This window comes from Panthera tigris, chromosome B4 (assembly GCF_018350195.1).
Source record: "Panthera tigris isolate Pti1 chromosome B4, P.tigris_Pti1_mat1.1, whole genome shotgun sequence".
NCBI classification, from domain to species: domain Eukaryota; kingdom Metazoa; phylum Chordata; class Mammalia; order Carnivora; family Felidae; genus Panthera; species Panthera tigris.
In genome coordinates, this window is record NC_056666.1 from 33648674 (window position 1) to 33712635 (window position 63962).

A 63962-nucleotide genomic window follows, 5' to 3' on the forward strand; every position below is an offset into this window, starting at 1 on the left:
ACACCCCAATGTCTATAGCAGTACTTTCAACAATAGCCAAATTATGGAAAGAGCCTAAATGTCCATCAACTGATGAATGGATAAAGAAATTGTGGTTTATGTACACAATGGAATACTACGTGGCAATGAGAAAGAATGAAATATGACCTTTTGTAGCAACATGGATGGAACTGGAGAGTGTTATGCTAAGTGAAATAAGTCATACAGAGAAAGACAGATACCATATGTTTTCACTCTTATGTGGATCCTGAGAAACTTAACAGAAGACCATGGGGGAGTGGAAGGAAAAAAAAATTAGAAGAGGGAGGGAGCCAAACCATAAAAGACTCTTAAAAACTGAGAACATCTGAGGGTTGATGGGGGGTGAGATGGAGGAGTGAGTGGATGATGGGTACTGAGGAGGGCACCTGTTGGGATGAGCACTGGGTGTTGTACGGAAACCAATTTGACAATAAATTTCATATTTAAAAAATAATAATAATAAATAAAATTAAGTTAAAAAATAAATAAATTAATTAAAAGAAAACCAAAACAAGAAACATCACAATCCTGGACTTCAAGCTATACTACAGAGCTGTAATCATCAAGACAGTATGTGGTACTCGCACAAAACGGACACTCAGATCAATGGAACAGAATAGAGAACCCAGAAATGGACCCACAAACGTATGGCCAACTAATCTTTGACAAAGCAGGAAAGAATATCCAATGGAATACAGACAGTCTTTTCAGCAAGTGGTGTGGGAAAACTGAACAGCAACATGCAGAAGAATGAACCTGGACCACTTTCTTACACCCTATACAAAAATAAACTCAAAATGGATGAAAGACCTCAATGTAAGACAGGAAGTCATCAAAATCCTTGAGGAGAAAGCAGGCAAAAACCTCTTTGACCTTGGCTGCAGCAATTTCTTACTCAACACGTCTCCGGAGGCAAGGGAAACCCAAGCAAAAATGAATTATTGGGACCTCATCAAAATAAAAAGCTTCTGCACAGCAAAGGAAACAATCAGCAACACTAAAAGGCAGTTGACATAATGGGAGAAGATATTTGTAAACGACATATCAGATAAAGGGTTAGTATCCAAAATCTATAGAGAACTTATCAAACTCAACACCCAAAAAACAAATAATCCAGTGAAGAAATGGGCAAAAGACATAAATAGATACTTCACCAAAGAAGACATCCAGATGGCCCACGGACACATGAAAAAATGCTCAACATCACTCATTATCAGGGAAATAAAAATCAAAACCACAATGACATACCACCTCATACCTGTCAGAACGGCTAACATTAACAACTCAAGCAACAACAGATGTCGGCGAGGATGAGAGAAAGAGGATTTCTTTTGCATTACTGGTGGGAATGCAAGCTGGTGTAGCCACTCTGGAAAACAGTATGGAGGTTACTCAAAAAATTAAAAATAGAACCACCCTATGACCCAGCAATTGCACTACTAGGTATTTATCCAAGGGATACAGGTATGCTGTTTCGAAGGGGCACATGCACCCCCATGTTTATAGCAGCACTATCAACAATAGCCAAAGTATGGGAGGTGCCCAAATGTCCATTGATGGGTGAATGGATAAAGATGTGGTGTGTGTGTATACACACACACATATGCATACAATGGAGTACTACTCGGCAGTCAAAAAGAATGAAATCTTGCCATTTGCAGCTATGTGGTTGGAACTAGAGGGTATTATGCTAAGTGAAATTAGTCAGAGAAAGACAAATATCATATGACTTCACTCATTTGAGGACTTTAAGACACAGAACAGATGAACATAAGGGAAGGGAAGCAAAAATAATATAAAAACAGGAGGGGAAAAAACATAAGAGACTCTTAAATATGGAGAACAAACAGAGGGCTACTGGAGGCGTTGGGGGGGGTTAAGATAAATGGGTAATGGGCATTAAGGAATCTACTCCTGAAATCATTGTTGCACTATATGGTAACTAATTTGGATATAAATTTAAAATATAATAAAAATAAAATAAAATTAAAATAAAATAAAATAAAATAAAATAAAATAAAGTAAAGTAAAATAAAAAAGATGTGGTATACAGAGATACAGATAGGTAGAGACAGAGATATAGATTATGGATATAGATATATGTACATATACATATGCAATAGAATATTACTCAGCCATCAAAAAGAATGAAATCTTGCCATTTGCAATGAGGTGGATGGAGCTAGAGAGTGTTATGCTAAGCAAAATAAGTCAGAGAAAGACAAAATACCATATGATTTCACTCATATGTAGAATTTAAGAAACAAAACAGGGGCACCTGGGCGGCTGTCAGTTGAACATCTAACTTTGGCTACTGTGGTAATCTCATGGTTCATGAGTTCGAACCCCAGACAGGCTCACTGCTATCAGCACGTAGCCTTCTTAGGATCCTCTATACCCCTCCTCCCCCTTGTGCTCTCTCTCAAAAACAAAAAAGAAACATTAAAAAAAAGAAACATCTTTTAAAAAAAAAACCGATGAACATAGAGGAAAAAAAGAAAAAAGTGTGGCAAACCAGAAAACAGACTCTTAATGATAGAGAACAAACAGGGTTATTGGAAGGGAGATAAGAGACATGAGGATTGGGTTACATGTGTGCTGGGTATTAAGGAGGGCACTTGCGATGAGCACTGGGAGTTGTATATGAGTGATGAATCACTAAATTCTCTACTAGAAACTAATATTACAATGTATGTTAACTAACTGGAATTTAAATTTAAACTTGAGGGGGTGGGAGGGAGGGTATTGAGGAGGGTACCTGTTGGGATGAGAACTGGGTGTTGTATGGAAAACAATTTGACAATAAATTTCATATTAAAAAATAAAATTAAATAAGTAAATTAAAACTTGAAGCTAAAGAAGCCTAAAAACAAGTAATTGGTGTTAATTGGAGTCAATTTAGCAGTATCTACGACAATTTTTAGATACCCATCCCCTTGACTTAATAATTTCACTTCTCAGTACCTACAAAAATATTTATACATGCACAAAAATACATCTAAAGGTAGTCACTCCATGCATTTTTTAAATATTGAAGAAAAGGAAATGCCATAAATATTCACCATTATGGGGATCAAAAAAATATAGTGTATCTGTCTATGGAATTAAATGCAACAACTTTTCCAAGGAGATTTTCTAAGACATTGTTAAGTAAATAACTTATTGTGCTATTATGTAAAAATTATATATGTGATATTATGTAAAAATTATGTGATGTATATGAATGCAAAAGCATAAAAATGGCCTAGTGAGATACACACTTTTACTGCATTTAGTGTCCCACAAAAATTCATGTTTTCCTGGAACCCTAGAATGTGAACTTATTTAGAAATGGAGTCTTCACAGATATAATTAGCCAAGTAAAAATGACATCACAGTACATTAGCGTGGGCCCTAAATCCAATGACTGGTGTACCTAAACAAAAGCCATGTAAAGACATACAGGGAAGAAAGCCATGTGAAGATGGAGGACGAGACTGTGTGACATTAGCTACAGGTCAATGAACAATAAGGACTGCTGGTAACCACTAGAAACTAGAAGAGAATCATTGGAACAGATTCTCCTTCAGAGGCTCCAAAAGGAACCAACCTTGCCAATACCTTGACTTTGAACTTCTGGCCTCCTAAACTGTGAGAGAGAAAATTTTCTGTTATTTTAAGTCATCCATTTTGTGATAGTTTGTTATGGCAGTGCTAGGAAGCTAGTTATACACTTATTTAACAATGGCTAGCTACAAGGAAGGGACTCTATGTATTTCTATATTGTTTGAATATTTACAGTGAGAATTTATTACTGCATGGCTAATTTTTTGCCAAAAAAATAAAATAATAAAGAAATTATCCATATTTTATGCTGGAAGTTTTGGCTCTGCCACTTATCAAGTATGAAATCTTGAGCAAGTCATTAAACATATGAATGTCTCAATTGCTTCATCTGTAAAAATAGGGATAGTAACATCTACCCTGCTCACCTTGCAGGTTGGTATTAAAGTCTCCTTGGACCCTTTCTTTCACTGTCCATATCCATTCTTCCTCCAAAGTGGCTCTAGTGACTATGAATACCTTTCCTTTCATACTACCATCTCTGTCTCTAATTCATGTTGCCAGCCCCCAGGAGATTTATTGTATCAAAATGCCACTAAATGTTCCTTTCCTTTCTGAACCCCTTCAACAATTCCTCATTACCTGTTAAATTAGAGCCAGTAGTTCTTAGTAGTTCAAGACCTTCTACATTTTGAGCCCCACTGACCATCCATCCTTATCAATCATCGCTGCTTCCTTGGTAGAGGAAAACCAGGTTTGTGGTTTTGAACCTTGAGCTTCACCTTTTCCAGCCATGCCATTGTGTATATTTATCCCTGTAAATGGACTGTCCTCCATCCTAACCTCCTTTCCAGCCTTATGGCTTATCACATGGTCCTAAAATAGAAATATTGCACTTTACTTTGAACTCCTGTAGCACAATTTTAATTACCGCCCCCCCCCCCAATTAAACTGAAAACTCCTTTGGAGAAAAAGAACTTTATTCATTATGGTGTCTAGCACACTACCTTTCAGAGAGTAGGTGATCAATACATATTTGTCAAATAAATGAATAACAATTATAAAACACTTCACTTTTATTTTTTCAACATTTTTTTTTTATTTATTTTTTTTTATTTATTTTTGGGACAGAGAGAGACAGAGCATGAACGGGGGAGGGGCAGAGAGAGAGGGAGACACAGAATCGGAAACAGGCTCCAGGCTCCGAGCCATCAGCCCAGAGCCTGACGCGGGGCTCGAACTCACGGACCGCGAGATCGTGACCTGGCTGAAGTCGGACGCTTAACCGACTGCGCCACCCAGGCGCCCCAACACTTCACTTTTATTAAAGTAGTATGGGTTCTAAAATTGTTTTAAATTATAAACAAAAATAATATTCTGCCAGTACATACCAGTACAAACTAGCTGTAAAATACTGAAATACTTCCCTACCACTGCCCCTTGCCACCTGAATGCCTCCCATTACAATTGTTGGCCTGGTTTCCCCTCCCCTGTGAACACTTCAACCCCTCTACTCTCCTAACTAAAGGATTCATGCCTTCCACAGCAGGAAGCACTCAGGTCCTGGCTCTAGCCAGTGGAAGTGTCTATTCTGACTGATCAAGACCCATGCAGAGTTACTGGTAAATATTTTGATAATCAACCCCGATTATAAAAAAAATTTAACTATACAATTTGAAAATGATCCTTCTTCTCACTGCAAAATCTCTTGAGAGAGTCAGCAGATCCAGGGATAGAAAAGGAAAATGAAACTTTGTCAGTCTCTGACAGTTTAGGGTACATCCATTAGGATTCAATCTTCATGTAAACCAGAAGATATGCAGTTTCCCGCCTAGAAAGAAAAAAAAATGCAACATAACAGAAATGGAACATTCATAGTTAAGTGATATGTTTTTAACTCATGATAGGACAAGCATCAGAAAAGTTTCTAGTTATTGGATAAAGTCTTCATTTATCCATTACCTCAGAGGAGAAGAAAATGGGTAACCTGAGAAAATAGCCATTAAGCTCCTATTAGTTAACATCTATATCATGGGTTGACAAACTACCTGTCCACAAGCCAAATATAGCCCTGTTTTTTAAAATAAATTTAACTGGAACACAGCCACACTCATTCATTCATGTGTCATCTGTGGCTGCTTTTGTGCTACAAGGGCAGAGTTGAGTGATTGCAACAGAGACTGTGTGGCCCACAAAGCCTAAAATATTTACACTTTGGCCCTTTACAGAGAAAGTTTGTCAAACCCTGATATAAATAATGGGACAATCACTGACGACCAGAAAGTGACAAAGAGTGCGTATCTAAGAGGGATGTTCAGAAGAAAAGATAAAAAGTAGAAGATTGTAAGAGAATTTAAAACACAAATTTCACCTAATTCATTATTTTTCAAGTGATCAGTCCTACTTAGCTGAAATAATTTCAAATATCACCTTTGGTGTACAATGTCACTGCAACCCAGAAACTCATCTGAAAAAACTTACAAAGTCTCTGCTTTAACTTCATCCAGCTCTTTTTTTTCTCTCTAGCTTCCCCTCTGTAGTTGTTGATTTTTTTTAAATATATTTATCACTATTTACTAAATGCAAGCCACTGTACCGGACAAAGAAAAAAGAATGATCCTTGCTCACAAAAAGTTCATGGTCTAATGTGAAAAAAAAAGTTATATATGCAAACAATTACAAAACAGGGAGGTCGTTTCTATAAATGAGGTATGCTTAAAGTGCAGAACAAGCATATGAGAAGTCCCTACAAATCTGCTGGGGTCAATCAGTGAAGGCTTTATAGAGTAGGAAAAGCCATGAGCAGAGACATTAAAGCATGGTGGGAGTTTGCCTTAATAATAAATTAGGAGAGGGAAAGACAGATCAGGAACTGCATGTGTAAAACCATGGAGGATATGATGTTTGGGGAGCTACTTATAGTTTAGTATTGTTGGAATCTAAATTGTGAAAAAAGCATGGTATGGTAATATGGGTATTCAGAGATGAGGCTTAAAAGTCACTGGGGAGTTACCCAAATATAAGCGGCAGCTGAATTCATGAGAGTTTCATACAGCACTAAGAAACCTGTGTAAACTCACTGGGTTTCCATCACTCAAACACTTCTCTTACCAGCGGTAGTTATGATTTCCATAAGTACACTGGATGTCTTCCCAGGATACCTGGAAGTACATAAACAGATGAAGTGAAGTATCCAGCTCACATATGTTAAGCATCCAGAGTATAGGGTGCTACAATTTACCCTCTGTCACTTATCCAGACAAACCCCTCCCTGGTACCTCCCAAGACCTGAATCATCCAGTGATAGGATGCCATGTATATGAAGCCTCTTTTAGTACACTGGTCCTTCTATTTTTGGTTATGCTTGGTTCTAACTTACATATATCTAACTCTTCTGGCTCTCTATAAGTTTCCCACAAGCATGAACCTGCAGGGCACTGAGCCTAGAACACCAAAAACCTAGACAATGAGCTAAGTGGATTCTTATAGGGCTATACACCAGATGGGGACTTGATGCAGGAAAGGACTTTAAGCAGGATCAGACCTATAAATACAGAGGACGAACTTATGGTTGGTAGAGGGAGTGGGTGGGATATGGGAAAAATGGGTGAAGAGGAATGGGAGATACAGTTATGTAATGAATAAGTCACAGGAATAAAAGGCACAGCATAAGGAATATAGTCAGTGATACTCTGATAGTGTTTTATGGTGACAGATGGTAGGTAGCTATACTTGTGGTTAGCACAGTATAATGTATAAACTCATTGAATCACTATACTATACACCTGAAACTAACATTGTGTTAACTATACCTGAATTTAAAAAATGTTTTTTTAAAGAAAAGGACTTGTTTAAGGGCTGCACACACAGAGAAAACAGGCCCACAATGTGTCCTGACCTTAAGGACCCATCTAGTCCTGGGTTCATAATTTATTAGAAGTGGCTAATCCAGGACAACATTTTGGACAATGTTCCTCACCCAACAAACATTGGAGTCGTTGAAGCAGAACCATTTTCCATCCACAGAATTCTGGATATAGGCACAGTAATGACCAAAGTCAGCTGCCCCAACATGGGCAACCACAGCAAAGAGCTCATACTGTCTTCCAAGCTGGAGGGACATAAAGCACAAAATTATTCAGCTATCATCCCTTTTTTTCTAACCATAGAATAAAGAAACATTATTTCATAATATATTTTACTGCCTACTCTGTGCCAGGCACTGGTACTTCAAGGGGACTAGAAAATAGTCTTTGAACTCAAGAATCTCATGATTAGTTTAGCCAGAATTAAAATGCCATATTTTATACTAGGTATATTTACAGGTAAATTTGGGAAGACTCAACTTTTGCCCCAAAAGAGAAAAAGGAACAATCATCTAAGAAAAGCTCCCAAAGAAGACATTCTTTTTTTTTTTTTTTTTAATTTTTTTTTTCAACGTTTTTTATTTATTTTTGGGACAGAGAGAGACAGAGCATGAACGGGGGAGGGGCAGAGAGAGAGGGAGACACAGAATCGGAAACAGGCTCCAGGCTCCGAGCCATCAGCCCAGAGCCTGACGCGGGGCTCGAACTCACGGACCGCGAGATCGTGACCTGGCTGAAGTCGGACGCTTAACCGACTGCGCCACCCAGGCGCCCCAAAGAAGACATTCTTGAATTGATCTTGAATTGATTCTTGAATGAATAAGATTAGGAGACAAGTTATGGGAAGGAGGTATACTCAATGGACCCAGAAATTGCAAAGGCTTTGCAGTGTAACAGAACAGAGCATGCTGAGGAAATGGAAGTCAGAGAGGTTTCTGGGAAGTCACAAGAGATGAGGCTACAAAAATCAAGGCAGGAACTAGAACTTTATCTAATTTTTTTCAAGTTTTTATTTAAATTCCAGCTAGTTAACATACAGGGTAATATTAGTTTCAGGTGTAAAATTTAGTGATTTTTTTTTATAATAAGAATCAGAATTATTGGGACCCATCATAAGTTTAAGCAGAGAAAAAGCATCATCAGATGTGTTTGAGAAAAATACTGAAATAATGTGGTTTGAAAAATGGAATGAGAGTTCAAGTGAGGCAGAGGCCAATGAGATCAGTTTGGGCACCACTACAATGCAAGAAAAATGGCTATAGTCTAGACAGTGACTATCAGTAGTAGTCACCAAAATGATAATAATCATTCTTAACATAATAATTATTAGCTAACCTTTGGCATTTGCTATGCACTTAGCTATGTCTTTACATGAGTTATTTCATTTAATATTCATAAAAATCATGTTAAGCTGGGTGGTGATATAAATCCTATTTCACAAAGGTGGAATCTAAGCTCAGGGAGGTAAAGTAATTTACCCAAAGGTCAGAGCTTATAACTAGAAAAGGCAGAATTCCAACCCAGACCTGTCTGGCCTCAAAGCCTAAGCTCTCAATCCCTATGCTACACTAAGAAAGTGAGACTAAAGGTGAGACTGAGGGGGCATATTTGCACAAAATTAGGCATAAATAACCAAGGACTGGATATTGGGGTATTGGGGAAGGGGCAAGTAGGAGGTATCTCTGGCTTGGAAATTAAGAAAATATTGGTACTATAAAGTTAAATATGGAACAGAGCTGTTTGGGAAAAAAGATAATGAATTTGGGGACTATGTGACAACATTCAGTAGAGGTGAATACACTTTGGAGCTCAAGTGTAAGACCTGGACAGGAGATACAAATTTGGAAGTCTTAAGTTTGAGGTGATTACCAAAATCATGAGAATTAATGAGATGAAATTTGAAAAATGGATAGGAGAAATAATGGAAAACTATATGCTAATAAAATCATGGGCAGGAAAGGATCCACCAATAAAGAAAGAAGCTGTATGAGGAAAGCTTATGGTAGATTCTGAAGGAGAGTAGGATCAATAACAGAATATTACAAAAAGATCAAGTAAGGGAAGGACCAAAAAGCATCCCTTAGATTTGGCAGTAAGTCATTCTACTCTCTCAAATCTTAGAAACTGAAGATAAGAGAGAATTTTCTGTGAAAAGAGAATAGTGGTAGGGGTACCTAGGTAGCTCAGTTGGTTAAGCAGCCGACTTCAGATCAGGTCATGATCTCACGGCTCATGAGTTTGGGCCCCACGTTGGGCTCTGCACTGAAAGCTCAGAGCCTGGAGCCTGCTTTGGATTCTGTGTCTCCTTCTCTCTCTGCCCCTCCCCCACTCAAGTGCGCTCTCTCGCTCTCTCAAAAAAACAAAAAAAAATTAAAAAAAATTTTTTTAAAGAAATGGGAATAGTGGTGGGAGAGATGGAGTTTGGATTGATTGTGAGAAGGATCTCAACATTAGTCATAAATACCTTATTCTTTTATATTAACACAGTCAAATAATATCCCTAATCTGAGACTTTGAAAAACTATCAATATGGGAGACAGGGGTGAGGGTAGTGCAAATGAAGCTAAGTCACCCAAAAGGGAGAACTCAAATTATTCTCTATTTTCATTTGGGAATTTACACTAGACTTTAAAAATGCAGAGCAATACCTAGCTCTAATTGTTTATAAGAAATACAAAGGATAAAGGAACATGTTAAATAACACCAACCAGCAAATTCTGGATATTTATTTTTGAAAACCTTCAACCAAATGAAACACAAGGACAAGAAAAAGAGGGGAAAGAAATTTAAAAGAAACTTAACCTAGGGGCACCTGGGTGGTTCAGTTGGTTAAGTGTCTGACTTAGGCTCAGGTCATGATCTTGCAGTTAATGAGTTCGAGCCCCATGTCAGGCTCTGTGCTGACAGCTAGGAACTCTGAGCCTTCTTTGGATTCTGTGTCTCCCTCTCTCTCTGCCCCTCCTCTGTCAGCACTCTCTTTCTCAAAAATAAACATTAAAAAAATTATAAAAAAAAAAAAAAAAGAAACTTAACCTAAAAGAAAGAAAGGCAGGAAGAAGTAGAGGGAAGGAGGGAAAGAGAAGAGGAAGGAAGGATGGAAACTTAGGCAAATGCAAGTGTAGCCTTTGTTGGGATCTAGGTTCAAACAAACCAATGTATAGGTCACAGAAACCTAAATATTGACTGGGCATTAGTGACAATAGGAAATTATGAGATATGCTATTGGTGGGAGTGAAAACTGGTGCAGCCACTATGGAAAACAGTATGGAGTTTCCCCCAAAAAAGTAAAAAATGGAACTACCCTATGATCTAGTAATCATAGTACTCAGTATTTACCCAAAAAATGCAAAAACACTAATTAAAAGGAATACATGAACCCTATGTTTATTGTAGCATTATTTACAATAGCCAAGATATGGAAGCAGCCCAAGTGTCCATCAACAGATGAATGGATACACTTGAGTTAAGGTGGCGGAGCAGTAGGGGGTCCCTATACTTGCCTCAGCCCTCAAAAACAGCTAGATAAATACCAAATCATTCCAACACACCCAATAAGTCAATCTGAATGCTGAGAGAATGACCTGCAGAACCAGAGGGAAAAAAGAAGCCACATCATGAAAGGTAGGAGCTGCAGAGATGTGATTCCAGGGATAAAACAACTGCGGGTGGTATGGAGGGGAGAGAGCCTTGATCTTGTAGCGATCAGAGAGAGAAACAGAAAGCAGTGCACAAGGGTTTGCACAAGGGAAACATCTTCACTAAAACCACTGACTAGAAAACTAGAGTGGCTGATTATTGCAGGTTTTTACAAAGAGTGGAGCTCAAAGTCTGAAGTTTTAGAAGTCTGCACCACTGCTAGGCTCCACCTGGTGGGCATAGTAGTGCTCCTATAGGGAAGAAGCCAGAGGCCCAGGAGCAGAAAGCATGGTTTGAGAATCTCCTGGGTCACTGGGAGAGGCATTTCCCCTTCTTGGAGTGCTTTTGGGAGAGGTGGCATGGCATCTCTGGGGACAAAAAGTTGGTGGGCCCAAATGTGCTGCTCCATTCATTAACATAGTGACAGAGACACCTGGCTGAGGGCAGCAAACCTTGGTGCCAGCTTTTTGCTGCACTTTACCATAAATTCCAAGCCTTTGCATGATTCTGTGACTGCTTTTCTGAAACAAACCAGCACAAGCTGCAGTGTGGTGAGACCCTCCTCCATAGGATCAGTGCCATGTCTGTACCACACCGGGTCCCTAAAATTTGGAGTTTTGAAACCCAGCCACATGCCTGAAATAAAACAGAACTATGCTGCCTGGCAGGTAGACAGCTCAGACACGGGGTGAAGACAGGAATTTGACAGAAGCCAGGGACACAAGAGGGGAGACTGTTCGCTCTTCTGTGAGGGATTCCTGGACAGTGGCAAGCATGAACTTCCTGCTCCAGGGAGGAGAGAGCAGGGTGACACCATTTTCGCCCTGCCTATCAGCGCTGACAGACTTCAGTGAGCAACACAGTGCCCCCAGTGGAAGCTGGAGCTGCTTACACCTAGCCCAGCATTCTTTTCTAGCTCCGTGGCTAGCTCCTTACACCTTCTGCCCTTTTTCCTTCTCTTCTTCTGGGATTCCTATGGTATTACATTTTATGGAGTCACTGAGTTTCCTAAGTCTACATCTGTGATCCAATATTTTTCTTTTCTTCTTTAGAATGACATAATGAAATACTTTAAATGAAATGGCATGGTGTCTGGGACGTGCTTCAAAATAATCCAGTAGAGGGTTGGAGAAAGAAGAGGATGAGGATGTTGGTAAAGCAAGATTGGGCATGAATCTTGATAAATTTTAAGCTGCTTGAAAGACATGGGGATTCATTGTATAATTCCCCATTACTTTGCTACATATTCAAGATTTTCTATAACAATGTCTTGTTAAGTGGAATAAAATTTTAATATATTATTTCATTAAGATATACTTCATAGTACACAAACAGAAATAAGGAAAATTCAAAGGACAGAAAATAATAATCTTACAAAATGTATATACACTAAATAGGCAAAGAAACCATGTTATATAGGAGCTACTATATTATCAGGCCTCAATTTTTAAAATACCAGGGTTCTAGAACATGAATAGCAAACAAAGCATGAACAAAACAGTCCATAAAAGGATATATAAAGGATATATCCTTTATAGACTATATATATATATACATATATATATATATACACATATATACATATATAATTATATATATATCATTTACTAAATGTAGCATTTCAAACCTAAGAAAAGATATTTATGTCATATCTTTTCCTCAGAATTTCCCAATAAGTTACCAGCTCAGGACAAGTGAATTCAACTTCACTTTGATTAAATTTGACCTAAATGAACTGGCTCTCTTGTTACTATCCTCAAAGTAGGCATAAACTGTTTCAGGAAGAAAGTTAGGTTGATATTATATTTAGAACCCAAGATGTTGTGTTTACCTATGTATATGTATTACATACCATATTTGAGTGGAAAGAGAGTTATGGGTTCTTTCCCTCTCTCAGTGCTGTGGAGTACATAAACCAAAGCTCAATATTTAGAAATAAAGTCTCTGGATTCTTAAAAGAAAAGCAACCATAAACAGCAAATGTTGTTGATAGTAGTATGGTAGTAACAACCTATCATTGTTATTCAGGAATCATTAAAATACTGTTTTAAAAAGAATATTTCTTGAATGTATGAATATGTTTCTATGAATCACACCAAGTAGCTGCCGATGAGTTTCCCTCCCTTTGTGTACCCCAAGCACAGCCAGCAGAGGCCATGATTTCTGAGATGATACAATGACACAGATGAGATGCCCAAAAGTGCCATCTCTGTTGAGTGGGTGACTTCAAGCACCTTAGGGGAGGAGAAGCAAAATCAAGCAGACAAGGGGTCTGAAGAGAAGGAGAATGGAGGGAACTGAGGAGCTTCTCACCTGTTCCTCAGCACTGCAGAGGTCTTCCTCAATCAGAAGGACCTGACTTAAATCCAAACTCTGGGGGAAATAAAGTGAGTGGCAGATTTTTTCTGTCTGCGAATTCCTGATGGAGAACCGTAAGAGGTGGATTGTCAAGGTCTGGGGCAAATGGGTCAGCTTCAAGACCTGAAAAACCAAAATTACTGTGGAGATGAAGTCCTAAGGCCCTTGAAATGGGTAGATTCAGAGAAATACCAGAGCTGATCATATATTCTTCCCAAAAAGAGAGGTAAGAATGATATAATACAGAATTAAGGGCCCCCATTTGCTGAATCTGTTGAGCTCTCTCACAGGAACCAGAGCTCAGGGAAACTACAGAGGCTGCTCTAGAGAGCTAGTCTAACCCTGTGGGGGGAACTCTGCATGCTTCCCTTGGATATTCTCCTCTTATCTTTTAAAAGGCTCTGCTCCTCTCAGTGATGGGCCTCTGATAATCAGAAGCCCCAGATCCCGGGCTGCTAGCCTGATATGGATTCCCTCCCTCAACCATCACAAGGTACCCTCAAGGTCTCCATTAGGAAATCCACCAAGGACAACCCCAGAGTAGGGAAGCTTCTGGTTTTAGGGAGCAAGTACCTGCTTCCCACAAGTCTTCTTCCCACAGTTCTCACAGAAGCATTTGCTTTTGCCTGATAACTCCCTGGGTTGGAAGAAACAGCGAAGGGCATCCTCCTGTCCCAGGAGAACAAAGAAAAAGCAGAGTTGGTATTTACCATATACAGTATAACATATCACCCTACAGATGAGGATTTAAGCTTTCCTTCTGATTCTCTCCTTGTTCCCCTTACCATCTGGCCCACTGTGATGCATGTGGCAGGATTTCCAAAAGTACCTACTGACTTGAAGGAAAAACAGGAGGGAGCATTTGTTAAGGTAGCAGCATGAGGAAAGGAAGTAAAAGGAAAGAAAGGTTTTCACCAAATCAAAGGAGAACTTAGAATTGTGCAAAGGAAATAGAAATTATTTTTTAAAAGCCAAAGGTGGATTAAAGAAGCAAGAGCACACTGGCAGCACTGGGTTTATGGGAACAGCAAATTCACCAAGAGGAATTCCTCACCAGGGTTTTCAGGGGCTTTGAGTCCATATCAAAAAGAGGAAGGGGGAGGGTCAGCATGCTACTATTTCTGCTCCTTTCCGTTGTACATTCAAGGCAAACCAAGGACTCCTTCATCCGGATTGTATAAAGGGCCTGCAGCCTCTCTACCTGCAAGAGAGAGGAAGTGAGAGGAAAGAAGGGTACAAAGCCATAAACAAAACAGGTGAGGTGAATTTCCAGAAATTATATCCACCAGACAGAAGCTCCAGAAATGGCAGCCACTGATTCTCTTTGCTCTTCAAAAAGGTACAAAATAATAACAGTAATAATATTACGGAATTGTGATAAGTATTTATGTGGATTTTCTCTTTTAATCCTCTCTATACATTATATTGATGATAGCTGAATGAGCTAAATGAGCAGCATCTTAAACTTCTGAGTTCTTTAGTTCTAACATCTTACCAAGTCCACATCTGTGATTTGGTCCTTAATTAGGTTCCAGACTGTGAGGTAGAGTTGAGCAGCATCATGCTGGACAAACACTGGCCAAAGAGAAAAGTAACAGCTTGATCAGTGAGGTCACCAAGGACATTTCCCATGCCCTTGTGCCCTAGCTACCTAGATACACATGAACACTCATCACTTTGTCCTCTTCTAGCCTTCACTCCCTCCACCCCAGCTTTTCAGGCTAAATTTACACTCGATGGTAGGCATTATTAAAAATGAAAAATAAACTTGTTATTTATTTTTAAGAACTCCTCTTAAAACTTAAAATCCAGTCTGACTGCATCACAGAAGTTTCCCTTCCCCTGACTGGCCACTCACACCTACTGACCTCTACTGTGGGACCCAGCTAGATAAAACCAATATGCAATAGTGCATTCTCTCCTCTCCTATTTTTAAGCCAAGCCAATACCTTAATTGGACTCTAATGGCCACTAATTTCTCTGTACCTTTATTTAATTTCTTTTCTCATTCCCCAGAAATTTAGCAGTTTCCTAATGCTCATATCTGACCCAGGTCTTCCTCAAAGGTATCTAGGAGAACAAAAAAGGAAAGGACCATCTCAGTGTTAGATGATGCTAGCTAAGAGGAGATGGGAACTAAGCACTGAATTCTCCATATGTTATATAAGTAAATGTAAGGCTAAAATATTCTGTACATATATAAATGAATTTCTGTTGTTCAAAAGAAACCTAGGAAGACAACGAATATGAAAAACACACTGAGTATTATTTTACAAAAGGATAGATGTCTGCCAACATGCAAAGAAGACATTGCAAGAAAACATAACATGCAAGTTATTGTAAATGTAGTAAATATTCATGTCAGCTATCTCAACACCAATACTTACTACAATTTGTACTTAATGTTTTTGGATTTCATTTTGTTTTGGTCTGTCTCTTCTCTAAACCGTAAGCACCATGGAGGCAAAGACTCTTATCAGTCTTATTCTCTTATCTACAGCACCAGCACAATACCTGGCACATAACAGGTGAACACTATATATGAGTTGAATGAATTAATTTAATCATTGGGTAATAATCCCTAACCTAAAGACAGAGTGGAACTAGGGCTGAACCTATGCTGTCCCCAGGGAATTATGGAGGCAACTCTGAACACAAAGGAAGTTAGATCACCTTGCCATTTGGAGACATTTTGCTTTATCTGACCATAGCAAAGCTAAGAGTCCTGATACATCTAAAAAATACAGGGATATTTGCTCAAACCATATTTACTGAAAACCTTCTATGTGCAAGGCATTGTACATGCTAGATAAAGTTACTATCCTCAATAAACCTAAATTCTAGTGGAAGACAAGTATCCATAAAATCATAATTCAAAGAAGAATAAGAAAAATTCCTTAAGGTGTACAAAATATTATGAAAAGCTATATGAAGGTGAGAATACAATTGGAATGGTGGAGTGAGGGTCTCTATAAATCTACTCCTCCATAAAAGCAATTAAAATGCTGGCAAAAAAAAAGTGAAAATTGTTTTTTTCAGAACTCTGAAAATTAACCAAAAGTATACAAAAATCTTAGGCATATTTATTCAACAAACACTGCAGAACCTAAGAAGAATAGGATTTGAGACTTTTCAACTTGGCCTATTCCCATTTCCTTCTTCTCAGCTCTGTAGTAGACTTGGAAACAAGAAAACCTGCAAACATGGAAACTGTGGAAACCAGAAGCCTAGCAATGAGAAGAAGGGGCAGACTGGGGCTGGAGCTCCTCAAAAAGTTCCATACCAAAGCATTTTTATTATCTGACCTGCTTGCAGCTTCACTGAAAAAGCAATGAAAAGGGGAAATTTAAAGTTAAAAGCACAATATTGTTTACATTAGCACCCATGAAAATGAAATACTTAGGTATAAATCTAAACAAATACATACAAGATCTATATGAGAAAAACTATAAATTTTGATGACAGAAATCAGAAGAATTATATAAGTGGAAAGATATACCATGTTCACGGATAGGAGGACTCAATATTGTCAAGATGCCAGTTCTTCCCAACTTGATCTATAGACTCAATGCAATTCCAGTCAAGATCCCAGCAAGTTATTTTATGGATACTGAAAAAGTGATTCCAAAGTCTATTTGGAAAGGCAAAGACCCAGAATAGCCAACACAACATTGAGGGAAAAAATAAAATCAAAGACCTAATTCTGAAACTAATAAAATATCAATAATCAAAACAATGTAATATTGCATAAGAACAGAAAATAGATCAGTGGAATGAAACAGAGATCCCAGGAATACACCAACATAAACAATATTACTGCTCTTTGACAAAGAAGCAAAGGCAATACGATGGAACAAAGATAGTCTTTTCACTCAATGGTGCTGCTTAACACCTGCATATCCATATGAAAACAAATGAAACCATACACAGACTTTATATCTCTTAAGAAAACGAATTCAAAATATATAACAGACCTCCTAAATATAATATAGGAGAAAACCTAGACCTTGTGTTTGGTGATTACTTTTTAGATACAACTGCAAAGTACAAACAATAAAAAAAGAAGTGATATACTGGACTTCATTAAAATTAAAATTTTCTGGAACGTCTGCGGGTAGCACATGTTGTGGAGAGGTGGGCTGGGTGAAGCAGAACAATTGGAAGTGCCTGCCAGGGCAGTGGTGGCATCAGAGACCCAGCCTCGAGGCTCAGCCCCTGCATCCTTGCTGAAACCAACTGCAGAGACCGCCCCTGGCTGGCATGAGCTGGGCACTTTGGCCCAGGCTGCCACTGCCACAATGCCTTCTTGAAATCATGAATCCTGTTTATAGCCCTGGTTTTGTTGGGGTTCCCCTCTGCAAATGCCAAAGAAATTGGCTATTCAGCTGGTTTCCCTGTGGGCTATGCAGCCATAGGTCCTGCCTATTCCACCAACATGTACCCTGGAGCAAATCCTACCTTCCAAAAAGGTTACAATCCTGTCACACCTTACACAGTATTCTGTCCCCCCACCAATGGGGCAGTGCCACCATACTCCTCTTCCCCTACCAAAATGTCTACCCCCAAGAGAGCCCCTATGCACACACAGCCCCAGTAGGCAGTGCCCCCTCAAATCATCCACCACACCACAATTGTGCAGCCCAACTGCATGCTGGTGGCGATTTACCCCGATCCCATCCCTCCACTTAGAGGCAATGGCGTCACCATGGGTATGGTGTCTGGGACCACTGTGGCCATGTCAGCAGGTACCCTCCTGACCTCCCACACCTCAACTCCTGTTGCCCCCATGCACTGTGCCCACGTATCTGGCCACAGGGGCCCCAATTATAGCTAGGTTCCCCCTCAGTGGTGATCACCCAACAAATGTCTGAGGATAGAGCTGTGCAGTCACATCATGGAGGTTCCACAGCTGTGCTGCAGGCCTGGTGCCTCGAACCCAGACTTTCTTCTTAATGCTCTTGACACTTAGCTAAACACTACTGTGGCCCAGCCCAGCAGGTCCCAATGCCATCAGTCTCCAACTGACTCTGTAGGTTGATCTTAAAGCAAATCCTGTTTTGTGGGCTGCCTGGCAATTTTTTAGCTAACTGTAATGATAAAAAATGGAAAATTAATCTAAATAATTTTTTAAAGTTCTGCTCTGTGAAAGATATGTTAAAAGCATAAGAAGGTAACCCATAAACTGAGAGAAAATATTTGCAAAAAGCATATCTGATAAAGAACTGTTATCCAAAATATACAAAACACTCTTAAACTCAACAATAAGACATACACACAGACACACACACACACACACACACACACACACAACCTGATTAAAAATGTGTGAGAGATTAGAAGGAAGATGGAGTCATAGCAGGACGCTGGGTTCACCATGCGTCCTGCTGATCACTTAGATTCCACCTACACCTGCCTAAATAACCCAGAAAACTGCCAGAAGACTAGCAGAACAGAGTCTCCAGAGCCAAGCACAGACGAGAGGCCCACAGAAGAGGGCAGGAAGGGCAGAGAGGCAGTGCGCACTACACGTACTGGTGGGAGGGAACCGGGGTGGAAGGGCGGCCCACCGACCAAGCAGAGCCCCCGAGTCTGGCTTGCAAAAGTGGAGGGCCAGACGGAGTGTGTTCCGACAGCAAGCAGAACTTAGCATCTGGGAGGTCATAAGTTAACAGCTCTGCTCGGAGAGCAGGAGGGCTGGAGGACAACGGGAGGGAGAGTTGTTGAGCCCTGGATGACAGAGCTCAGCTTGGCGGGGAACAAAGACGCTCGCCAGCGCCATCTCCCTCACCCATCCCCCAGCCAAAATCCCAAAGAGAACCAGTTCCTGCCAGGGAACTTGCTTGCTCCTCGAAAACACCCAAGGCTGTGCTTCTGTGGAGCCACCCCTCCAGCGGGTCTGACTCCCTCCCGCTACCACAGGGGCCCTCCTGAAGTGGATCACCGAAGGAGAAGCGAGCTAAGCCTGCCCCTCCTGCCCCCGTGCACCTTGCCTACCCACCCCAGCTAATACACCAGATCCCCAGCACCACAAGCCTGGCAGTGTGCAAGTAGCCCAGACTGGCCACACCACCCCACAGTGAATCCCGCCCCTAGGAGAGGGGAAGAGAAGGCACACGCCAGTCTGACTGTGGCCCCAGCGGTGGGCTGGGGGCAGACATCAGGTCTGACTGTGGCCCCACCCACCAACTCCAGTTATACACCAGAGCACAGGGGAAGTGCCCTGCAGGTCCCCACCACTCCAGGCACTATCCAAAATGACCAAACGGAAGAATTCCCCTCAAAAGAATCTCCAGGAAATAACAACAGCTAATGAACTGATCAAAAAGGATTTAAACAATATAACAGAAAGTGAATTTAGAGTAATAGTCATAAAATTAATCGCTGGGCTTGAAAACAGTATAGAGGACAGCAGAGAATCTATTGCTACAGAGATCAAGAGACTAAGAAATAGTTAGGAGGAGCTGAAAAATGCTATAAACGAGATGCAAAATAAAGTGGAAATGACCACGGCTTGGATTGAAGAGGCAGAGGACAGAACAGGTGAACTAGAAGATAAAATTATGGAAAAAGAGGAAGCTGAGAAAAAGAGAGATAAAAAAATCCAGGAGTATGAGGGGAAAATTAGAGAACTAAGTGATGAACTAAAAAGAAATAATATACGCATTATTGGTATTCCAGAGGAGGAAGAGAGAGGGAAAGGTGCTGAAGGTGTACTTGAAGAAATAATAGCTGAGAACTTCCCTGAACTGGGGAAGGAAAAAGGCATTGAAATCCAAGAGGCACAGAGAACTCCCTTCAGACGTGACTTGAATCGATCTTTTGCACGACATATCATAGTGAAACTGGCAAAATGCAAGGATAAAGAGAAAATTCTGAAAGCAGCTAGGGATAAATGTGCTCTAACATATAAAGGGAGACCGATAAGACTAGTGACGGATCTGTCTTCTGAAACTTGGCAGGCCAAAAAGGAATGGCAGGAAATCTTCAATGTGATGAACAGAAAAAAATATGCAGCCGAGAATCCTCTACCCAGCAAATCTGTCATTTAGAATAGAAGGAGAGATAAAGGTTTTCCCAAACAAACAAAAACTGAAGGAATTCATCACCACTAAACCAGCCCTACAAGAGATCCTAAGGGGGATCCTGTGAGACAAAGTACCAGAGACATCTCTACAAGCATAAAACATACAGACATCACAATGACTCTAAACCCACATCTTTCTATAATAACACTGAATGTAAAGGGACTAAATGCACCAAACAAAAGACATAGGGTATCAGAATGGACAAAAAAACAAGACCCATCTATTTGCTGTCTACAAGAGACTCATTTTAGACATGAGGACACCTTCAGATTGAGAGTGAGGGGATGGAGAACTATTTATCAGGCTACTGGAAGCCAAAAGAAAGCTGGAGTAGCCATACTTACATAAGACAAACTAGACTTTAAATTAAAGGCTGTAACAAGAGATGAAGAAGGGCATTATATAATAATTACAGGGTCTAACCATCAGGAAGAGCTAACAATTATAAATGTCTGTGCACCGAATACAGGAGCCCCCAAATATATAAAACAATTACTCATAAACATAAGCAAACTTATTGATAAGAATGTGGTAATTGCAGGGGACTTTAACACTCCACTTACAGAAATGGATAGATCATCTAGACACACGGCCAAAAAAGAAACAAGGGCCCTGAATGATACATTGGATCAGATGGACTTGACAGATATATTTAGAACTCTGCATCCCAAAGCAACAGAATATACTTTCTTCTCGAGTGCACATGGAACATTCTCCAAGATAGATCATATACTGGGTCACAAAACAGCCCTTCATAAGTATACAAGAATTGAAATTATACCATGCATACTTTCAGACCACAATGCTATGAAGCTTGACATCAACCACAGGAAAAAGTCTGGAAAACCTCCAAAAGCATGGAGGTTAAAGAACACCCTACTAAAGAATGAGTGGGTCAACCAGGCAATTAGAGAAGAAATTAAAATATATATGGAAACAAACGAAAATGAAAATACAACAATCCAAACGCTTTGGGACGCAGCGAAGGCAGTCCTGAGAGGAAAATACATTGCAATCCAGGCCTATCTCAAGAAACAAGAAAAATCCCAAATACAAAATGTAACAGCACACCTAAAGGAAATAGAAGCAGAACAGCAAAGGCAGCCTAAACCCAGCAGAAGAAGAGAAATAATAAAGATCAGAGCAGAAATAAACAAGATAGAATCTAAAAAAATGTAGAGCAGATCAATGAAACCAAGAGTTGGTTTTTTGAAAAAATAAACAAAATTGATAAACCTCTAGCCAGGCTTCTCAAAAAGAAAAGGGAGAGGACCCAAATAGATAAAATCAGGAATGAAAATGGAATTATTACAACCAATCCCTCAGAGATACAAACAATTATCAGGGAATACTATGAAAAATTATATGCCAACAAATTGGACAACCTGGAAGAAATGGACAAATTCCTAAACACCCACACACTTCCAAAATTCAATCAGGAGGAAACAGAAAGCTTGAACAGACCCATAACCAGCGAAGAAATTGAATCAGTTATCAAAAATCTCCCAACAAATAAGAGTCCAGGACCAGATGGCTTCCCTGGGGAATTCTACCAGACGTTTAAAGCAGAGATAATACCTATCCTTCTCAAGCTGTTCCAAGAAATAGAAAGGGATGGAAAACTTCCAGACTCATTCTATGAAGCCAGTATTACTTTGATTCCTAAACCAGAGACCCAGTAAAAAAAGAGAACTACAGGCCAATATCCCTGATGAATATGTATGCAAAAATTCTCAATAAGATACTAGCAAATCGAATTCAACAGCATATAAAAAGAATTATTCACCATGATCAAGTGGGATTCATTCCTGGGATGCAGGTCTGGTTCAACATTCGCAAATCAATCAACGTGATACATCACATTAATAAAAGAAAAGATAAGAACCATATGATCCTGTCAATCGATGCAGAGAAGGCATTTGACAAAATTCAGCACCCTTTCTTAATAAAAACCCTCGAGAAAGGCGGGATAGAAGGAACATACATAAAGATCATAAAAGCCATTTATGAAAAGCCCACAACTAACATCATCCTCAATGGGGAAAAACTGAGAGCTTTTTCCCTGAGATGAGGAACATGACAGCGATGCCCACTCTCACCGCTGTTGTTTAACACAGTGTTGGAAGTTCTAGCATCAGCAATCAGACAACAAAAGGAAATCAAAGGCATCAAAATTGGCAAAGATGAAGTCAAGCTTTCACTTTTTGCAGATGACATGATACTATACATGGAAAATCCGATAGACTCCACCAAAAGTCTGCTAGAACTGATACACGAATTCAGAAAAGTTGCAGGATACAAAATCAATGTACAGATCAGTTGCATTCTTATACACTAATAATGAAGCAACAGAAAGACAAATAAAGAAACTGATCCCATTCACAATTGCACCAAGAAGCATAAAATCCCTAGGAATAAATCTAACCAAAGATGTAAAAGATCTGTATGCTGAAAACTATAGAAAGCTTATGAAGGTAATTGAAGAAGATATAAAGAAATGGAAAGACATTCCCTGCTCATGGATTGGAAGAATAAATATTGTCAAAATGTCAATACTACCCAAAGCTATCTACACATTCAATGCAATCCCAATCAAAATTGCACCAGCATTCTTCTTGAAACTAGAACAAGCAATCCTAAAATTCATATGGAACCACAAAAGACCCCGAATAGCCAAAGTAATTTTGAAGAAGAAGACCAAAGCGGGAGGCATCACAATCCCAGACTTTAGCCTCTACTACAAAGCTGTAATCATCAAGATAGCATGGTATTGGCACAAAATCAGACACATAGACCAATGGAATAGAATAGAAACCCCAGAACTAGACCCACAAACGTATGGTCAACTAATCTTTGACAAAGCAGGAAAGAATATCCAATGGAAAAATGACAGTCTCTTTAACAAATGCTGGGAGAACTGGACAGCAACATGCAGAAGGTTGAAACTAGACCACATTCTCACACCATTCACAAAAATAAACTCGAAATGGATAAAGGACCTGAATGTGAGACAGGAAACTATCAAAACCCTAGAGGAGAAAGCAGGAAAAGACCTCTCTGACCTCAGCCGTAGCAATCTCTTACTCGACACATCCCCAAAGGCAAGGGAATTAAAAGCAAAAATGAATTACTGGGACCTTATGAAGAAAAAAAGCTCCTGCACAGCAAAGGAAACAACCAACAAAACTAAAAGGCAACCAACGGAATGGGAAAAGATATTTGCAAATGACATATGGGACAAAGGGCTAGTATCCAAAATCTATAAAGAGCTCACCAAACTCCACACCCAAAAAACAAATAACCCAGTGAATAAATGGGCAGAAAACATGAATAGACACTTATCTAAAGAAGACATCCTGATGGCCAACAGGCACATGAAAAGATGCTCAACGTCGCTCCTCATCAGGGAAATACAAATCAAAACCACACTCAGATATCACCTCACACCAGTCAGAGTGGCCAAAATGAACAAATCAGGAGACTATAGATGCTGGAGAGGATGTGGAGAAATGGGAACCCTCTTGCACTGTTGGTGGAAATCGAAATTGGTGCAGCCACTCTTGAAAACAGTGTGGAGGTTCCTCAGAAAATTAAAAATAGACCTACCCTATGACCCAGCAATAGCACTGCTAGGAATTTAGCCAAGGGATACAGCAGTACTGATGCCTAGGGGCACTTGTACCCCAATGTTTATAGCAGCACTCTCAACAATAGCCAAATTATGGAAAGAGCCTAAATGTCCATCAACTAATGAATGGATAAAGAAATTGTGGTTTATATACACAATGGAGTACTATGTGGCATTGAGAAAGAATGAAATATGGTCCTTTGTAGCAAGATGGATGGAACTGGAAAGTGTGATGCTAAGTGAAATAAGCCATACAGAGAAAGACAGATACCATATGTTTTCACTCTTATGTGGAACCTGAGAAACTTAACAGAAACCCATGGGGAAGGGGTAGGAAAAAAAAAAGGAGGTTAGAGTGGGAGAGAGCCAAAACATAAGAGACTCTAAAAAACTGAGAACAAACTGAGGGTTGATGGGGGGTGGGAGGGAGGGGAGGGTGGGTGATGGGTATTGAGGAGGGCACCGTTTGTGATGAGCACTGGGTGTTGCATGGAAACCAATTTGACAATAAATTTCATATATTGAAAAAAAAATAAAAAATAAAAAATAAATGGGTGAGAAACCTGAATAGACATCTCACCAAAGAAGATACACAGATGGCAAATAAGCATATGAAGCAGTGCTCAGCATATGTCAATAGAAATTGCAAATTAAAATAATGAGATACCTCTACATACCTATCAGAATGGCCAAAAATTTTAAATGCTAACATCAAATGCTGGTGAGAACACAGAGAACAGCAACTCTCATTCACAGCTAGTGAGAAAGCAAAATGGTACAGCCACTTTGGAAGACAGTATGGTGGTTTCTTACAAAACTAAACTTACTCTTTACATAAGACTCAGCAATCACGGTGCTTGGTATTTACTCAAAGGAGTTGAAAACATATGTATACTAAAACCTGATATGTTCATAGCAGCTTTATTCATAATTGTCAAAATTGGAAGCAACAAAGATGTCTTTCAGTAGGTAAATAGATAAATAAACTATGGTACACCCAGACAATAGAATATTCAGTGTCAAAAAGAAATGAGCTAGGGAGGATTCTAGGAATATGGAGGAGTAGGAAGCACCAGGAATCTGTCTCCCTATGTAGACAATAATTGCGCTGGCAGAATCTGTCTGATATTAATAGTTTTGAACTCTAGAGTTCGTTGAAGGTTCGCAACTTCTAGGGGAAGACTAGGGATAAACAATGGTTAATTTCAGTCAATTTCATCTCTTTGCACAGTAGCAACAACCCATCCCCCACCCCTAGCCATGTGGCCAGCAGCTTGTGCATGGTGTGTCAAAACTGGGATGGGCGTAAAGGACTCTGTCTTCCAAATATTGAGATCTGTGCTCTGATTATTGATGTTTCTGATCACAGATGTGCAAACAAAGAGGCAGGCAGCCATGGTAATTTTATGTCTCTCCAGTGTTTCAAGCCCCTCTCCTTCAGGCTCAAATGACTTCCAAGAGGAATTTAAAGAACTAGATCCCTGATTTCCTCTCCCTTCATTTTTTGCTTTTCCCCTTTTAGGAGTCAAATGCTAAAGACTAGGACACCCCAAAACAATGGTATAAACAGAGAAAATTAAAAAGTGACCATAAACACAAAGGGAAAGGTGCAAAATTACCAGAGGAGATATTAAGTTTATACTTTACTCTGATCCTTGGCACAGAGATAACTACCATAATAAAAAAACCAAAAGCAATAAACAAAAATAATAATAAGTAAAAATAACAAATAAAATAATAATAATAAACAGAAAATCCTGGAGAAGAATCTGATTTCCAGAGTTACCACATTATTAAATTCAAATGCCAGCGTTCAACAAGGCATACACAAGGCATACAAAGAAATAGGAAGTATGGCCCAATCATTGAAAAACCAAAAAGAACTCAAGTCAACAACCTAACTTATAATTTAAGGAAACAAAAGAACAAACTAACCAAAAGCTAACAGAAAAAAGTGAAATAACAAACATTAGAGCAGAGATAAAGTAAATAGAGAATAATAATGGAGAAAATCAATGAAACTAAAAGTTGGTTTTTTTTAAAGATTAACAAAATTGACAAGTCTTTAATTGGCTAAATGGACTAAGAAAAAAGGGCCTCAAATTACTAAAATCAAACATTAAAGTAGAATTTAATATCAATTCTACAAAAACTTTTAAAGTATTTTAAGAGATCACTATGAACAAAAAATGGAATAACCTAGATGAAATGGACAAATTCGGAGAAAAACAAACCTACCAAAACTAAATCATGACAATATAGAAAATCTGAATATGCCCATAATGAGTTAGATTGAGTCAGTAATCTTAATATCTGGACAAAGAAAAATCATAGTGCTTATGGCTTCAGTAATTAATTCTACCAAACATTTAAAAGGATCTAATACCAATCTTTCCCAAACATTTCCTAAAAACTGAATTTGAGAAAACACTTCTCAACTCGTTTTAGAAGACCAGCATAACCCTGATACTAACGCCAGACAAAGTCACTACAAGAAAACACCAAAATCCCTTATTAACATTTATGCAAAAATCACCAACAAAATATTAGGAAACAATTCAGCAGCATATTGAAAAGACTATACATCATTACCAAATGAAATTTATTCCTAGAATGCAAGAATGGGTCAACATATGAAAATCAATCAATGTAATATGCCACATCAACAAATCCAAAAACATGTGATCATCTGAATTGATGCAGAGTAAGTATTTCACAAAATTCAACATCCTTTTGTGATAAAAATAAATATGAATAGAAGAAAATATAACATATAAAAGCCACATATGACAAACCCTCACCAAACACCACTCAATTGTGAAAGACAGAAAATTTTTCTTCTAAGATCAGGAACAAGGCAAGGATCCCCACATTAACCACTTCTCTTCAACACATCACTGAAAGTTCTGACCAGAGCAATTAAGAACAAGAAACAATGCTACGGTAAATCAAGGATTTAGGTGATAATGATGTATCAATGCAGATTCATCTATTTTAATGAATCTACCATTCTGGTGCAGAAGATTGATAATGGAGGAAAATGGGTGTGCAGTGGCAGGGAATCTATGGGAAATGTCTGGGCTTTCTGCTCAATTTTTCTGTGAAGCTAAAGCTGCTCTAAAAAAAAAAAAACAATCTACTAAAAAAAAATGAACAGAAATTCAGAATCTGTGGGATACCATCAACTACACCAACATACATATAATGTAAGTCCCAGAAGGAGCAGCAAGAGACAAAGGCCAGAAGGAATATTTTTAAAGAAATAATGACCCCAAACCTTATAAACATGAAAAATCAGTTCTGGAGGCTGTGGAGTCAAAGTTCAAGATATCAGCAGATTCTAGGCCACTTTCTTGGGTATCTTCACATGGTGTAAGAATCAAAGGAGATTTTTCAGGCCACTTTCATAAGGACATTAATTCCATTAATAAGAGCTCTGCTTTCATGAACTAATCACCTCCGAAAGGCCCCTTCTCCTAATACTATCACTCTGGGGGTTACATTTCAAAATATGGATTTTGATGGGACACAAACATACACAACAGGTCCTCAATAAGATCACACCTTCCTTCTCATCAGAAAATGAGAACAGAAGATGGTGGGATAACATATTCAAAATGCTGGGTAGAAAAGCTGTCAACTAAAAGTTCTATATCCAGCAAAACTTCTCTTCAAAAATGAAGCAGAAATTTAGACACTGAAATAAACAAAAACTGAGACCATTCATCACTAAAGACTTGTCCTACAAGAAATACTAAAGGAAGTTCTCCTGGATAAAATGAAACTGTACAGTAACAACATGGTAACACAAATCCAAATGAGGAAATAAGAAGCACCAGGATTCAGGAGGGAGTTAAGATTGTGGAGGAGTGGGAGACTCTAGGCTTGTCTCATTCCTTGAACACAGCTAGATAAATATCAAATCATTTTGAACACCCAAGAAGTTGATCTGAGGACTGAGAGAACAAAAAAGCACAACTAGACTTAGAAGGTAGGAGCTGTGGAGAGTTGATTTAGTGGGGAGAAGAGCTGTGGGTGTTGTGATGGTGAGGGAGCCCTGATCATGGAGAAAGGAAGAGAGAGAGAGAGAGAGAGAGAGAGAGAGAGAGAGAGAGAAAGCAAGCAAGCGAGCATGTAGGGAATTGCACAAGAAAAAACTCTTCCCCAAAAATATTGACAGAGAAGAGGAGAGAGACTGAATACGACAAGTTTTTATAAACAATGGAGCACAGGGTCTGAAGTTTCAGAGTCACACATGCTGGGCTTAATAGTGCTCTGGTGGGGAGGGAGGACAGAGACCTAGGAGTAGGCAGCATAGGCTGAAGATGCCCTGCTTGGAACGCATTTAGGAGAAGGGACACAGCTTCTCCAGGAGCAAGAGACAGAGTGGGTGCTACTGAGCTGCCCCATTCACTAACATAAGAAAAGGAACACGGGCTGAGGACAGCAAGCCTTGGCGCTGGCTTTCTGCTGTGATTTACCACCAATTCTGAATTGCTGCATGGGCATGAAACTGATTTCTGGGGCAAGCTGGCACCAGGCCATAGTGCAGGAAGACATGACCATAGAGGATCAGCACATGTCCATGCCACTCAGATCTCTAAAATTTGGAGTTCTGTGCACCGGAGGTAAAACACACAAGTGCTATGCCACCTGGAAAGCAGACAGCTCAGACACAGGCAGGGAGAAAGCAGGGATCTTGTGGAAGAAGGGGACACATGACAGGCGGTTGTTTGCTCTTCTTTGAGGGTTTCCTGAAGAATGGCAGGCGTGAGGTCCCCGCTCTGGGGATGAAGGAATGGAGTGACACCATTTGCACCCTGCCATAAGCACTGACAGACTTCAGTGAGCAAAAGAGCACCACCAAGTGGAGGCCAGAGCCACTTATACAAAGCCCCACTACCCTGCACCCTGCAGGTGCATCTCCACTAGGGCAAGTCCACCTGAGAATCACCACAGCAGACCCCACCCCCCAGAAGACCAGCACAAACTCCTCACCTGCACCAAGTGTACTGATTATAGAGTGCTGCAAAGCTATAGCTCTAGGAGAAATACGATCTAGCTTCCTTTGGTTTTCTTCCCCTGCTTGGGATACAGAGAAAGTAATTTTTATTTATTTATTCTTAAAAAAATTTAATGTTTATTTATTTTTGAGAGATAGACAGAATACAAGCAGGGGAGGGACAGAGAGAGAGGGAGACATAGAATCTGAAGCAGGCTCCAGGCTCTGAGCTGTTAGCACAGAACCTGGTGCAGGGCTTGAACTCACAAACCACAAGACCATGACCTGAGTTGAAGTCATATGCTTAATTGACTGAGCCATCCAGGTGCCCCAGAGAAAGCAATTTTTTAATTTTTTTCATTTTTATTTTTATGTTTTTAATTTTTTTTTTAATCTAGCTTCTTCTAACAAGCAGACCTAAACACATCTAGGATCTAGCTTCCTTTTTTTCTCGACCTTAGAAAGACAGTATGAAAAGACACAGGAATTCACCCCAGAAAAAGAACAAGAGGTCACAGCCAGGTATTTAATCAAAAGATAGATAGATAGATAGATAGATAGATAGATAATATGCCTGAACTAGAATTTAAAACAATTATAAGGATACTAGATGGGCTTGATAAAAACATAGAAAACAGTAGAGAATCCCTTACTGTTGACATAAAAGAACTAAACTCTAGGCCAAATTAAAAATGCTATAACCAAGATGCAAATCCAAATAGATTCCATGACAATGAGGATAGATGAAGCAGAAGAACAAATCAGTGATAGAGAAGATAAAATTATGGTAAATAATGAAGCTGAAAAAAGGGAAAGAAAGGTATTGGATCACAAGTGTAGACTTAGGGAATTCAGCAACTCCTTAAAGGATAATTATATTCCTATCACAGGAGTCCCAAAAGATGAAGAGAGAGAAAAAAGGGCAGAAGGTTTATTCAAACAAACTATAGCTGAAAACTTCCTAACCTGGGAAAGAAAACAGACATTGAAATCCAAGAAGCACAGAGAACTGCCATTAAATTTAACAAAAGCCGGCCATCATCAAGACATATACTCAAATTCACAAAACACACAGACAAGGAAAGAATCCTGAAAGCAGCAAGGGAAAAACGTCCTTAACCTATAAGGGAAGACAAATCAGATTCCCAGCAGATCTGTCCATAGAAACTTGGCAGGCCGGAAGAGAGTGAATGGCATGATATATTCAATATGCTGAATGGGGAAAATATGCAGCTAAGAATATTTTATCCAACAAGGCTGTTACTCAGAATAGAAGGAGAGGTAAAGTGTTTCCCAGATAAACAAAACTAAGTGAGCTTGTGACCACTAAACCAGCCCTTCAAGAATTATTAAAGGGGACTCTTTGAATGGGGGGGGAGGGGGGGGAAGGACCAAAAGCAACAAAGACTAGAAAGGAACAGAGGACAACCAGAAACATCAACCTTACAGATAACACAAAAGCACTAAATTCATATCTATCAATAATCACTCCGAATGTAAATGGACTAAATACTCTGCTAAAAAGACACAGTGTATCAGAATGGATAAAAAAAAAAAAAAAACAAGACCACATATGCTCCCTACATGAGACTCATTTTATTAATTTTTTTAACGTTTTATTTATTTTTGAGACAGGGAAAGACAGAGCATGAACAGGGGAGGGTCAGAGAGAGGGAAACACAGATTCTGAAACAGGCTTCAGGCTCTGAGCTGTCAGCACAGAGCCCGACGCGGGGGCTCGAACTCACAGACTGCGAGATCATGACCTGATCCGAAGTCGGCCGCTTAACCGACTGAGCCACCCAGGCGCTCCTAAGAGACTCATTTTAGACCTAAAGACACCTGCAGATTGAAAGTGAGGGGATGGAGAACCATCTATCATGCTAATGGATGCCAAAAGAAAGCTGGAGTAGCCATTCTTATATCAGGCAAACTAGATTTTAAACCAAAGACTGTAACAAGAAATGAATAAAGGCATTACATCATAATTAAGGAGTCTATCCGTCAAAAAGATCCAACAATTATAAATATTTATGCCCCCAACTTGAAGCACCCAAATATTTAAAACAATTAATAACAAATATAAAGAAACTCACTGATAGTAATACAATAACAGTAAGGGACTTTAACACTCCACTTACAACAATGGACAGATCATAAAAGCATAAAATCAACAAGGAAACAATGGATTTGAATGACACACTGGATGGACTTAATAGATACATTCAGAACATTTCATCCTAAAGCAGCAGAACACACATTCTTCTTGAGTGCACATGGAACATTTTCCAGTACAGATCACATCCTGGGTTACAAATCAGCCCTCAACACGTACAGAAAAACTGAAATCATACCATGCATATTATCAAACCACAATGCTATGAAACTTGAGGCCAAACACAAGAAAAAGATTTGGAAAGACCACAAATAGATGGAGGTTAAAGAACATCCTACTGAATAATGAATGAGTCAACTACAAAATTAAAGAAGAAATTAAAAAATGCGTGGAAGCAAATGAAAAAGAAAAGATGGAGGCATCACAATTCCAGACTTCAAACTACAAAGCTGTAGTCATCAAGACAGTACAGTACTGGCACAAAAACAGATACATAGATCAATGGACAGAATAGAAAACCCAAAAATGGACCCACAACTATATGGTCAACTAATCTTCAACAAAGTAGGAAAGAATATCCAATGGAAAAAAGATAGTCTCTTCAGCAAATGGTGTTGGGAAAACTGGATGGCAACATGCAAAAGAATGAAACTAGAACACTTTCTTACACCATTGTGGGGGATAAACTTAGGAATCCCCCAGGCTTACACCAATGGGTTAACAAGGCATAAAGAAATACAAAGTCATAAAATTCTCACACCTCAGTTTGGGTAACCAGATTGGCACGCCAAGAATAGGGAAGCACAAAGGTGCCAAGAATAGGGAGGTGCAAATGCACCCCAAAATAGGGAGGAGGTGCTGAGCCCCCAAAAGTAGAGAGGGAGAGGCAAAGGCCTGAAATAGAAACAGTGCAAAGGTGCCCAATACATAGGAATAACAAGATTAGATATTCAGGGTGAAAGCACCCCAAATTTAGTACTACAGCATACAGCTGCTTTCATAGGAGAATAGGGCCAGGTTAGGCAAACTGGTGAACTGGACTTTGGACCACTGTGCTGCAGGCACAGCAGCCCAGAGCAGAGATGGTTAACAAAAGAAAAGGTGCCTTATTAACCCTGAGGTTATTCCCCCTATCTGTCTCATCCCCTAGGCTGACAAAGATAAACAGGGATGGTACCTCCTGTCTGCTGTTGACAACCATCTACCCATCTGCCCAGCGCCTGGATTTTGTTTTATATTGACCAAAACCCCAAACACTGTATATCTTCAAAATCCCCTTTTCCACCTCACATCCACAAATTAATGTTCCCAGTTTCTTTGTCTCTTTGTACATACCCATCACGTTTACAAGCCTTCTGATCTGAATAAATACAGGGCAAGGACCCTCATTTGGGGCTCTTGTCTTTTTCCTGGACATTAGCCATCTCTCATTTTAATCCCGCATCCGCTCATTTGCTAGACAAAGAGAACTTTAGACTTAGAGTCTACGACACACCATACACAAAAATAAATTTAAAATGAATGAAAAACCTAATTGTGAGACAGGAAACCATCAGAATACTAGAGGAGAACACAGTCAGCAACCCATTTGGCCTTGTCATAACTTCTTACTAGCAAAATGAACTGTTAGGACTTCATCAAGATAAAAAGTTTCTGCACAGTGAAGGAAACAATCAATAAAACTAAAATGCAGCCTATGGAACAGAAGATATTTGCAAATGACATATCTGATAAAGGGTTAGTATCCAGAATTTATCAAACTCAACACCCCAAAAATAAATAATCCAGTGAAGAAAGAATAGACACTTTCCCAAAGAAGACATCCAGATGGCTAACAGACACATGAAAATATATTCAGCATCACTCATCATCAGGGAAATACAAATCAAAACCATGATGAGGGGAACCTGGATGGCGCAGTCACTTGAGCATCCAACTCTTGATTTCGATTCAGGTCATTTTCCCAGGGTTATGGGATCAAGCCCTGGGTTGGGCTCTGCATTGAGTGTGGAGTCTGCTTACGATTCTCTCCCTCTGCCCCTCTCCCCAGCTTGCTCACTATCTCCCTCTCTCAAAAGAAAAAAAAAAACAAAAACATGATGAGATACCACATCACACCTGTCAGAATGGCTAAAATTAACAACACAGGAAACAACAGGGGTTGGTGAGGATGCAGAAAAAGGGGAACCCTTCTGCACTGTTGGTGGAAATGCAAACTGGTGCAGCCACTCTGGAAACAGTATGGAGGTCCCTCAAAAAATTTAAAATAGGGGCATGTGGGTGGCTCAGTCAGTTGATCATCCAACTTCAGCTCAGGTCATGATCTCATGGTTCGTGAGTTCTAGCCCTGCATTGGGCTTGCTCCTGTCAGCACAGAGCCCGCTTTGGATCCTCTCTGTGCCCCCCTCTCTCTGCCCTTCCCCACACATGCTTTTTCTATCAAAATAAATAAATATTTAAAAAAATTAAAAATAGAACTACCCTATGATCCAGCAATGGCACTACTAGGTTATTTACCCAAAGGATACAAAAATTACAGATTCAAAGGGGTACATGCACCCTGATGTTTATAACAGTCTTATCAACAATGGCCAAACCATGGAAAGAACCCAAGTGGCCATTGACTAATGAATGGATAAAGAAGATGTGGTATATACATACAATGGAATATTACTCAGCCATCAAAAAGAATGAAATCTTGCTATTTGCAATGAGGTGGATGGAGCCAGAGAGTATTATGCTAAGTGAAATAAGTCAGTCAGAGAAAAAACAAATACCATTGATTTCACTCATATGTGGAATTTAAGAAACAAAACAGATGAATATATGGGAGTATGGGGAAAGACAGAGGAAAACAAACCATAAGAGACTCAAAGACAGAGAACAAACTGAGGGCTGATGGAGGGAGGTGTGTGGGGGATGGGCTGGATGGGTTATGGGCATTAAGGAGGGCACTTGTTATGATGAGCACTGGGTGTTGTATGTAAGTGATGAATCACTAATTATACTCTTGAAAACATTACACTATATGTTAACTAACTGAAATTTAAATAAAATTTTTAAAAAAGCATTGGGATTCAGAGTGACATCACCAAGATGGCAAAGTAGAAGACCCCAGTCTCCAAGCCCCCACAAAAGATCAACGATTCCATAGCTATCCATAAATAAAAACAGGAGAGTCCACTTAAAAAACTTCAGGAACAGGGTTCCTGGGTGGCTTAGGTGGTTGAGTGTCCAACTCTTGATTACAGCTCAGGTCATGATCACAGGGTTGTGGGATCGAGCCCCACATCAGGCTCTGTATTGAGCATAGGGCCTGCTTAAAAATCTCTCTCTCTCTCCCTCTGACCCTCTCACGATCTCATGCATGCCTTTTCTCACTCTCTTTCTCTCTAAAATAAAATTTAAAAAAAGAAACTTCAGCAACAGGAAGAAAAAAAAACTTGAGCAACACAGTGGTAAAAACCTAAGGATAACCACACAAAAAGGATAGGAAAAAGAGCTTCATTTTGCCTATATCATCCCACCCTCCAGGCCAGCACTTCCCAGTGCCAAGAGGGAACTCCCCAGCTCGAGAGAACTCCTTTTAGCCCTGAATGATACATTGGAACAGAGGGACTTGACAGATATATTTAGAACTCTGCATCTCAAAGCAACAGAATATACTTTCTTCTCGAGTGCACATGGAACATTCTCCAAGATAGATCATATACTGGGTCACAAAACAGCCCTTCATTAGTATACAAGAATTGAGATGATACCATGCACACTTTCAGACCACAATGCTATGAAGCTTGAAATCAACCACAGGAAAAAGTCTGAAAAACCTCCAAAAGCATGGAGGTTAAAGAACACCCTACTAAAGAATGAATGAGTCAACCAGGCAATTAGAGAAGAAATTTAAAAATATATGGAAACAAACGAAAATGAAAATACAACAATCCAAACGCTTTGGGATGCAACGAAGGCAGTCCTGAGAGGAAAATACATTGCAATCCAGGCCTATCTCAAGAAACAAGAAAAATCCCAAATACAAAATCTAACAGCACACCTAAAGGAAATAGAAGCAGAACAGCAAAGACACCCCAAAACCCAGTAGAAGAAGAGAAATAAGAAAGATCAGAGCAGAAATAAACAAGATAGAATCTAAAAAAAATGTAGAGCAGATCAATGAAACCAAGAGTTGGTTTTTTGAAAAAATAAACAAAATTGATAAACCTCTAGCCAGCCTTCTCAAAACGAAAAGAGAGAGGACCCAAATAGATAAAACCATGAATGAAAATAGAATTATTACAACCAATTCCTCAGAAATACAAGCAATTATCAGGGAATACTATGAAAAATTATATGCCAACAAACTGGACAAACCTGGAAGAAATGGACAAATTCCTAAACACCCACACACTTCCAAAACTCAAACGCGAAGAAATACAAAATTTGAACAGACCTATAACCAGCGAAGAAATTGAATCAGTTATCAAAAATCTCCCAACAAATAAGAGTCCAGGACCAGATGGCTTCCCTGGGGAATTCTACCAGACATTTAAAGCAGAGATAATACCTATCCTTCTCAAGCTGTTCCAAGAAATAGAAAGGGAAGGAAAACTTCCAGACTCATTCTATGAAGCCAGCATTACTTTGATTCCCAAACCAGACAGAGACCCACTAAAAAAAGAGAACTACAGGCCAATATCCCTGACGAATATGGATGTAAAAATTCTCAATAAGACACTAGCAAATCGAATTCAACAGCATATAAAAAGAATTATTCACCATGATCAAGTGGGATTCATTCCTGGGATGCAGGTCTGGTTCAACATTCACAAATCAATCAATGTGATACATCACATTAATAAAAGAAAAGAAAAGACCCATATGATCCTGCCAATTGATGCAGAAAAAGCATTTGACAAAATTCAGCATCATTTCTTAATAAAAACCCTCGAGAAAGGCGGGATAGAAGGAACATACTTAAACATCATAAAAGCCATTTATGAAAAGCCCACAGCTAAAATCATCCTCAATGTGGAAAAACTGACAGCTTTACCCCTGAGATCAGGAACACGACAGGGATGTCCACTCTCACCGCTGTTGTTTAACATAGTGTTGGAAGATCTAGCATCAGCAATCAGACAACAAAAGGAAATCAAAGGCATCAAAATTGGCAAAGATTCAGTCAAGCTTTCGCTTTTTGCAGATGACACGATATTATACATGGAAAATCCGATAGACTCCACCAAAAGTCTGCTAGAACTGATACATGAATTCAGAAAAGTTACAGGATACAAAATCAATGTACAGAAATCAGTTGCATTCTTATACACTAACAATGAAGCAACAGAAAGACAAATAAAGAAACTGATCCCATTCACAATTGCACCAAGAACCATAAAATACCTAGGAATCAACCTAACCAAAGATGTATAAGATCTGTATGCTGAAAACTACAGAAAGCTTATGAAGGTAATTGAAGAAGAGACAAAGAAATGGAAAAGCATTCCGCGCTCATGGATTGGAAGAATAAATATTGTTAAAATGTCAATACTACCCAAAGCTATCTACACATTCAATGCAATCCCAATCAAAATTGCACCAGCATTCTTCTTGAAGCTAGAATAAGCAAACCTAAAATTTGTATGGAACCACAAAAGACCCCGAATAGCCAAAGTAATTTTGAAGAAGACCAAAGCAGGAGGCATCACAATCCCAGACTTTAGTCTCTACTACAAAGCTGTAATCATCAAGATAGCATGGTATTGGCACAAAATCAGACACATAGACCAATGGAATAGAATAGAAACCCCAGAATTAGACCCACAAAAGTATGGCCAACTAATCTTTGACAAAGCAGGAAAGAATATCCAATGGAAAAAAGACAGTCTCTTTAACAAATGGTGCTGGGAGAACTGGACAGCAACATGCAGAAGGATGAAACTAGACCACTTTCTTACACCATTCACAAAAATAAACTCAAAATGGATAAAGGACCTGAATGTGAGACAGGAAACCATCAAAACCCTAGAGGAGAAAGCAGGAAAAAACCTCTGACCTCTGCTGCAGCAATTTCTTACTTGACACATCCCCAAAGGCAAGGGAATTAAAAGCAAAAATGAACTATTGGCACCTCATGAAGATAAAAAGCTCCTGCACAGCAAAGGAAACAACCAACAAAACTAAAAGGCAACCAACGGAATGGGAAAAGATATTTGCAAATGACATACGGGACAAAGGCCTAGTATCCAAAATCTATAAAGAGCTCACCAAACTCCACACCCAAAAAACAAATAATCCAGTGAAGAAATGGCCAGAAGACATGAATAGACACTTCTCTAAAGAAGACATCCGGATGACCAACAGGCACATGAAAAGATGCTCAACATCGCTCCTCATCAGGGAAATACAAATCAAAACCACAATGAGACACCAGCTCATGCCAGTCAGAGTGGCCAAAATGAACAGATCAGGAGACTATAGATGCTGGCGAGGATGTGGAGAAATGGGAACCCTTTTGCACTGTTGGTGGGAATGCAAACTGGTGCAGCCACTCTGGAAAACAGTGTGGAGGTTCCTCAAAAAATTAAAAATAGACCTACCCTATGACCCAGCAATAACACTGCTAGCAATTTACCCAAGGGATACAGGAGTACTGATGCATAGGGGCACTTGTACCCCAGTGTTTATAGCAGCACTTTCAACAATAGCCAAATTATGGAAAGAGCCTAAATGTCCATCAACTGATGAATGGATAAAGAAGATGTGGTTTATATACACAATGGAATACTACATGGCAATGAGAAAGAATGAAATATGGCCTTCTGTAGCAACGTGGATGGAACTGAAGAGTGTTATGCTAAGTGAAATAAGTCATACAGAGAAAGACAGATAAGATATGTTTTCACTCTTATGTGGATCCTGAGAAACTTAACAGAAGACCATAGGGGAGGGGAAGGAAAAAAAAAAAAGGTTAGAGAGGGAGGGAGCCAAAACATAAGAGACTCTTAAAAACTGAGAACAAACTGAGGGTTGATGGGGGGGTGGGAGGGAGGGGTGGGTGGGTGATGCGTATTGAGGAGGGTACCTGTTGGGATGAGCACTGGGTGTTGTATGGAAACCAATTTGACAATAAATTTCATATTTAAAAAAAAAAAAGCTCCTTTCACCCAGAAAAGGAGAACAGGATGAATGACCAACTTCCCCACCCTTTCAGCACACTGGATGAAGGACCTAGTTTCGTTTCACCCCACCTGGAAATCAGTAAAGCTGAGATGTCTGTAAATGTCTAGGAACAAGGAATAAGGGAAGCAACTGCTAGTATCATCCATGTAACAGAAGCCAACACAGTTCCCCGTGACCCACCCAACTAAGGACCCCATTAGCTTCTACCACTGAAAAAAAACTAATGGACAGTACAACCACCATGGATACCCTGCAGATTTCACCACTGAGATGGTCACCCCACAGATTTTTGTTTACAGGCACCATTACCAGAGTCCCTCCCCACTACATTCCCCTCCACCCACCAGTGCTCAGAAAATCACAACAGCAGACATTCCTGGCCTCTGTGGCTGCACACATACAAAGTGTCAGCCTACATCCTCATAGCTGACCCCCACCCCCATTTACACACTTGTAGCTAAACCCTGTGGCTGTGCACCTACACCTGCCAGCCTGAATCCTGTCGCCATTCTCTACTGCCTTTTGTACATCCAGAGTGAGCCCCTATAGCCACATAACTGCTTCTCAACAGCTAAGACCCACCTCCCCCCAAGCTGCCTATGAGCCTGGGTCCAACCCTGACACTTGTCACTGGCCTGCGCCTCTGGGGTTGCCTACAAGTAACCTCTGCATCTGTGCAACCTATACACTGCCAGCCTGAATCCCATCACCAACCTCTGTTGCCCTACACATTCCAGGGGCAAGCTTTTTCAGCCAAAGGAGTGCACTATGCCGTCACAGCTGCTTGTGGGCCCACATCTGGCCCCAACTACTGTCTCTGTCCTATGCCCTGGGCTCATCTACAGCTAGCCTCCACAGCTGTGCATGTGTATACTCCTGGCTTGACCTTTGTCACCAGCCTTCAATGTAATGTGTGCACCCATAGTGATCTCTGCAACCACAGAACTGCAAACCAATAGCAAAAGCCCCCACAGCTGCTAATGCACCCTCAGTAAGACCCAGCACCTGCTGCTGGCCACAGCCCTCACCACTATGTGTGTGTCTACAACCAGACCCTGCCACCAAGCAGCCACCTGCAATCAGCCCCCACAGACAAGCATGCACACCACCAGTGGCAACCACCACTCCCTGCCCTGGTCCTAGCTGCTGCACCAAAAGGTCCACTGAGGACTCTAACAGCTCTTGTAGCTATTTCAGATACCCTACATCTCTCTCCAAGGATCACACAGTTATCTAGGTCATGGACCCCAGAAGCCTAAGCCACTAAGACATTATAACCCCTGGACCCAGAGCCACCATACACCACACCTGGTGCCCCCACACCACTAGACCTAGACCACAGCACACTCTAGCTGTAGGTGAAGGTCTTTCTCTAAAAAAGTCAATGCATAAAGTCTGTAATAAGTAACTACTTCTTCAAATGTGGAGACACCTACACAAGGCTACAGGGATCACAAAGAATCAGGGAAACACGATATCACTAAAAGAACAGAATATACTTTCAAAAACTGATCCCAAAGAAATGGAGATATACAAATTGCCTAGAAAATAATTATAAATAATTGTTCTAAAGATACTCAGAGCTGTCACAGAACATAATCAATTTCAATAAATCAGGAAAACAATGCAAGAAAAACAGAAGTTCAACAAAGAAAGAAAACATAAAAAAGAACCAAATAGAAATTTTGGAACTAAATAACACAGTGATTCAGCTGAAGAATTCAATAGTTTCGACAGCAGACTGGATGGAGTCTCAAAAGAGAAAGGAAAGTGACAGAAAACTTACTTAAGAAACAGTAGCTGAGACTTCCCAAATCTGGGGAGATTAGACATCTAAGTTAATAAAGCTCATAGGTCCCCAAGCATATTTAATTCAAACAGATATTCTCCAAGACATATCAGTGTTAAAACTTCAAAAAATCAAAGACAAAGAGAGATCTTAAAATCAATAATAGAAAGGAAGCTTATCACTTACAAGGGAACCCCCTATAAGGCTATCAGAGGATTTCTCTGCACAAACCTTACATGCCAGGAGACAGTGGAATGACGTATTCAAAGTGATGAAAGAAAAAAACCGCCATCAAGAAAACTTTACTTCAGAAATGAAGGAGAGATAAAGGCTTTCCCAGACAAATGCTGAGGGAGTTCATCATAACTACACTTGCCTTACAAGAAATGCTAAAGGGAGTTCAGTTCTTCAACCTGAAAAGAAAGAACACTAACTGTAAAAAGGAAAGAGACTGAATCAGTCATTTTATTGATTTTTATTTTTATTTTAGAGAAAGCACGAGTGGGGGAGAGGGGCAGAGGAAGAGAGAGAGAGAAAAAATCTTAAGCAGGCTCCACACAAAGTGCAGAGCCTGACACAGGACTTGATCCCACAACCCTGGCATCATGACCTTAGCCAAAATAAAGAGTTGGACACTCAACTGACTGAGCCACCCAGCCACCCCTGAATCAACCATTTTAAAGCTTCCCACAAAGAAAATCCCAAGCCCAGAGGGCTTAATTCTGCCAAACATTTAAAGAATTAACACCTATCTCTTCACAAACTCTCCAAAAACAAAGAAGAGAAGGGGACAGTTCCTGACTCATTTTTGAGGCCCTCACCCTCCCTCTACCCCCTTACCATCCCCCCTCCCTCTCTCTCAGAGATGAGAGGGCTGTCTTACTTGGAACATTGTACTTCTGGAGACAGTAGGCAAGTTCCAAGGGTTGCACTGCTTTCTGCCGGCTGTCCCGCATCCTCTCTAGTAGCAAGAGCAACTGGAAGGGGACACTTCTCCTTTGCTCTTCTGTTCCCCTTGGTACTGTTATCCTGCCAAATAAGAACATCCATTATTATCCTGCCAAATAAGAACCTCCTTATCGCCACAGTTCTCAATGCTAGATGCATACTGGAATCACTTGGGGGAACTTTCAAAAATATCCATGTCCGGGCCACTTTACAGATACCTAACTCAGAATTTCTAATAGTCGGTCCCAGTTATCAGAACTTTAAGTTTCCCAGATGACTTAAATGTACAAACGACTTGAAAAATACCATGTTAGCATATTGGCTATAGAGAGTACCCTCTCAAGAGGGGATCAGACAACTGTTGTCTCACCCCTCTCCCAACTCTGCCCAACAGTCAAACTTAAATGAAGGGCAGATGCAGAAGGTCCTGGGTCCATAGCAAAATGGCCATACAGTAAAATGTCCAGGCTGAAGTACTCCAAAGTGAAAAGGCAAATACTTATCTAGGTCCTGGGAAGAAAGGCTCATGCCAATGGAAGGGAAAAAAAAGAAAGCACTGGGCAGAAAAGAATATATGATAGGCAGAAAGGAAGATGTAAGCAAAGTAGGAGGACCAGAGGCTCACCTCATCCCAGGAACACAACTGCATAACTATCAAATTGTCCTAAATACCCCAGAAATTGACCTAAAGACTGATAAAACAAACTCCACAATGAAAGGAAGAGAAGAGGCCACATAGAAAAATGTAAGAAGTATGGAGGTGAGGTTTTGGGGAGAAACAGATCACAGCTGCTGTGGAGGGGAGGGAACCATGACTGTGGAGAAGGGGGAGAGAGAGAGAGAAACGCACAGCAGAGTGCACAAGGAGAACGTTTCCAAAAGCCATTGGTTTGGGAAAAAAAGAGGGGCAGACTTTTATGACTTCTTGCAACCAGCAAGGCTTAAACCTTGGAGTTTTAAAGGTCAGAGGTCTTGGCAGGGATAGAGTGTAGAGGGTCCTATACTGCTCCTGGAAAGAAGGCAGGGAAACAACTGGGGGCAGATAGCATGGAAACGACCATCTAAAAAGCACCTAGGGAATCAAGATCATCCAGAGGTAGGAAGATGGCAGCGTAGGAGGACGCTGGGCTCACAGTGTCCTGCAGATCACTTAGATTCCACCCACACCTGCCTAAATAACCCAGAAAACCACCAGAAGACTAGCAGAACAGATTCTCCAGAGCCAAATGTAGACGAGAGGCCCACGGAAGAGGGTAGAAAGGGTAGAGAGGCGGTGTGTGCTACATGGACTGGCAGGAGGGAGCCGGGGCAGAGGGGCAGCCCGCCGGCAAAGCAGAGTCCCCGAGTCTGGCTTGCAAAAGTGGAGGGGCCAGACAGAGTGTGTTCGGACAGCAAGCGGGACTTAACATCTGGAAGGTTATAAGTTAACAGCTCTGCTCGGAGAGCGGGAGGGCTGGAGGACAATGGGAGGGAGAGTTGTTGAGCCCCGGACGACAGAGCGCAGCTTGGCGGGGAACAAAGGCACTTGCCAGTGCCATCTCCCTCGCCCAACCCCAGCCAAAATCCCAAAGGGATCCAGTTCCTGTCAGGGAACTTGCTTGCACCGCGCAAACACCCAACGCTGTACTTCTGCAGATCCATCCCTCTGGTGGCAGGTCTGACTCCTCCCGGTGCCACAGAGCCCCTCCCGAAGCAGATCACCAAAGGAAAAGCAAACTGAGCCTGCCCCACCCACCCCTGTGCAACTTGCCAATCCACCCCAACTAATATGCCAGATCCCCAGCACCACAAGCCTGGCAATGTGCAAGTAGCCCAGACAGGCCACGCCAACCCACAGTGAATCCCGCCCCTAGGAGAGGGGAAGAGAAGGTATACACCAGTCTGACTGTGGCCCCAGCGGTGGGCTGGGGGCAGACATCAGGTCTGACTGTGGCCCCGCCCACCAATACAAGTTATTCAAGACAGCACAGGGGAAGTGCCCTGCAGTTCCGCACCATTCCAGGGACTATCCAAAATGATGAAACGAAGAATTCCCCTCAAAAAAACCTCCAGGAAATAACGACAGCTAATGAACTGATCAAAAACGATTTAAACAATATAACAGAAAATGAATTTAGAGTAATAGTCATAAAATTAATCGCTGGGCTTGAAAACAGTATAGAGGACAGCAGAGAATCTATTGCTACAGAGATCAAGGGACTAAGGAACAGCCAGGAGGAGCTTAAAAATGCTATTAATGAGCTGCAAAATAAAATGGAGACGACCACACCTCGGATTGAAGAGGTAGAGGAGAGAATAGGTGAACTACAAGATAAAATTATGGAAAAAGAAGAAGCTGAGAAAAAGAGAGATAAAAAAATCTAGGAGTATGACAGGAAAATTAGAGAACTAAGTGATGCAGTAAAGAGAAATAATCTATGCATAATTGGTATTCCAGAGGAGGAAGAGAGAGGGAAAGGTGCTGAAGATGTACTTGAAGAAATAATAGCTGAGAACTTCCCTGAACTGGGGAAGGAAAAAGGCATTGAAATCCAAGAGGCACAGAGAACTCCCTTCAGACGTGACTTGAATCGATCTTCTGCACGACATGTCATAGTGAAACTGGCAAAATACAAGGATAAAGAGAAAATTCTGAAAGCAGCTAGGGATAAACGTGCTCTAACATATAAAGGGAGACCGATAAGACTAGTGACGGATCTCTCTTCTGAAACTTGGCAGGCCAGAAAGGAATGGCAGGAAATCTTCAATGTGATGAACAGAAAAAATATGCAGCCGAGAATCCTCTACCCAGCAAATCTGTCATTTAGAATAGAAGGAGAGATAAACGTTTTCCCAAACAAACAAAAACTGAAGGAATTCATCACCACTAAACCAGCCCTACAAGAGATCCTAAGGGGGATCCTGTGAGACAAAGTACCAGACATCGCTATAAGCATGAAACCTACAGACATCACAATGACTCTAAACCCACATCTTTCTGTAACACTGAATGTAAATGGACTAAATGCACCAAACAAAAGACATAGGGTATCAGAATGGATAAAAAAACAAGACCCATCTATTTGCTGTCTACAAGAGACTCATTTTAGACCTGAGAACACTTTCAGATTGAGAGTGAGGGGATGGTGAACTATTTATCATGCTACTGAAAGTCGAAAGAAAGCTGGAGTAGCCATACTTACATAAGACAAACTAGACTTTAAATTAAAGGCTGTAACAAGAGATGAAGAAGGGCATTATATAATAATTACAGGGTCTATCCATCAAGAAGAACTAACAATTATAAATGTCTATGTGCTGAATACGGGAGTCCCCAAATATATAAAACAATTACTTACAAACATAAGCAACCTTATTGACAAGAATGTGGTAATTGCAGGGGACTTTAATACCCCACTTACAACAATGGATAGATCATCTAGACACATGGTCAATAAAGAAACAAGACCCCTGAATGCTACATTGGATCAGATGGACTTGACAGATATATTTAGAACTCTGTACCCCAAGGCAACAGAATATACTTTCTTCTCGAGTGCACATGGAACATTCTCCAAGATAGATCACATACTGGGTCACAAAACAGCCTTCAAAAGTATACAAGAATTGAGATCATGCATACTTTTGGACCACAATCGTATGAAGCTTGAAATCAACCACAGGAAAAAGTCTGGAAAACCTCCAAAAGCATGGAGGTTAAAGAACACCCAACTAAAGAATGAATGGGTCAACCAGGCAATTAGAGAAGAAATTTAAAATATATGGAAACAAACGAAAATGAAAATACAACAATCCAAATGCTTTGGGATGTGGCGAAGGCAGTCCTGAGAGGAAAATACATTGCAATCCAGGCCTATCTCAAGAAACAAGAAAAATCCCAAATACAAAATCTAACAGCACACCTAAAGGAAATAGAAGCAGAACAGCAAAGACACCCCAAAACCCAGCAGAAGAAGAGAAATAAGAAAGATCAGAGCAGAAATAAACAAGATAGAATCTAAAAAACTGTAGAGCAGATCAATGAAACCAAGAGTTGGTTTTTGAAAAAATAAACAAAAAAGATAAACCTCTAGCCAGCCTTCTCAAAAAGAAAAGGGAGAGGACCCAAATAAATAAAGCCATGAATGAAAATAGAATTATTACAACCAATCCCTCAGAAATACAAGCAATTATCAGGGAATACTATGAAAAATTATATGCCAACAAACTGGACAAACCTGGAAGAAATGGACAAATTCCTAAACACCCACACACTTCCAAAACTCAAACGCGAAGAAATACAAAATTTGAACAGACCTATAACCAGCGAAGAAATTGAATCAGTTATCAAAAATCTCCCAACAAATAAGAGTCCAGGACCAGATGGCTTCCCTGGGGAATTCTACCAGACATTTAAAGCAGAGATAATACCTATCCTTCTCAAGCTGTTCCAAGAAATAGAAAGGGAAGGAAAACTTCCAGACTCATTCTGTGAAGCCAGCATTACTTTGATTCCCAAACCAGACAGAGACCCACTAAAAAAAGAGAACTACAGGCCAATATCCCTGACGAATATGGATGTAAAAATTCTCAATAAGACACTAGCAAATCGAATTCAACAGCATATAAAAAGAATTATTCACCATGATCAAGTGGGATTCATTCCTGGGATGCAGGGCTGGTTCAACATTCGCAAATCAATCAATGTGATACATCACATTAATAAAAGAAGAGAAAAGACCCATATGATCCTGCCAATTGATGCAGAAAAAGCATTTGACAAAATTCAGCATCATTTCTTAATAAAAACCCTCGAGAAAGGCGGGATAGAAGGAACATACTTAAACATCATAAAAGCCATTTATGAAAAGCCCACAGCTAATATCATCCTCAATGGGGAAAAACTGACAGCTTTACCCCTGAGATCAGGAACATGACAGGGATGTCCACTCTCACCGCTGTTGTTTAACATAGTGTTGGAAGATCTAGCATCAGCAATCAGACAACAAAAGGAAATCAAAGGCATCAAAATTGGCAAAGATTCAGTCAAGCTTTCACTTTTTGCAGATGACACGATATTATACATGGAAAACCCGATAGACTCCACCAAAATTCTGCTAGTACTGATACATGAATTCGGCAAAGTTGCAGGATACAAAATCAATGTACAGAAATCAGTTGCATTCTTATACACTAATAATGAAGCAACAGAAAGACAAATAAAGAAACTGATCCCACTCACAATTGCACCAAGAAGCATAAAATCCCTAGGAATAAACCTAACCAAAGATGTAACAGATCTGTATGCTGAAAACTATAGAAAGCTTATGAAGGTAATTGAAGAAGATAAAAAGAAACAGAAAAACATTCCATGCTCATGGGTTAGAAGAATAAATATTGTTAAAATGTCAATACTACCCAAAGCTATCTACACATTCAATGCAATCCCAATCAAAATTGCACCAGCAATCTTCTCGAAGCTAGAATAAGCAATCCTAAAATTCATAAGTAACCACAAAAGGCCCTGAATAGCCAAAGTAATTTTGAAGAAGACCAAAGCAGGAGGCATCACAATCCCAGACTTTAGCCTCTACTACAAAGCTGTAATCATCAAGACAGCATGGTATTGGCACAAAATCAGACACATAGACCAATGGAATAGAATAGAAACCCCAGAACTAGACCCATAAAAGTATGGTCAACTAATCTTTGACAAAGCAGGGAAGAATATCCAATGGAAAAAAGACAGTCTCTTTAACAAATGGTGCTGGGAGAACTGGACAGCAACATGCAGAAGGATGAAACTAGACCACTTTCTTACACCATTCACAAAAATAAACTCAAAATGGATAAAGGACCTGAATGTGAGACAGGAAACCATCAAAACCCTAGAGGAGAAAGCAGGAAAAAACCTCTGACCTCTGCTGCAGCAATTTCTTACTTGACACATCCCCAAAGGCAAGGGAATTAAAAGCAAAAATGAACTATTGGCACCTCATGAAGATAAAAAGCTCCTGCACAGCAAAGGAAACAACCAACAAAACTAAAAGGCAACCAACGGAATGGGAAAAGATATTTGCAAATGACATATGGGACAAAGGCCTAGTATCCAAAATCTATAAAGAACACACCAAACTCCACACCCCCAAAAAAAATAATCCAGCGAAGAAATGGGCAGAAAACATGAATAGACACTTCTCCTAAGAAGACATCCGGATGGCCAACAGGCACATGAAAAGATGCTCAACGTCGCTCCTAATCAGGGAAATACAAATCAAAACCACACTCAGATATCACCTCATCGCAGTCAGAGTGGCCAAAATGAACAAATCAGGAGACTATAGATGCTGGAGAGGATGTGGAGAAACGGGAACCCTTTTGCACTGTTGGTGGGAATGCAAACTGGTGCAGCCACTCTGGAAAACAGTGTGGAGGTTCCTCAAAAAATTAAAAATTGACCTACCCTATGACCCAGCAGTAGCACTGCTAGGAATTTACCCAAGGGATACAGGGGTACTGATGCATAGGGGCACTTGTACCCCAATGTTTATAGCAGCAGTCTCAACAATAGCCAAATTGTGGAAAGAGCCTAAATGTCCATCAACTGATGAATGGATAAAGAAATTGTGGTTTGTATACACAATGGAATACTATGTGGCAATGAGAAAGAATGAAATCTGGCCCTTTGTAGCAACGCGGATGGAACTAGAAAGTGTGATGCTAAGTGAAATAAGCCATACAGAGAAAGACAGATACCATATGTTTTCACTCTTATGTGGATCCTGAGAAACCTAACAGAAACCCATGGGGAAGGGGAAGGAAAAAAAAAAAGAAGTTAGAGTGGGAGAGAGCCAAAGCTTAAGACACTCTTAAAAACTGAGAACAAACTGAGGGTTGATGGGGGGTGGGAGCGAGGGGTGGGGAGGTGATGGGTATTGAAGAGGGTATCTTTTGGGATGAGCACTGGGTGTTGTATGGAAACCAATTTGACAATAAATATCATATACTAATAAATAAATAAATAGCACCTAGGGCACACAATGGGGTGATTATTCACTCTTCTCAGAGAGCATCTCCGAGAGGCAGCATTCACAGGGACACTTCTCTGGGAGTAAAAGGACCAGCTTGTGCCATTTCCCTCCCCCACTCCTCAGCAGAAATACAGAACCACCTATGGGGGGGCAGCACAGCACCAACACTAGCTGCCTAACTTGCATACACCATGCCCCACACCCCCAATCTCCAGTAACACAACTCTTTTCAGTCATTCTTGCCTCAGTCCCAATGTGGTGGGCCCCTCCTCCAGAAGACCAGCACAAACTTCTGCCCACACCACACCTCTTGACCAGAGAGTCCTGCAGGACCTCAGTTCCAGTGCAGTTGGTGACAGGCCTCACTTCACAAGCAGACCAGAGCATAACTAGCTAAAACTCAACATTCAGGGAATAACATTGCCCATAGCAGGCAAGGAGAGTCTTTTTAGACAACTGGCCTGAAAGACAGAGCAGCTGAAACACAACAGCAGGTGGCATGCAGCATACACTAGAGACACTCCCTGAAGTGGCAGGCCCTGGTCACTACATGACGTCTCTTCATTAGGACATTACTTTCAGGAAGAGGAGACACAACTGGCTTTTCTATCACAGAGAAGTAGGCAGAGATTTAGACACAATTGGAAGACAGAGGAATTTATCCCAAATGAAAGAACAAGATAAGGCCACAGCCAGAGACCTAAGTGAAACAGATATAAGTAACATGCCTGAGGGAGAATTTAAAGCAATAATCATAAGGATATTCACTAGGTTTGAGAAAAAAATGACAGACATCAGTGAGACCCTTATTACAGAGATAAAAGAGTTAAAAAAGAATCAATCAGAGATGAAGAGTGCAATAAATGAAATTAGAAACATGTCTGATGCAACGAACAGCAGGCTGCAAGAAACAGAGAAACAATTAATGACCTAGATGACAAAGTAAAGGAAAGCAATGAAACTGAACAAAAGCAAAATTATGCAACATGAGAATAGATATAGAACTCGAAGACTCCATCAAATGTAATACCATTTTATTATAGGAGTCCCAGAAGAAGAGAGAGAAAGGGTGACAGAACATGTATGTGAAAAATAGCTAAAAACTTCCCTAATCTGGGGAAGGAAGCAGACATCCATATCCAGGAGGCACAGAGAACTCCCAACAAAATAAACAAAAGGGGGCCAATACCAAGACATACTAGAATTAAATTTGCAAAATATGATTAAAAAGAAAAACCTTGAAAACAGCAAGACCAAAGAGGTCATTAACTTACAAGGGGAAACTCATGAGATTTTTCAACATAAACTTGGCAAGCCAGAAGGGAGGGGCATGATATATTCAAAGTGCTGAATGGGAAATATCTGCAGTCAAGAATACTCTATCCAGCAAGGCTACCATTCAGAATATAAGGAGAGATAAAGAGTTTCCCCAACAAACAAAAACTAAAGTAGTTTGTGACCGCTAAACCAGCCCTGCAAGAAATATTAAAGACAATTCTTTGAGTAGAAAGAAGAGGCCAAAGTGACAAAGACAAGATCAGAGAAAATCTTCCAGAAACAATGACAAAACAAGTCATAAAATGGCAATAAATACCTATCAATAATTACTTTGAATGTAAATGGACTAAATGTCCCAATCAAAAGACCTAAGATATTAGAATAGATTAAAAAACAACAACAACAAGACCAATCTATAAGCTACCTACAAGAGACTCATTTTAGACCTAAAGACACCTACAGATTGAAAGTGAGGGGGTGGAGAAACATTTATCATGCAAATAAATGTCAAAAGAAAGCTGGAGTGGCAATACCTGTATCAGATAAACTGAGTTATAAAACAAAGACTGTAACAAAAGGCAAATGGGGGTGGGGGGTGGCTGGGTGGCTCAGTAGGTTAAATGTCCAACTCTTGATTTCAGCTCAGGTCATGATCTCATGGTTCATGAGATGGAGCCCTGTTCAGGCTCTGCACTGACAGCAAGGAGCCTGCTTGGGATTCTCTCTTTTTCTCTCTCTCTGTCCTCCCCCCAGACCAATAACCTGCAAAGAAATTGAATAAATAATCAAAAAACTCCCAAGAAACAAAAATCTAGAATCAGATGGCTTCATAAGTGAATTCTACGAAACATTTAAAGAAGAGTTAATACCTATTCTTCTCAAACAGTCCCAGAAAATAGAAAAAGAAGGAAAACTTCCAAATTCATTCTATGAGGCCAGCACTACTGTGACACTAAAAACACCACTAAAAAAAGCAAACTACAGGCTATTAACCCTGATGAACATGGATACAAATAAAATAAATACTAGCAAACTGAATCCAAACCTCAATAAAATACTAGCAAATGAAATCCAACAATACATTAAAAGAATTATTCACTGTGAACAAGTGGGATTTATGCTTGGGTGGCAAGGGTGATTCAATATTTACAAATCAATCATTGTGATAAATAACGCTAACAAAAGAAAGGATAAGAACCATATGATCCTCTCAATAGATGCAGAAAAAGCATTTGACAAAGTACAACATCCATTCATGATAAAAACCCTCAACAAAGTAGGGATAGAGGGAGCATACTTCAGCATAATAAAGGTCATATATGAAAACCTCACAGCTAGCATCATCCTCAGTGAGGAAAAGCTCTCAGTCAGGAAGAAGGTCAGGAACAACAGGGATGTCCACTCTCACCACTGTTATTCAATGTAGTACTGGAAGTCCTAGCCATAGCAATCAGACAACACAAAGAAATAAAAGGCATCCAAAGTGGCATGGGAGAATTCAAACGTTCACCATTTGCAGATGATATGACACTCTACATAGAAAACCCTGAAGATTCCACACAAAAAAAAAAATGCTAGAACTGATACACGAATTCAGTAAAGTCACAGGATATAAAATCAACATACAGAAATCTTTTACATTTCTATACACCAATAATAAAGCAGAAGAAAGAGAAACAGGGGTGCTTGTGTGGCTCAGTTGGTTAAGTGTCTGAATCTTGGTTTCAGCTCAGGTCTTGATCTCGTGATTTTGTGAGTTCAAGTTCTACATCAGGCTCTGTGCTGATAGCATGGAGCCTGCTTGGGATTTTCTCTCTCTCTCTCTCTCTCTCTCTCTCTCTCTCTCTCTCTCTCTCCCCCCTTCCCCCACTCACACTGTCTCTGTCTCTCTCAAAATAAATAAATAAACTTAAAAAAAAACTAAAGAGAAATGAAGGACTCAATCTCATTTACAATTGCACCTAGATTCCTAGATACCTAGGAATAAACCTAGGCACCAAAGAGGTGCAAGACCTATACTCTGTACTCTGAAAACTATACAACACTGGCAAAAGAAATTGAAAAGAACACAAAGAAATGGAAAAAACGTTCCATGTTCATGGATTGGAAGAACAAATATTGTGAAAATGTCTACACTACCCAATGCAATATACACATTTAATGCAATCCCTATCAAAATACCAACAGCATTTTTCACAGAGCCAGAACAAACAACCCTAAAATTTGTATGTAACCACAAAAAGACTCTGAATATCCAAAGCAACCCTGGAAAACTCTTGGAGTTTTCCCTGGAAAAGAAAAGCAATGCTGGAGGCATCACAATTCTGGACTTCAACTTATATTACAAAGCTGTAGTGGTCAAGACAATAGGGTAATAGCACAAAAATGGACACATAGATCAGTGGAACAGAGTAGAAAACCCAAAAATAAACCCACAACTCTATGGTTAATTAATCTTTGACAAAGCAGGAAAGACTATCCAATGGAAAAAAGACAATCTCTTCAACAAATGCTGTTGGGAAAACTGGACACCAACATGTGGAAGAATGAAACTGGACCACTTTCTTACACCACACACAAAAATAAATTCAAAGTGGTAAAAATGTAAACGTGAGACCTGAAGCCATTAAAATCCTAGGGGATAACACAAGCAGTAATCTCTTTCACATCAGCCATAGCAACTTCATACTATAGGTCTACTTGAGTCAAAGGAAATAAAAGCAAAAATAAACTGTTGGGACTTCATCAAAATAAAAAGCTTCCACACAGTGAAGGAAACAATCAACAAAACTAAAAGGCATTCTATGAAATGGGAAAAGATATTTGCAAATGACATATCTAATAAAGGGTTAGAATCCAAAACCTATAAAGAACTTATAAAATTCAACATCCAAAAAACAAATAATCCAATTTAAAAACGGGCAGAAGACATGAATTGACATTTTTCCAAAGAAGACATCCATATGGCCAACAGACACATGAAAAAATGCTCAATATCACTCATAACCAGGGAAATATAAATCAAAACTATGAGATATCACTTCACACCTATCAGAATGGCTAAAATCAACAACAACAACAACACAACAGGTGTTGGCAAGGATGTGGAGAAAGAGGAGCCCTCCTGCACTATTGGTGGAAATGCAAACTGACACAGTTACTGTGGAAATCAGTGGAGGTTCCTCAAAAGAGGGGCGCCTGGGTGGCTCAGTCAGTTGAGTGTCTGACTTTGGCTCAGGTCATGATCTCACAGTCTGTGGGTTTGAGCCCCACGTCGGGCTCTGTGCTAACAGCTCAGAGCCTGGAGCCTGCTTCGGATTCTGTGTCGCCCTCTCTCGCTGCCCCTCCCCCGCTCATGCCCTGTCTCTCTCTCTCTCTCTCTCTCTCTCTCTCTCTCTCTCTCTCTCTGTCAAAAATAAACATTAAAAAAAAAAAGTTAAAAAAGAACTTCCAGCTATTGCACTACTAGGTATTTACCCAAAAGATACAAAAATACTAATTCAAAGGGATATATACACCCCAATATTTATAGCAATATTAACTACAATAGCCAAACTATGGAAACACCCCCCTGGTGTCTGACTGATGAATGGATAAAGAAGATATGGTATACATACAGGATGGAATATCACTCAGCCATAAAAAATAATTAAATCTTCCCATTTGCAACACGGAGCTACAGAGTATTATGCTACGTGAAAATAAGTCAAAGACAAATACCATATGATTTCACTCATATGTGGTATTTAAGAAACAAAACAAACAATCATAGGGGAAAAAAGAGAGGGGAAACTAAGAAACAGACTCTTAACTACATAGAACAAACTGATGGTTACTAGATGGGAGGTGGGGACCGGGGAATGGGTGAAACAAGTGAGGGGATTAAGGAGTGTATTTGTGATAAGCACAGGGTGTTGTATGGAAGTGTTGAATCACTATATTGTATACCTAAAACTAATATTACACTGTATGTTAACTAACTAGAATTTAAACTTTAAAAAAAGAGTCTAGGGACAAGAGAAAACCTTATTAAAAAACTAATTACAGGGGGCCTGGGGTGGCTCAGTCGTTAAGTGTCTAACTCTTGATTTTGGCGCAGGTCATGATGTCACAGTTCGTGAGTCTGAGCCCTGCATTTGGCTCCACGCTGCTTGGGATTCTCTCTCTCACCCTCTCTCTCTCTGCCCCTACCCTGCTCACGCTCTCTGTCAAAATTAATTAGTAAATAAACATCTTTTAAAATAATGTGTGATAAAGTACATACATATGTAAATATATATACACATATATATACACTTTGTGTGTGTTCATGTTCTGTTTGAGAGGGCTCAATGGAGAGACTCAAGGACCTATTCATTGATTTACTCCTCTGAATTTGGTCTAGTCCCAACACTGTTTTAACCAAATCAGTGGCTGTCAATCCTGGCTGCACTTTACAATCACCTGGGGAGTCTAATGCCTAAGCCCCACCCCAGACCATCTGAAACCAAGTATCTGGTGGTGGGAACAGGCATTTATATTTCTTTTTAAACATCTTAGGTGATTATAGTGTGTATTCTAGAATGTGCAGAACAAGTTCTTTTCTCTGGCAACTTTCAAAAGAAGACTTAAAGTCACTGTGAAAAATTGAGTATTTGAAAATGTAAAATACACATGTTTATCAGCCTTACCTCTTCAATATCCTGGTGAAGCCCACATTCATAATTAATATCTGAATAAGGGAGTTAAGACAGCAGGTCTGTCCAATGTTGTGTAAACCAACCGGGCCTATATAAGAAAGAGGGAAAAAAATACTGAGGACAAGGGCAAGCTATGGGATTTAACAAAAATCAAATGTTTTTCTAAGATCTAAGGACATAAAATCCTGAAAAATACTCTCAGAGGTACAAATATTTCACTAAGGAGCATCCAAACAAATTGGAGAGGAGAGATAAAGCATTGGACTCTGAAAAGCGAAACAGGAGTAAAACTCTTAATAGGAAAAGAGAGCTGTCACAAGAAAGAGTATTACTCAATGTCAAATGAGTAGTACAAGCAATTGTTATAAGAGCAAAGGCAAAGAAAGAAACATTATAGGAAGCATAACTGGAAGCATTATGAGTTCCTCCCACTCAAGTTGTTCCTTACAGAGTCAGAATGGGCACCTATGGAGCTCAGAGATAAGAGTAATTTCTTAGCTAGTCTATTTCAGACTCCACTGGAAAGTCCCCTGCTCAGTCCCTACCATGTGGTTGAAGGAGATCAGAAAAAAAAAATCTCTGGGGGAGATTCACTAATCTAGGCTGATCTCCAGAGGCTGGAAGCCAAAAGGAACTTAAAAAGATAAGAAAAACAAAAAACAGCACTTTCCTAACAACCTACCAACCTCTCTTATCCCAACCCATCTTGGGCTCAGCAGACTACACAGGTGAGTAATTTAAGAGGGAGGGAATACCACTAATCTCAGCATTCCTGGGGAAAGGGTTTTTGTGTATATGAGATAGGGCATTAAGAAAAAAATCCAGGGACAGCAAGTAATCACAGATTTCAGCTCCTGAATTGGCAGGAGCACCTTGCCTCAAGACAGGCTAGCACATAGGTGTAACGGCAAAGGCAGGAACTAATGCTGACTGCTACTATATGCTAAGCATTAGTTTGAAGCAGTTTCCACAGATTATCTCATTTACCCCTCCCAACAACTCATGCACTCAGTACTATGATTATTCCTATTTTACAGATGCAGAAATGAAGGCACAAGAAATCAGGAGTCATTAAACACAAAGCTTTACTGCTTCAGGGTACAGTAGATAAGCAAAGCATTTCTATGCAGTGAAAAAGAGAAAAAATATGAGAGATCTAATGACCATGAGGGCAGTCCAAGGCACTGAGGCGCTCCCTTAGCTCTTCCTTCTTCCTCTTCATATTGTTTTCTTCCTTCTTCTCAACGAGTTCTGCTGAGAAATGCTGAGACTCAGCCAGGATGCACTGGCAAATTTCCTCAGGAACCCCAACACCTGACCCTTTACTGATCACTCCAAAATTCCCAGGCCATGAGCTGTCTGGCCTGTCTTCAGGACTGCACACTTCCAGGAAGAGCTCTTATGAGTCAGCTTTGGTGGGAGCTCTGTGAAAACACACCATAGATAGGTAAGAGAAGAGGGAAAGCATATTCATGTGATCAGTTCTGATTCCAAACAGCCAAGTCTTAGAGGGAAAGAAACGTTTGGCTTATAAAGTTCTAGGGCTAGCAATGACAGCTAGGCTAGACACTCCTTGCCTTTGTCCCCCACATTTCCATTTTTTCTTCTTCAGACCAGACTGCCATATACTCTTTCCCCCAGGTTCTCTATTCTGGAAAAGAGCACAACGTTCACCAAGGGGGTCCAGACCAGAAACCTAGGTGTCTCCTTGCTCCTCACCACCAGCCCAAACAATCATTGAGGACTGTCAATTCTACCACCTGAAGGCTGCTCATAAGGACTCTCCTTGCTATACATACCCTTGACTTCCTGGGAAGCCTGTCCTGGCTCCTCCAACAGGCCTACATGCTGTCTAGGTGTCCATGCACTTTGTACTCAGAGCTATTCAAATAATTGGTTCATTATGTTCTATTGTGGGGAATAGCTATCTCTCCACTTGTACTCTACAGTGGTGCACCACTCAGACTCCTCCTACAGGAGAGACACCATTTCTCAGGCTGAGGGGAGCACTGGTTGACAGCTCCCCAATGAGTCCCTGTCCATTAATTTACTGAAAGAAGAAATTTATCCCTATCCAATGACTGGACAATAGGGAGTATATATAAAAGCCTTACCACCTTGCCTCATGGTGAAATAGCTCTGAAGAGTCATCTAGCCCCAGAGCTCCCCTTAAGATCAACTGAGTTCTCTGTTGCAACTCTTTGGCAGCTCAACTCCTCCCTCACCTTTCCCAGGTGTTGTTCCCAATGATACTCCCCAGTAAACCTCCCACATGCACATCTCAGAGTTTCAGCATCTGACCTGAGACCCTAAACTGTGAGCATCTGGAAGTCAGGGAGTGTGTACTTTTAACTGATTCCCTTTCACTTTGCACAGAACACAGCGGGCATTCAATAAATAACCACTGAACAAATGAATGAATTAACAAATGGGGACTTGCAGGGAACAAAAGAAATGTTTTCAAATAGCTAAAAAGCTATCATGTGGAAGAGACATAATTAGATTTAATTAGATTTCTTGTCTTTGGGGCATGGGGGTGGAAGAGATCAAAATACCTAATGTGTGAAAACTACAAAGAAATAGACTTCACTTCAAAATAAATAAGAACTTTCTCACAGCCAGCAAGCCAACTCCAGAAGCAGTAATTTGTTCCTCATATAGATATTTAAGCAGAGGCTGGGCTAGCCCTTGAAAGAAATAGAGTGTAGAAAGGAATTGAACAGTAGGTGGAGGGTGAGATCTCTTGTTTCCTTCCAAATATGAAGCCTTTGATTCTTTCTAAATATTCACATTAATTCACATTAATTCACATTAATTTGACTGTGTCCCACTGAATTATGTGTTCTGGAGAATTAACATGGCAGATGGAATAAGAAATCACTGCTGTTTCTGGAGAAAAGAAAAACCCTTATACATACACAAATACCCACTAAGGAATATATATATATATATATATATATATATATATATATATATATATGTATATGTATGTGTATATATATATATATATATATATAATAATTTTAATACTGTTATTTTTCAAATAATGCTAACTTATGACAAATATTTATAAAATGCAGAAACGTAAAACAAAGAAAATATAAATCACTCATAATCCCAGGACCTAGGGATAACCACTACCTGGTATGTATCAATTTTTTCCCATATATTTTTGATATGGTTGATATTTTACATTTTTCTCATTTCACATCATAACAATAATTTTCCCAAGCTCTTTATAAATACTTTTATCAAAGCTTATTTATTTATTTATTTATTTATTTATTTATTTATTTATTTTTGAGTGAGAGAGAGAGAGAGAGAGAGAGCATTGGAGGGGCAGAGAGAGACAGAGAGACAGAATCCTAAGCAGGCTCTGCACTGTCAGCACAGAGCTCGATGCGGAGCTTGAACTCACGAACCATGAGATCATCACCTGAGCTGAAATCAAGAGTTGAATGTTTAACCAACTGAGCCACCCACGCACCCCTCTTTATAAATACTTTTTGATGACTAATATAGCAATAAAACATTGCTAAGTATTCTGGTTGTTTTTTGTTTCAATTTTTTACAACTATAACAAATACTACACTGAACATTTTAAGGCAAAAACTTCTTCTCTACCTTTTCGATGTTTCTCATGCAAGCTAAAGGTCCAGGGACACAATAAAACTCAGCTATAAATGAGATTACATTAACCACAGAACCCAAATTCCCCCTAGTCTTTTACTTTCTCCTGACAACACAGACATCAGCCACCTATAAATGTTCCCCAAGCATATTTTGGAATCTCAAGAAGAGTCTCTCATATGTTTTAGAATAAGATGACAACCACTGTACCCTGCCTCTACCCACCCCAGAGTATCCACCAAGTATCTGCAGGACACTGCTGGATGAAACAATCAAGGTTTCCTCCTATCTCCAAGTTGGGGTAAGTGAGGCATGGCCAGCTCCTCCCACTGCCTTGTGCCCTTCGATTTCATCAAGTTCCTTCTGCAAGGATTTCAACTTCTGCCTGCAGCTGCTCTCTGCCCAGGTTTCTCAATCCTGTGCCCAGGTCTAAGCTGGGGAGCATAGACTACACTGTCTTCTCTATGTCTCCCTGCTCTCCACTCAGGGGCATATATGCAAGATTTCCTCAGTTGTTCCCTTGTCCCCAAGCAAATAAATCTGTGGCCCTCTAAGTTATCTGACCATCAGCAACAACCAGACATAAAATCAAGGTTTAGGACAGACTCTTAAACAAGGTCAAAGTGTACAAAGTTTAAGGTTCTTAATATATGTTGCTAAATGCCTTGCACCAGTTTATACTCTGACCAGCAGGCTATGAGCGATCCATCAGAACTCAATGGCTAAATGAAATAACCTAAGTTCATTTACACTCACAAGGACATATTTTCATGGAAAAAAAGCAAGTTAGGAATTGGGTTTATTAAAGAAAAAAGGGTATGGTTTGAAATAAGGGGCATCTTGAGGCAAGGCAGGTAACGTGCAAAAAAAATCAGTGGTTTTAGAGGAGGAGAATGTGAAGAAAAGTGTACAAAGGATTATATAAGCAGATTTGCATAGGTGCGTCCAAACCAGGACTGGAATAAAGTGTAAAAGTTCCAACATTTTAATTTTTCGAAAAAGTAACTAGTCACTAGTAGTCAGGGAAATGCAAATCATGACCGCATTTGACTATTCAATTGGCAACAATTAAGAATTCTGATGGAACCAAATGTTAGAAGGAACATAGATAAATAGGATTGTTTATACACTACCAGGGGAGGAGTGTAAAATGGTATAATCACTTGAGAAAACAATTTATACACTACCAGGGGAGGAGTGTAAAATGGTATAATTAATCACTTGAGAAAACAATTTGGCATCATCTTATAAAGTTAAACATTCACTTAACCTCAACCCAAAAATTCCAAAAGAAATTCTTACATGTCCCTGGAGATGTATACAAGAATGTTCACAGCAGCACTGTTTACAACAGCAAAAACATGGGGAAAAAATCCAAGCACTCAACCCAATGGACAGAAGAATGGGTGCATAAGCTGTAATCAATGTATACAATGAAATAATATTCATCAGTTGTATATGAACAAACTATAGCATGTCACAATATGGTGACTCTTAGAAACATAATGTTGAGTCAAAATATATTCAAACTCAAGGAAAATGGAACATTGTGTTGCTTAGGCATCAATATATATGTGTGTAATAAAGCTTTTAGATATCTATATATGTGTGTAATGAAAACCACAAGGATCAGGTGATGACCTCTGATTCAGAGACAGAGGGATGAGACAAGTGGAGAGCATGTTATTGTGTTATTGTACTATAGTAATAGTCTAGTTTGGGGATGAAGGGGTTTCATAAGTGTTTTATTATTAATTAGTTAAATAATTAATTGGAACTTGGAGTCAAGGCTAATGGTCGGAGGAAAACATGGTCTAACATAGGCCTAAAAAAATTTATTCTCAGGGTGCCTGGTTGGCTCAGTCGGTGTAGCATCCAACTTCGGCTCAGGTGGTATAATCTTGCCACCACAACAGCCTTTGAGCTGATAGCACGGAGCCTGCTTCAGATTCTGTGTCTCCCTCTCTCTCTCTGCTCCTCCCCAGCTAGTGCCCTCTCTCTCTCTTTCTCTCTCTCTCTCTCTCTCAAAATTAACTAAACATTTTAAAAGATTTTTAATTCATTCTCTCTGCACAGAGCTCATGGCACAGCTCAAGGAGGTAAGGCAGAACACAACTGATGACAAATCTGAACTGCTGACAAATCACTCTGTGGATTTTCCCCAACAACACTCAGTTTTAACTGACTGTGATGAGGAGTCTTTAAAGGCAGAAGTGCTGCCACAAAGCTCTGTCTTCTCTTCTAGTGGAAAAAAATTAAGAAGTCAAACTAAGTTTGGGCATGCAAGCACTGTCCCCAAATATAGGAAGAATATCCAAATAGAAATGAGCTGAAGAAAGTCTGCCAAGCAGTGTACCAAATAAATAAAAATGAGCACACATTAAACAACAAATAATAAAAGACATAATGTAAAAATCCTAAATTTAGCATATGGAAAGATCATTCCTATTTATTCCTATTTTTTTTATGAAAGTGGCACTGTATCCAGAAGAATTCTAAACATTATATGAAGACTTAAATTTTTCAGATGAAGTAGAAAAGCCCCAAAGTGTGGCTTCAATGTCATTATTCAACCAAGATCTGCTCTTTGGCTTAAACTCTGGCCTCAGCCTTTGAAAGTCCAATTAATAAAACACCCACTTTGGTGGCATTTCTGGTGCCCTTGGACTTGTGCATGATCAAGTGATTACTTTGGTAACCACCATATGTAATCGGTGTAACAAAAAAGGAGGTCATTTTAATTAGCTGTTAATATCTGAATATGCAGTTGCAAATACTACATGCATAATTGAGGGTGGAAAATCATATACTTTATATGTTTATAGGTCACCTGCAAAGGTAAGATGCTGAAATAATGGGTGGTTTAGGCCATTACCTTTATGTATAAAACTAGTATTTTAAAATCTTAAAAAAGGAAAAGAAATTGAAAATTAATACATATATTAAAAAGAATAAATTTGCTAAATAGTTTATGAAGAATATTATATCTTTTGGGGCTTACAATTATTTATTAAATTTAAAAAGTAATTTCAACTGTGCTTGCTTTGGCAGCACATATACTAAAAAGTAATTTCAATTAATAAAGTTAAGATTACATTACTTCTATGCTTTATAAAATTGTTTGCTACCACAGCATTCATAATACTAAATAAAATAATCTTTAAGAATTGTATTTAGGGGCACCTGGGTGGCTCAGTCGGTTAAGCATCTGACTCTTGATTTCATCTCAGGTCACAATATCATAGTTCGTGAGATGGAGCCCCACGTCATTGGGCTCTGGGCTGGCAGTGTAGAGCCTGCTTGGGATTCACTCTCCCCCCTCTCTCTTCGCCACTCTCCTGCTCGTGTGTGCACACTCTCTCTCTCTCTCTCTCTCTCTCTCTCTCTCAAAATAAATAAATAAACTTAAAAAAAAAAGAATTGTATTTAAGCTTTAATTATTCCTGATGCCATGAGTCTTTCAAGAAAAAAATCCTATTTGCAAATTCTTACATCTTGTAAAGACGAATTAAAAGCAGAATGTCAGCTTTACAACCTGAAATTATCATGAGGAGAAAAACTCCAAATATATATACTAAAAAATCAGTAATAAATCATCCCTCAGCCTAGGTATAATAAAGAATATTTTAAAATCTTTTAAAAGTTTAGAGAAAAACGAGGTACCCAAAACACAGTTTTTTCTCACTAGTCATACTTCAAAAACCACATACTACATAAGCTGGCTCAAGCACCCAGCTCTTTGCAGTGTTTAGTCTATTTATGAAAGCTAAAGACTGTTATCCAAATGACTGGTTAGATTGTCACTCAATTCAATAGTTGGAAATGAAACTTTTAAGACATGTCCAAACTATGAATCTTAGGGACAACATTGTTCTGGAAAATATGCTCCTAAAAATAATTTTCCTGAATTATATTCTGCTGGGCACACACAAACACACACACATAAAACAGTGATAATTTTAAATGTGCCACTTCTATATCATGTACATCAGGTATCTATCTGAACAGGCAGAAAAAAACTAGAATCTCTTTTAAATTTAAAAGTATGGTGGATTGATGGTGAATTCAGCCAGGATTCTCTCCTTGCAAATCTGATTGAAGAGATTTACAGACTGAAAAAACAGTTTTCAAAATGTCAATGCCATTAACAGTGGATCAAGCAAGGTGAAGGCTATGAATGGTTTAGGAATCACATACACAGTCAGGGCTAGCTTCCTGAGTGTGCAAACTGTAGTTGCAGAGACCTGTATTCAAGACAGCCCAGGCCTGGTTTAATGCTTGCCTGTTATGGACTGGAAATTCTTAATATGTTTAACAAAGAGCCCCACATTTTTATTTTACCATAGGACCCACAAGTTAGAAGCCTGTCCTGCATACAGTATTTTGTTCATATCCTTCAGTATGTGTTCAGAAAGTAATCACAGCACAGAAGAATGTAACAGAAATCCTTGGCCAAAGGAGAGAGAGAGCAGGGCAATTTCATGGCTCTTCATTAGTTTGATATTGTCCTGTTGGGTACTCACATAACATGTTCAAACACTATGGAATGACAGACATTAAGTGCTTAGAAGGCTACTCTACCCACAAAAAAAAAAAAAGCCTTAATACTATAGTTTGCAGAACTTAGTGCCTGCGGTTTGTTCACTGGAACCTACTGAAGTAACCAAACTAAAAGTCATCTTGAGAATTCAAATACTTCTCATGTGATACCTGCTGTAAGATCCTCCTGACCTTCAATTCCAATGAAGATGCTAAAATTGGTGTGCATTTAAGTAAAGGTGAGGGGCAGATGGACTCAACCGTAACCAAGTATTGATTTTAACACTCAGCCTTTTCGTGTTCTGCCAAAAGGTGCCAAAAAGTAGGCAGACGCTGTCGTGACTACAAAAACACAAACTTGTGTAAAAGTTTTTCTGAATATATAGTAATTTTCAATGTGTTTTTTCAACTAGTGGATACTAAAAGTGCAACTGTTATTTTGAGGAGGGTGGGGTCCTGATTTTTTGTTTTGTTCTGCTAAAATATTGGGAACCACTGATCTTATGTCTTGCTATTTAGAAAAGCAGATCAGCACCACCTGGAAGTCTGTTTAAAAGAATATTAGGGGGCGCCTGGGTGGCTCAGTCAGTTAAGCATCCAACTTCAGCTCAGGTCATGATCTCACAGTTCGTGGGTTCGAGCCCCACATCGGGCTCTGTGCTGACAGCTCAAAGCCTGGAGCTTGTTTTGGGTTCTGTGTATCCCTCTCTCTCTGCCCCTCCCCTGTTCATGCTCTGTCTCTGTCTCAAGAATAAATAAACATTAAAAAAAAAAAAAAAAGAATATTAGGCCCAACACAGACCTACTGAATTGGAATCTGCATTTTGACAAGATTCTTGGCTATCTATTTACACATTAAAGTTTGAGAAGATGTTCTAGACAAGTACTAAAGCGTAGGATGTCAAGTGTTGACCAGTGACATACAGGTTTCAATGCAGGACAACAACTTTCAATTAGTTTCATGAAGATTGTTCTCAGTGTTAGTTTCCTTAAAGGTTCATGATTTCCTGGTTGCTTTATTTGTATTTAAGGAATCCATTAGTGAAAACCTTATGGTGCTTATTTGTAGAGATGCAGAAGATAGAAAGCTCTTGGTCCAGGTATAGCAGCACCAATCAACTTTCCATACTTACCCCCACTGCACAAGCATGACACATTCTGCCACTGGGGGTAAACGCTGCTACACAGCCTGAACACAAATTTGGCAACACGTATCACAATCTCAACAATGATCATAGTGGACATCTGTCATTTCTGCCAGCCCACTTACCCTCCTTTGGGTAGCAGAATCACCTTTTCATTGCAAAAACAATCTCCATTTTCATACTCTGATGATTCAGTACAGCCCTTCCCAACTCCTCACACCCACTCCTTGGCTCAAATAACCCAGGTCTGACCACATAGTGTCATTGGTGGCTGTTTTAGGAATGATCATGTGACGCAATCAGAGCTGATCATAAACTTGTTAGATGGCGCTTTAGGCTGTAAGAACATAAATCAGACCATCCTTTCCACCACAGAAAGGAAACTCAGGGGCAACTGGGTGGCTCAGTCAGTTAAGTGTCTGACTTCTGCTCAGGTCATGATATCGTGGTTCATGAGTTTGAGCCCTGCATCAGACCCTGTGCTGCAGCCTGCTTCAGGTTCTGTGTCTCCCT

At 39.8% G+C, this 63962-nt stretch overlaps 1 protein-coding gene and 1 pseudogene across 1 annotated transcript; one reads left to right on the forward strand and one right to left on the reverse strand.

Annotated features, from left to right (window-relative positions):
• Positions 1 to 4819: 4819 nt before the first annotated feature.
• On the reverse strand, positions 4820 to 55555 carry USP18 (ubiquitin specific peptidase 18). Its single transcript, XM_015542339.2, has 10 exons — positions 55300 to 55555; positions 54127 to 54223; positions 41104 to 41249; positions 14920 to 14999; positions 14479 to 14625; positions 13998 to 14093; positions 13380 to 13547; positions 7544 to 7675; positions 6676 to 6725; positions 4820 to 5395 (listed from the first exon to the last, which is right to left on the reverse strand). Exons 1-10 carry the CDS (start codon positions 55355 to 55357, stop codon positions 5350 to 5352), a joined length of 1020 nt encoding a protein of 339 aa, XP_015397825.2. The 5' UTR covers positions 55358 to 55555; the 3' UTR covers positions 4820 to 5349.
• LOC102968420 lies at positions 17739 to 18285 on the forward strand (annotated as a pseudogene).
• Positions 55556 to 63962: the final 8407 nt, after the last annotated feature.

Bases quoted from the DNA above. Each gene is read 5' to 3' on its own strand.
- USP18 (XM_015542339.2), bottom strand. From the start codon at position 55,357: ATGAAGAGGAAGAAGGAAGAGCTAAGGGAGCGCCTCAGTGCCTTGGAC. The intron at 54,224-55,299 runs GTCATTAGATCT...TTTCTTATATAG, and splicing joins TGCCTTGGACTGCCCTCATG to GCCCGGTTGGTTTACACAAC. The intron at 15,000-41,103 runs GTAAGACAGCCC...CTCTTTGGCCAG, and splicing joins CCAGAAGTACAATGTTCCAA to TGTTTGTCCAGCATGATGCT.